This window comes from Lathyrus oleraceus, chromosome 6 (assembly GCF_024323335.1).
Source record: "Lathyrus oleraceus cultivar Zhongwan6 chromosome 6, CAAS_Psat_ZW6_1.0, whole genome shotgun sequence".
NCBI lineage: Eukaryota > Viridiplantae > Streptophyta > Magnoliopsida > Fabales > Fabaceae > Lathyrus > Lathyrus oleraceus.
The window spans coordinates 404,836,368-404,908,456 of record NC_066584.1 but is presented as its reverse complement, the minus strand read 5'-3'; the positions used below and the strand labels follow the sequence as shown (position 1 = coordinate 404,908,456).

The 72,089-nt window shown below is 36.6% G+C and overlaps 15 non-coding genes across 15 annotated transcripts; all 15 read left to right on the top strand.

Annotated features, from left to right (window-relative positions):
• Window positions 1–3,945: 3,945 nt before the first annotated feature.
• TRNAA-UGC (transfer RNA alanine (anticodon UGC)) lies at window positions 3,946–4,018 on the top strand. Its single transcript has one exon. It is a non-coding gene; the product is annotated as a tRNA-Ala (tRNA).
• Window positions 4,019–41,247: 37,229 nt separating this feature from the next.
• Window positions 41,248–41,320, top strand: TRNAA-CGC (transfer RNA alanine (anticodon CGC)). The gene has a single exon. It is a non-coding gene; the product is annotated as a tRNA-Ala (tRNA).
• Window positions 41,321–42,486: 1,166 nt separating this feature from the next.
• On the top strand, window positions 42,487–42,559 carry TRNAA-UGC (transfer RNA alanine (anticodon UGC)). The gene has a single exon. It is a non-coding gene; the product is annotated as a tRNA-Ala (tRNA).
• A 1,019-nt stretch (window positions 42,560–43,578) lies between these two features.
• Window positions 43,579–43,651, top strand: TRNAA-CGC (transfer RNA alanine (anticodon CGC)). Its single transcript has one exon. It is a non-coding gene; the product is annotated as a tRNA-Ala (tRNA).
• A 1,114-nt stretch (window positions 43,652–44,765) lies between these two features.
• Window positions 44,766–44,838, top strand: TRNAA-UGC (transfer RNA alanine (anticodon UGC)). The gene has a single exon. It is a non-coding gene; the product is annotated as a tRNA-Ala (tRNA).
• A 6,226-nt stretch (window positions 44,839–51,064) lies between these two features.
• TRNAA-CGC (transfer RNA alanine (anticodon CGC)) lies at window positions 51,065–51,137 on the top strand. Its single transcript has one exon. It is a non-coding gene; the product is annotated as a tRNA-Ala (tRNA).
• Window positions 51,138–53,348: 2,211 nt separating this feature from the next.
• Window positions 53,349–53,421, top strand: TRNAA-CGC (transfer RNA alanine (anticodon CGC)). Its single transcript has one exon. It is a non-coding gene; the product is annotated as a tRNA-Ala (tRNA).
• A 1,113-nt stretch (window positions 53,422–54,534) lies between these two features.
• TRNAA-UGC (transfer RNA alanine (anticodon UGC)) lies at window positions 54,535–54,607 on the top strand. The gene has a single exon. It is a non-coding gene; the product is annotated as a tRNA-Ala (tRNA).
• A 1,019-nt stretch (window positions 54,608–55,626) lies between these two features.
• Window positions 55,627–55,699, top strand: TRNAA-CGC (transfer RNA alanine (anticodon CGC)). Its single transcript has one exon. It is a non-coding gene; the product is annotated as a tRNA-Ala (tRNA).
• A 1,111-nt stretch (window positions 55,700–56,810) lies between these two features.
• Window positions 56,811–56,883, top strand: TRNAA-UGC (transfer RNA alanine (anticodon UGC)). The gene has a single exon. It is a non-coding gene; the product is annotated as a tRNA-Ala (tRNA).
• Window positions 56,884–57,903: 1,020 nt separating this feature from the next.
• Window positions 57,904–57,976, top strand: TRNAA-CGC (transfer RNA alanine (anticodon CGC)). The gene has a single exon. It is a non-coding gene; the product is annotated as a tRNA-Ala (tRNA).
• Window positions 57,977–59,089: 1,113 nt separating this feature from the next.
• Window positions 59,090–59,162, top strand: TRNAA-UGC (transfer RNA alanine (anticodon UGC)). Its single transcript has one exon. It is a non-coding gene; the product is annotated as a tRNA-Ala (tRNA).
• A 1,028-nt stretch (window positions 59,163–60,190) lies between these two features.
• TRNAA-CGC (transfer RNA alanine (anticodon CGC)) lies at window positions 60,191–60,263 on the top strand. The gene has a single exon. It is a non-coding gene; the product is annotated as a tRNA-Ala (tRNA).
• A 4,151-nt stretch (window positions 60,264–64,414) lies between these two features.
• TRNAA-CGC (transfer RNA alanine (anticodon CGC)) lies at window positions 64,415–64,487 on the top strand. Its single transcript has one exon. It is a non-coding gene; the product is annotated as a tRNA-Ala (tRNA).
• Window positions 64,488–66,655: 2,168 nt separating this feature from the next.
• TRNAA-CGC (transfer RNA alanine (anticodon CGC)) lies at window positions 66,656–66,728 on the top strand. The gene has a single exon. It is a non-coding gene; the product is annotated as a tRNA-Ala (tRNA).
• The last annotated feature ends 5,361 nt before the right edge of the window (window positions 66,729–72,089 follow it).

Genomic DNA, 72,089 nt, shown 5'->3' with positions numbered 1-72,089 from the left:
CAACCATAGTGATATTAACAATCATGAGAAAGTGATATTATCAAGTATTTATGCGAGAAGAGTTCTTGTGTCGCCGATACAAGTTGCAAATATTTTAGTACATATTATAAATTTTGTTGAGAAACAAAGAGAGGAACAACAAGATTATAAGTTTCCCAATACATGTATTATTGGTTTTTAGAATGATACAATAACAAAGAAAAATTATATTTAAGATCATCATATTGGAGTGATATAACATATTCAATTGTTACTGTTACTATTATTCATTAGTTAAATTTTTAATGTTGCTCACAACATGGATACTAAAGAGAAAGATAAAACAACTTCTATTAAGTATTTGAACAGTCATTCTACTACCGGTTAAAATATTTTATAGAGGTGATCTCCAATACAGAAGAAAGTTTAATTACTAAATATAAGATTAAGAGGTCCACAAATTTTTTAATGTAAAGAGACATTTTTTTTATTTATTTCACTTCATTTATGTCTCCCTAAATTTTGTTTTATTTATATACATTTTTTTATATAAAAGTTAAATTAAATAAAATCAAAAATTCAAAATCAAAGGGATGTAGCTCATATGGTAGAACGCTCGTTTCGCATGCGAGGAGCACGGGGTTTGATTCCCCGCACCTCCAATTAATATTCATTTAAGTTTTAATTATATTGAAATATATTTTAATACTTTAATTGTTATCTAGTTTGATTTTAACCTAAGTCTAATTTTAAATGTTTGGCTAACAAATGCCACCATGGCACTCTTTAAGGATTCTATATCAAGAAATTTCTTTTTTAAAAAGTCAAATAATTCAATTTGCAATGCATTTATTGTACAAACTTTTATAGAAACTTAGTTTTTAAGATTCTTAAAGAGTGCCCCAAAGATTCTTAAAATAGTCATTAGTGTAATTTTAATTAATAATAAAAATTATTTTTCAAATTTTTAAAATCTTTAATTTTTAATAAAATAAATATTATTTATTAAATTTAACAAATAACAAAATAGCTGTCATGAATATCTTATTTTTGTTTATATATAATATATTTTTTAATTTAAAATAAAAAATTTATCTGTTTATCGGTGTTTTTGGTAAACAATCACAAGTATGAAATTCAGTGAGAGTAACTCGGAAAATCTTCAAAGCTATTTGTGCAAACAACTTGCACAAGCACACATGCGTGTGAACTGAATGTAGTGTGACAAAAAGACTTTAAATGAAGTCAAGTTCTAATAAATGATAAGGTAGAAATGCAGAAAATAACGTTATATAAAGGAAAGTAAAGAGTACATGTTCTATTTAAGGAGACAAAAAATATTAAAAAAGGATGGATGCAGACGCATACATGTTTCTCGCTAAACTGTTTCGCTGTATGACTCGGGTAATATAGTTGTATGGAGAGTATGTATGAAATTTTGCGACCTTTGATTCGACGTATGAGTCTTCTATTTATTCTATTGACAAGATAATTGTCGACGGTGGTTATGACCACTAAGAGCTCGTTGCATTTTCTCCACGTTTAGTTCTTCAGGTTCCTACTAGTGCGCTTAAGTGTTTTTCAAGATGTTATCTTTTTATAACCCATGTTGAGTGGCAACTGCTTTTCCACTTCGTCACGCCCTCTCGACGATAAGTGCTCCAACGTGTTATCGACGTTGCATATCAAAGCTTCGAGACTTTTAAACTTACCAAGTCTTTTATACCATGTTGTTTGGTCACTTAATAACTTTAGCTAAAATCAAGGAGGTGTAGCTCATATGATAGATGGCTTGCTTTGCATGCGAGAAGCACGGGGTTTGATTCCCCGCACCTCCAATTAATATTCATTTAAGTTTTAATTATATTAAAATATATTTTAATACTTCTAATTGTTATCTAGTTTGATTTTAACCAAAGTCTAATTTTAAATATTTTTGCTAACAAATGCCACTAGGGCAGTCTTTAAGGATTCTATATTAAGAAATTACTTTTTTTAAAAGTCAAATAGTTCAATTTGCAATACATTTATTGTACAAACTTATATAAAAACTTAGTTTTTAAGAGTCTTAAAGAGTTCCCCAGAGATTCTTAAAATAGTCATTAGTGTAATTTCAATTAATAATAAAAATTATATTTAAAATTTTTAATATCTTTAATTTTTAATAAAATAAATATTATATATTAAATTTAACAAATGACCACAATAACTGTCATGAATATCTCATTTTTGTTTATATGCAATATATTTTTTAATTTAAAATAAAAGCTTTATCTATTTATCGGTATTTTTGGTAAACAGTCACAAGTATGAAATTCAGTGAGAGTAACTCAGAAATCTCCAAAGCTATTTGTGCAAACAACTTGCACAAACAGATATGCGTGTGAACTGAATGTAGTGTGACTAAAAGACTTTACATGAAGTCAAACTGTCATAAATGATAAGGTAAAAATGCAGTAAATAACGTTAAATAAAGCAAAGAAAAGAGTACATGTTCTATTTAAGAAGACAAAAAAGATTTTAAAAGGGTGGACGCAGAAGCATACATGTTTCTCGCTCAACTGTTTCTCTCTATGACTCAAGTACTATAGTTGTATGTAGAGTATGTATGAAATTTTACGACTTTTGATTCAAAGTATAAGTCTGCTATTTATTCTATTGACAAGATAACTGTCGACGGAGGTTATGACCACTAGCGGCTTATTGCATTTTCTCCATGTTCAGTTCTTCAGGTTCCTCCTAGTGCGGTTAAGTGTTATTCAAGATGTTATATTTTTGTAACCCATGTTGAGTGGTTACTAGTTTTCCACTCCTTCCACTTCATCACGCCCTCTCGACGATAACTGCTCCAACATGTTATCGACGATGCACATCAAAGCTTCGGGACTTATACAGTTACCAAGTCTTTTATACCATATTGTTTGGTCACCCAATCCCTTTGGTTAAAATCAAGGGGGTGTAGCTCATATGGTAGAGCGCTCGCTTCGCATGTGAGAGGCACGGGTTCGATTCCCCACACCTCCAATTAATATTCATTTAAGTTTTAATTATATCAAAATATATTTTAATACTTCTAATTGTTATCTAGTTTGATTTTAACCATTGTTCAATTTGCAATGCATTTATTGTACAAACTTTTATAAAAACGTAGTTTTTAAGATTCTTAAATAGTGCCCCAGAGAGTCTTAAAAGAGTCATTAGTGTAAATTCAATTAATAATAAAAGTTATTTTTAAAGTTTTTAAAATCTTTAATTTTTAATAAAATAAATATTATTTTTAAAGCTTTATCTGTATACCGGTGTTTTTGGTAAACAATCACAAATATGAAATTCAGTGAGAGTAACTCGGAAAATCTCCAATTATTTGTGTAATAAACTTGCACAAACACACATGCGTGTGAACTGAATGTAGTGTGACAAAAAGACTTTAAATGAAGTCAAGTTGTAATAAATGATAAGGTAGAAATGCACTAAATAACGTTAAACGAAGCAAAGAAAAGAGTACGCGTTATGTTTAAGGCGACAAAAAAGATTAAAAAAGGGTGGACACAAAAGCATACATGTTTCTCGCTCAACTATTTCGCTCTATGACTCAAGTACCATAGTTGTATGGAGAGTATGTATGAAATTTTATGACTTTTGATTCAATGTATAAGTCTGCTATTTATTCTATTGACAAGATAATTGTCGACGGAAGTTATGACCACTAGGGGCTCGTTGCATTTTCTCCACGTTCAGTTCTTCAGGTTCCTACTTGTGCGCTTAAGTGTTTTTCAAGTTGTTATCTTTTTGTAACCCACGTTGAGTGGTAAGTACTTTTCCACTTCTTCCACTTCGTCACGCCCTCTCGATGATAACTGCTCCAACGTGTTATCAACGATGGACATCAAAGCTTTGAGACTTATAAACTTACCAAGTCTTTTATACCATATTTTTTGGTCACCCAATCCCTTTGTATAAAATCAAGGGGGTGTAGCTCATTTGGTAGAGCGCTCGCTTTGCATGCGAGAGGCACGGGGTTCGATTCCCCACACCTCCAATTAATATTCATTTAAGTTTTAATTATATTAAAATATATGTTAATACTTCTAATTGTTATCTAGTTTGCTTTTAACCAAAGTCTAATTTTAAATGTTTTGTTAACAAATTCCACCAAGGCACTCTTTAAGGATTATATATTAAGAAATTACTTTTTTTAAAAGTCAAATAGTTCAATTTGCAATGCATTTATTGTACAAACTTTTATAAAAACTTAGTTTTTAATATTCTGAAAGCGTGCCACAAAGATTCTTAAAATAATCATTAGTGTAGTTTCAATTAATAATAAAAATTAATTTTAAATTTTTTAAAATATTTAATTTTTAATTAAAAAAATATTGTTTATTAAATTTAACAAATGACAATAATAACTGTCATGAATATCTTACTTTTGTCTATATACAATATATTTTTTTAACTTAAAATAAAAGCTTTATCTACTTACCGGAGTTTTTGGTAAACAATCACAAGTATAAAATTCAGTGAGAGTAACTCGGAAAATCTCCAAAGCTATTTCTGCAAACAACTTGCACAAAGACACATGCGTGTGAAGTGAATGTAGTGTGACAAAAAGACTTTAAATGAAGTCAAGTTGTAATAAATGATAAGGGAGAAATGTAGTAAATAACGTTAAATAAAGCAAAGAAAAGAGTACATGTTTTGTTTAAGGAGACAAAAAAGATTAAGAAAGGGTGGATGCAGAAGCATACATGTTTCTCGCTCAACTGTTTTTTCTCTATGACTCAAGTACTATAGTTGTATGGAGAGTATGTATAAAATTTTACGACTTTTGATTCAATGTATAACTCTGCTATTTATTCTATTGACAAGATAACTGTCGACGACGGTTATGACCACCAGGGGCTCGTTGCATTTTCTTCATGTTCAGTTCTTCAGGTTCTTCCTAGTGCGGTTAAGTGTTTCTCAAGATGTTATATTTTTGTAACCCACGTTGAGTGGTTACTAGTTTTCCACTCCTTCCACTTCGTCACGCCCTCTCGACAATAACTGCTCCAAAGTGTTATCGACGATGGACATCAAAGCTTTGAGACTTATAAACTTACCAAGTCTTTTAGACCATGTTGTTTGGTCACCCATTCCCTTTGGTTAAAATCAAGGGGATGTAACTCATATGATAGAGCGCTCCCTTCGCATGCGAGAGGCACGGGGTTCGATTCCACGCACCTCCAATTAATATTCATTTAAGTTTTAATTATATTAAAATATATTTGTGCAAACAACTTACACAAACACACATGTGTGTGGATTGAATGTAGTGTGACAAAAAGACTTTAAATGAAGTCAAGTTGTAATAAATGATAAGGTAGAAATGCAGTAAATAACGTTAAATAAAACAAGGAAAAGAGTACATGTTCTATTTAAGGAGACAAAAAAGATTTAAAAAGGGTGGATGTAGAGGCATACATGTTTCCCGCTCAACTATTTCCCTCTATGACTCAGGTACTATAGTTGTATGGAGAGTATGTATGAAATTTTGCGACCATTGATTCAACGTATGAGTCTGCTCTTTATTCTATTGAAAGATAATTGTCGACTGCGGTTATGGCCACTAGGGGCTCGTTGCATTTTCTCCATGTTCAGTTTTTCATGATCCTACTAGTGCGCTTAAGTTTTTTTCAAGATGTTATCTTTTTGTAACCCATGTTCAGTGGTAACTGCTTTTCCAATTCTTCCACTTAGTCACGTCCCCTCGACGATAACTGCTCGAACGTTTTATCGACGACGCACATCAAAGCTTCGAGACTTATAAACTTACCAAGTCATTTACACCATGTTGTTTGGTCACCCAATCCTTTTAGTTAAAATCAAGGGGGTGTAGCTCATATGTTAGAGTGCTCGGTTTGCATGCGAGAGGCACAGGGTTATATTAAAAGATATTTCAATACTTCTAATTGTTATCTAGTTCGATTTTAACCATAGTTCAATTTCCAAGGCATTTATGGTACAAACTTTTATAAAAACTTAGTTTTTAAGATTCTTAAGGAGTGCCCCAGAGTCATAAGTGTAATTTTAATTAATAATAAATATTATTTTTAAAATTTTAAAAATCTTTAATTTTTAATAAAGTAAATATTATTTATTAAATTTAACAAATGAAAACAATAATTGTCATGAATATCTTATTTTTGTTTATATACAATATATTTTTTTAATTTAAAATAAAAGCTTTATCGTTTTATCGGTTTTTTTTGGTAAACAATCGCAAGTATGAAATTCAGTGAGAGTAACTCGGAAAATCTCCAAAGCTATTTGTGCAAACAACTTGCACAAACACACATGCGTGTGAACTGAATGTAGTGTGACAAAAAGACTTTAAATGAAGTCAAGTTGTAATAAATGATAAGGTAGAAATGCAGTAAATAATGTTAAATAAAGCAAAGAAAAGAGAAAATGTTAGGTTTAAGGAGACAAAAAAGATTGAAAAAGGGTGGACGCAGACGCATACATGTTTCTCGCGCAACTGTTTCGCTCTATGACTCGGGTACTATAGTTGTATGGAGAATATGTATGAAATTTTACAACTTTGGATTCAATGTATAAGTCAGCCATTTATTCTATTGACAAAATAATTGTAGACGGCGGTTATGACCACTAGGGGCTCGTTGCATTTTCTCCATGTTCAGTTCTTCAGGTTCCTCCTAGTGCGCTTAAGTGTTTTTTCAAGATGTTATCATTTTGTAACCCACATTGAGTGGTAACTACTTTTCCACTTTGTCACGCCCTCTCGACGATAACTGCTCCAACGTGTTATGGACGATGGACATCCAAACTTTGAGACTTATAAACTTACCAAGTCTTTTATACCATGTTGTTTGGTCACCCAATCCCTTTGGTTAAAACCAAGGGTGTGTAGCTCATATGGTAGAGCGCTTGCTTTGCATGCGAGAGGCACGGGGTTTGATTCCGCGCACCTCCAATTAATATTCATTTAAGTTTTAATTATATTTTAATACTTCTAATTGTTATCTGGTTTGATTTTAACCAACATCTAATTTTAAATGTTTTGCTAACAAATTCCACCAGGGCACTCTTTAAGGATTATATATTAAGAAATTACTTTTATTTAAAAGTCAAATAGTTCAATTTGCAATGCATTTAGTGTACAAACTTTTATAAAAACTTAGTTTTTAAGATTCTTAAGGAGTGCCCCAGAGTCATTTGTGTAGTTTTAATTAATAATAAAAATTATGTTTAAAATTTTTAAAATCTTTAATTTTTAATAAAATAAATATTATTTATTAAATTTAACAAATGACAACAATAATTGTCATGAATGTCTTATTTTTGTTTATATACAATATATATTTTTAATTTAAAATAAAAGCTTTATCTGTTTATGGGTGGTTTTGGTAAACAATCATAAGTATGAAATTCAGTGATAGTATCTTTTAAAATCTCCAAAGCTATTTGTGCAAACAACTTGCACAAACACACATGCGTGTGAACTTAATGTAGTTTGACAAAAAGACTTTAAATGAATTGGAGTTGTAAAAAATGATAAGGTAGAACAACAATAAATAACATTAAATAAAGGAAAGAAAAGAGTACATGTTCTGTTTAAGGAGACAAAAAAGATTAAAAAATGGTGGACACCGACGAATACATGTTTCTCACTCAACTGTTTCGCTATATAACTCAGGTACTGTAGTTGTATAGAGAGTATGTATGAAATTTTACAACTTTTGATTGAATGTATAAGTCTGTTATTTATTCTATTGACAAGATAACTGTCGATTGCGGTTATGACCACTAGGGGCTCGTTGCATTTTCTCCACGTTCAGTTCTTCAGGTTCCTACTAGTGCGCTTAAGTGTTTTTCAAGATGTTATCTTTTTGTATCCTATGTTGAGTGGTAACGACTTTTCCACTTCGTCACGCCCTCTCGACGATAACTGCTCGAACGTGTTATCGACGATGCACATCAAAGCTTCGAGATTTATAAACATACCAAGTCTTTTACACCATGTTGTTTGGTCACCCAATCCCTTTACTTAAAATCAAGGGGGTGTAGCTCATATGGTAGAGTGCTCGCTTTGCATGCGAGAGGCACGGGGTTCGATTCCCCGCACCTCAAATTAAATTTAATAAATAATTTGTTTTATTAAAAGATATTTTGATACTTCTAATTGTTATCTAGTTTGATTTTAATCATAGTTCAATTTGTAAGGCATTTATGGTACAAACTTTTATAAAAACTTAGTTTTTAAGATTCTTAAAGAGTGCCTCAGAGATTCTTAAAATAGTCATTAGTGTAATTTCAATTAATAATAAAAATAATTTTCAAATTTTTTAACATCTTTAATTTTTAATAAAACAAATTATTTATTAAATTTAACAAATGAATACAATAATTGTCATGAATATCTTATTTTTGTTTATATACAATATATTTTTTCAATTTAAAATAAAAGCTTTATCTGTTTATCGGTTTGTTTTGGTAAACAATCACAAGTATGAAATTCAGTGAGAGTAACTCGGAAAATCTCCAAAGCTATTTGTGCAAACAACTTGCACAAACACACATGCGTGTGAACTGAATGTAGTGTGACAAAAAGACTTTAAATGAAATCAAGTAGTAATAAATGATAAGGTAGAAATGCATTAAATAACGTTAACTAAAGCAAAGAAAACAGTAAATGTTCTGTTTAAGGAGACAAAAAAGATTAAAAAAGGGTGGACGCAGACGCATACATGTCTCTCGCGCAACTGTTTCGCTCTATGACTCGGGTACTATAGTTGTAAGGAGAATATGTATTAAATTTTACGACTTTTGATTCAATGTGTCGCATCTGCGAAAAAACAACCGGCGAGACTCAAATAAAAACACACACACAGAGCCGCCACTGCACGTTATTTATCCCAAAATAGGGAAAGGAAACGCTCAGAGAAACCTGGAAAGAACATGGTCTCGCGACCAAAGAGACAGGGTAAGGGAGTCAGTTACGCAAGGGGAAGGTATTAGCACCCCTCACGTCCGTCGTACTCGACGGGATCCACGTTCTAAAATAAAGAATAGGTTGCTAAACATCACACACACACACAAGGGAACGCAGGTGGGGTTAGGAGAAGGGAGCTCGATAGGACATCGCATCCTATGCCTACATATCTCATCTGGACATGAGAATCAGAGCCACTGTAGTTCGGCTTACGCACGCCAAACAACACAAAACATACAAACAAGCAAGGGTGGCAAACATGGAGCCCGACAACCACTGGATGGAATTACGTCGGCATCCGAACCAAAACACACTCAAAAGGGCAAACGTGGAGCCCGACAGCCAATCATTGGACTTACGTCGGCATCCGAGCCAAAACACAATCAGACAACAAGTAAACACACGCAAAAAAGAAAAAGGTTGCCCGGAGTGGTCTCGCACGACCACCTGCCTACATACCTCGTCTGGAACGAGGATCAGCGCGATGTAGTTCCCCTGAAAGGGACTGCATTACTAGCCAGAAACCAGGGAGACACAACACTAGGGAGACTACGACTCGAGCCTAGATGTTGTCATGCACAGTCATCCCTAAGTTCAGTTTTCTATCCTACTTGCATAAGCAAACTACTCCTATCCAGGAAAGAAGCAAGCACACAAGCATACAGAATATAAGCATACATCAAATGAGAACAAGCATCTCAAACAAGCATGTCAATCAGATATCCACATAGCACGCACTATAGCCAAACAAGGGGGTTCAATCAATAGGTTTGACTGCCGAAGCGAGTCGTCTGTACGGGCTGGGTTTGCTCTTAACCTTGCCATTACGAGGCTAAGGTGAAGCAGATGAAAGGATGAAGTGAGGATGAGACCTCACAGCTCTTATCCCTAACCAGGGAGAGCTTCTGACAAATGAGCATGGGTCCAGAATGGGGGAACCCTTCTATACTCAGAGACTCTGACACAATGTGCACTGCACGGATCTTGGGCTTGTAATCTCAATGCTACAACCATGTAATGGAAGCAAGGAGAAGACTCACAGAATAGCGGGGGACAGATTGCATATCCCTACCTTCCACCAATTGCCTTGATTAAGGACTTTACCTGCTTAGGCACAAAATTAAACAATCACAATCATCGCCTCTTAAGGAGGACTTCAGACATTTATTTGCCCGGTCAAATAACAGACCGGGTCTCCAGACTACATGAAGTTAGGAAGTTATACCTCAATGCAAGTTGCTTAAGCAAAGCAAAGCAAAAGTTCACAAGGAACTGAGCAACTAAAAGTACCTGGAAACAGTCAAACACAGTTAGTACTCAGACATACCAAAATAAACAGCAAGTATTAATCAGTCAGACTATACAAACTAATGCACAACAAAGGCAAGCTATGAGCTCAAGCCCAAACTTCACAACCTACAAAACAAAGTTGTGTTAGTGTACAAACATCAAACAACATCAATTAAATTGACTTGGATCATTCTCCATATACATTGCACCTTTTTATCCTGAAAAATCAATCAAATGTTAGCAACTAGACCACTAGGCCAAGCCTAGGGTCCAAAGGTGACAAAAATTCCTAAACAGCAAGGTATCTCTAACCAAACTCAAATTAATGTCAAACAAAAGCCAACACAATTAATCCCATGTCCATATCATTCATTATATTCATTCCATGCACAAAACAATCCAAACTAGCTCAAATGGAACACCAAACATCCAAACAGAACTATTGCATTCAATTCCATATCAAAACAATTCTCAAAAATTCTCAAATAATTTACACCTAAATAGGGTCTATTCAAGGTATGGCACACCAAATTTTAGCTCAATTGGACCAAGGGAACTATGTCAATGAAAATCAACAAAAACAGACACAATTACATGCTCCAAATCACAACATCAACACATGCTTCCACTTCAAAAATTCACAACTCAATGAAAACAATAAAGAAATGGATGGGACCAAAACAGGGATGTTCTATCATGTGTCTACAACATTCATACCAAATTTCATGGCCATTCAATACCATATGAGCATTTCACATTAAATCTTCCAACATATGTCACATGAACTTGCAAATTCAACTACCAGAAATGAAAAATAGCAATCAATTCGAAAATGCCACATAAAATTCCACAAAAATTCACATAGCATCTTAACATGTTAATCAAACATCATGCAAAATTTCATGTCATTCCAACAAGTATAGGTCACTCAAAAAAAATCCAGAAAGTTGACATAATGAGGTGTGACACACATTGTCACACCTAAGTTCAAAAATTCACATCTCAATGGCCAGGTATCAAAAATTCATGAAATTTACATGTAAATAAACATTGATTAGTCCACAATCATCACAAAAATTTTCAAGAATTTATTTCACACTATGAGCATTTCACATTGGATTTGGTAGAATGTATCAAAAATGAGTACATGTGAAACAAGCCTAGGTCAAACAAAATTCCTACCATGCACAACCTTCAAAAATGAGTCAAATAAATCCTACAGTCAACAACAAAGTCAACACAAAAATTTCCATATTTTTCTGATTTTTTCTGATTTTTTATGAATTTTTTAGAATTTTTATGAATTAATTGAAATTTAGTAATGGCAGACTTGTAATTATGTGAGGCGGGAGCGGGAAACGCCTGATTCAAATTTTCAAACGGATTTGAAGATCTAACACACTAATCTTCATCGTTTTGCCCAGGAAAATTCCAGAAATCCTATGAACACATGATCCATGAATCCTAACCAAAATGAACAAATGGATAGCCGTTGGACTCGTCTAAGCACGAGGATCTCGAATATCAACTTAATTTCATCTAAAAGTTCCTAAATCTTGCAAATCGATGAAATTAGGGTTTCACATCGCATTTTAAATCCAGATTTCCTGAGCTATAGTCATCTATTTCATAAACTAAACACATCACTGAACTCCACATGAGATGAACTTTAAAACGCATATAACCATCAAGCATTTTATGAAATTCGAAATTCACTCACCTGGAAATTGCAGCGCTGGAATTGGATGGATTCGTGTGTTTTGGCTTCAAATAGATGTAGCATAATCCTCAGGAAGGTGAATGATGCGTTCAGATTTGCTTGATTCCACTCCTAGTGCTCATAATCACGATTTGCCATTGATGATGAATCCTTGTACAGTCACGATTCCACACTCCTTGCCTTCCAATCTTCACAAACAGTTGGAGATGATGATGAGAGGAGTTCAAATCAAAAAGAAACTCGAAGATTGATCAACAATTGATGAAGTTTGATGAAGTTGAAGGTTTTGTGTTCTTGAGGAAATTGAGAGAATTGGAGAGTTTTCAGATCTGGTTTTTGGTGAAATGATTTTCTGTTAGGATTATTGTGTGATTAGAAATATATATGTGTGCTTAAACCATGATTAACCATGCTAATTAACCAAATTGCATTTGTTAGTGAAAATGGTTAATTTCAAGTAAGGGCAAAATTGGAATTTCACATGCCAGCTCATTGCCACCTCTTTGACAGCTCACACAACTTTCAAATGCCATGTGTGAGCTGTTGCCACTTGTTTCACCTTCATTGGATATGCCATTCTCATTTTCACTATGTAATTGCACTTTGTCCAATTTTTGCACTTTCATTCTACAAGTCAAATTCCAAACCACAAGCCTTAGCCATGAAATGATGATTCCAACAGGTTTCAAATGCCATTTATGAGGTGTAGCAAAAATCCCCACTCAAAAATTCCAATTATTTCACAAGTTGGACAATTTTGCCCTTGGTCCATTTTAACTGTCCAGTTGAAATTTGACTTTTTGCACTGGCCACTTTTGAGAAAATCCAATTATGCACCATGAAAGTACATGTCAAATGGAGTTTGTGCATATAAAGAACTTGCAATTTGGACAAACCATGTGGAAATTATGGCCTCCTGATTATGGGTCATTTTTGAATTTCACTGAGCCCCAATTTTCCAACCATACATGGGATTTTCAAGTTCTTGGACTTTTTGGAAAGGTGATAACAAGATCTACAACTTTCATGTTGAACAAATTTTCATTTGAAGCTTCCTTGGACACGTGGCTTTGAGGTCAAAAACTTTCCATTTTTGGAAACTTCAATTACAGGTCACTTTCTATTTTTTGCAGTTTTTGTCCTGACTTGATTTTCTTCATTCTTAAGCCTTGAGATATCAAATAACACTTGTTCCAACATGAATGAAGTGTATCCAACTCATTTCCACCTCCAAATCCATCAGATCATGTACAGTTGACCACAGTTGACTTTTCATCTGATAGATGAATCTGGCAATGCATAGATCAATCTGAGCTCCAATCTTCAACTGAAATGGCTCAAGAGTGAAACCCTAGCCTCAATAAGCACAAAATAATCACATAATGAACCCCATATCCATCATAAACCTCATCTCCTGATTATGCCCTGATTGGCCCAATACAACTGATTAGGGTTGACTAGTGGTCAAAACCCTAATCTCAAGGAATCTGCTTCAACACTTGATTCTTCTGATGATAACCAACCATGATGATGATGATGTATCATTGCAATCAAGATGAAGACCAACATCCATTGAGAATCATGAAACCCTAATTTACAGTCCAATCCTCAGATGGCCCATGATCAGTCAATAAACCCTAGGCTGCACTTTGACTTCCTCATCCTCTGACCAAGACTTGGGAAGATAGCTTGCACAATGTAACCACATGATATGCAATGCCTAATGACCTAAAATGATATGTACAATGTTAATGCTAGTCCCAAGAGAGGAGGGCAAATTTTGAGGTGTTACAGCTGCCCCTATTCAATCCACTGTGAACCTGTCGATACGAAATAGCCTCGGCTTTCGGATGATCAGGATGAAGAGTGATTGAATACCAAGAACAGACGAATAGTTTGCACTCTGATGGGATATAATTAACAGCGCCTGTCAGCATCGGCGAAGAAACAAACTCGAAAAACGTCGACCTGGATACCAAAATAAATGGTAACGCAGGGATAACCATGGTCTGAACACCACACATCCACGCGGGATTATCACTCTCTCCTTTTTAAGCTTTTCTTGAACCCCGAAATTTTCTCTATTTTTCATTTTCTTGAACCCCGAAAATTTTCTCTGCGCAAACGATCCTCAGATCTCTGCATTTGAACCCCAGAAAATGCCTCAGCACTCCTTTTTGCCAAAATAATGAACCCCAATCTCCAGTTTGAACCCCAGTCGCCTGACGATAACTCGCGATCGCCAATATGAACCCCGTTCTCCAGAAAATGCCGCAACATCTCCCTTTCTCCGTTTGAACCCCAGAAAATACCTCAGTATTTCCTTTTCTCCATTTGAACCCTAGAAAATGCCTCAACATTTCCTTTTCTCCAATCTCTCGTGATAATTCCGCTGGCAACGTCGGAAATAACACCAAACCACTCTGAGGGCGACATGTCAGAGGGTAAACCTTCTCAAAAGGAAGGTAGCATGTGTAACTCTTCCTCAGAAGACACCTATAACGACCTCCATTGGCCTCAGCCAGAGCCTAAGGTGACACATGAACAGAAGATAATCCTGAGGACCTCATCCCGGATAAAATCTTCAACTCCATCTCCATTTGAACCCCAGAAAATACCTCAGCATTTCCCTTTTCTCCATTTGAACCCCGGAATCGCGCTGATCGCGTAACGTCCTTCTGACTTTATTTCCATCTCCGTCCGATGAAAACATTTCCTCCAGTATCGCACTACCGGGGAACACTGCTGATTTGACGTCATGATGCTAAACTCCTCAGAGTAACATCTTCACCATCTGTCTCGCACGACAGAAACCTATTCCAGTATCGCACTACTGGGGAAATACCTTTGATCAAATCATGAGGCTAAACTCCTCGGAGTAACACCTCGCTCAGCAGACAAAAACCACTTCTCAAACGGTAACCACGGCTTGAGACTAGCTTATGCTTGCAATGATGCATGATTGATTTTTCCTGCGCAATGCTCCATAATTATGGAAATGCTACGCGATTATTTACTTTTCTATGCAATATGCCATGTTATTTTTTCATGATGAATGCATAAAAAATGTCCCCCTCAAGGGACTCTCCTGGGAATACGAGACACTCTGCTGAGGAACTCGTCACCGCTCCGATTTCCACCATGCTGGGGAATCACTGTTGCTGGGGACAAGGCAACCCTTGCTGGGGAAGAACCTCCTTTACACCCAATCCGCTCAAGAAACTGCCGGGGATAAGCACCACCAACACTCTGTGGGGATACTCCAATCTTGACCTGCTAGGGATATCAATCCTGACTCCGCTTCGGGAAAACCCTCACAGATATCTGCTGACTTCACTGGGGAAATGCTCACAGATACTCCGCTGGGGAAATAGCAATCTCCAGACTCATCTGGGGATGCATCACTCTATCACCTGCTGGGCAACCATCCTGACCCTACTAGGGAAACGAACACTACTCCGCTGGGGACAACCCGCGCAACCCATAGGTAGAATCAACTCAGCTGGTGATGCAAAAATCCGTCCGCTACGGGACTTTGTTCAATCCACTGGTAGGATGAACACTGCTGGAGATATATTTCATTGAAAACCCGCTCTACTCGGGGAACAGCAACCTTCAGACCTGGCTGCTGAGGAAACATCGTTTACCTGCCGGGGATAACCTTCCTGACTCGGCTGGAGAAGTTCACAGACCTTGGATCTGCTGGGGAGCTAGTCCTATGATTCTGCTTGGGGACTTAGCTGGGAAATGAGAATAATTGGCACAGAACACCCGTCGACTCATCGAACCACGGTATCTACCTCCAATACTCGTATCATCTTTCCACTTTTGAGAATTCCCCGACTCGTCTGGACCTTTTCTGCTCCATCATCTTGTATTCCAAGTCGCCCCGCGCTCGACGAGAAACGTACTCCGTTCTTTATTTCATGCACTCATCCCTGATTGGACTCTGCGGGGAATTACATACTTTCAAACCTTCCGATTTTGAAGAGTCTTCTTGATTACCATCAAGGATCGTCGTACGTCGCAACGTCTTCGTCGTTCTTTCATATATTCGTTCCTGAGCAAACTCTCTGGGGATTTGTTTTTCAAAACTTCCACATCACCACCTGCAAGTGAGTGGAAATATCTAACGGTTCCTGCAAAACAGATCGTTAGATAAAACCGTGCCCCAGGCGTGTCAAGATTTCAACACTTGGGTCACCCAACCTTCCAAATAAGATTTCAAGTTTCAATCTTATAAACATGCATTGGAAGGAACCTGTATGTATTAAAATGCAAAATTCTTTTATCAAAATAATCAGATGTTTTTGCAATCAAAGCGGTAATGAAAAACAAAAACAAAATTATTTGACTGAATGTGCATTTTATTGATTAAAAGGTGTGTGGCTCAAATGAGCAATACAAAGGAAGCAATTCCTGAAAAGAGGTAATTGCACAAAAGGAAAAATCTATCCTAATGGCAATGTGAAACCCGTAATCTCATCGAGTTCCAACTCGGTTACACCCCATATGTCCTCAGACTCTCCGTGCTTTCTGCCTTCTGAACAAGACGATTCCGAGTGATCCCTACTAGGTATTATCCATGATGCCTTAACCAAAGTGCAAACGATCATGCTAGACGCAGTTGTTCGTTTCAATCCCTCTTTTGCCTGGACCGCCCTTTCGGGTTTTCAGTCCACCGGGATACCCTTTTTTGCCCAAGTCGCCTTTTCGGGTTTTCGACTTGCCGGGTGTACAATCTTTCATTTTATCCCTAATTTTTGCCCGAACCTTTTCTTTCTGTTTTTGGTTCGCCGGGATGCCCATTTTTGCCTGGACTATTTTATTCTTTTCGTCCAGCGGGTCAATTATACGAAGTATTTTTTAACTGCGTCCGCATTCACAGGGGATGGAAAATCCTCGCCATCCATGGTCGTTAACAACAAGGCTCCACCAGAGAAAACCTTCTTGACCACGAATGGACCTTCATAATTCGGCGTCCATTTGCCCCTACGATCGTTTTGAGGAGGAAGGATCCTTTTCAGCACCATATCACCCACGTGATATACCCGAGGTCGCACCTTCTTGTCAAAAGCACGCTTCATCCTTTGCTGATATAACTGCCCATGACAGATGGCGGCTAGCCTCTTTTCCTCTATCAGGCTCAATTCTTCATACCGGGTCCTTACCCATTCAGCCTCTTGCAATTTCACGTCCATCAGGACTCTCAAAGAGGGAATCTGAACCTCAACAGGTAGTACTGCCTCCATCCCATATACCAATGAGAAAGGAGTTGCCCCAGTAGATGTGCGTACCGACGTTCGATACCCATGCAATGCAAATGGCAACATCTCATGCCAGTCTTTGTAGGTCACCACCATTTTCTGTACAATCTTCTTTATATTCTTATTGGTTGCCTCAACCGCCCCATTCATCTTCGGACGATAGGGAGAAGAATTGTGATGCTCAATCTTGAATTCCCGGCAAAGTTCTGCCATCATCTTATTATTCAAATTAGAACCATTATCAGTAATGATTCTCTCGGGAACCCCATATCGGCAAATGATGTCTCTCTTGAGAAACCGGGCCACAACCTGCTTTGTCACATTCGTATAAGAGGCTGCTTCTACCCACTTGGTGAAGTAATCAATAGCCACTAATATGAATCTGTGCCCATTCGAAGCTGTAGGCTCAATCTTTCCAATCATATCAATGCCCCACATAGCAAACGGCCATGGAGACGACATTAAGCTCAACGGATTTGGAGGCACGTGCACCTTATCAGCATAAATCTGGCATTTATGACACTTCCGCACGAAATTGAAACATTGGGCCTCCATTGTCATCCAATAATAACCTGCTCTCAGCGGCTTCTTTACCATTGCATTCCCACTGGCATGGGTACCGAACGAGCCTTCGTGAACCTCTTTCATCAATTGGCTTGCTTCTGCATCATCAACACATCGGAGCAAGACCCAATCAAAATTCCTCTTATACAAAACCCCATCCTTATTCAGGTAAAACACCATGGCTAACCTCCTCAGAGTCTTTCTATCTTTCTTAGATGCTCCCTCAGGATACTCTTGAGTCTCAAGATAGCGTTTGATATCATAATACCACGGCTTCTCATCATCAGGCGCTGTCTCAACAGCAAACACATAAGCCGGCCTATCCAGACGTCCCACTTCAACACTGGGGAACTGATTCCACCTCTGCACCTTAATCAAGGCAGCCAGAGTAGCCAAAGCATCCGCCAAAGGATTCTCCTCTCTGGGCACATGATGCATCTTCACCTTGGTGAAAAACGTCAACAACCTCCTCGTATAATCTCGATACGGAACCAAATGAGATTGATGCGTATACCATTTCCCGTTAACCTGATTTATCACCAGAGCTGAATCTCCATATATGGCAAGGTTCTTGATTCTCAAATCAATCGCCTCTTCAATCCCTAATATGCAAGCTTCATATCCAGCTACGTTGTTGGTGCACTCAAATGTTAGCCGGGAAGCAAAAGGAATGTGGGATCCTTTCGGCGTAACCAAAACAGCACCAACACCGCTTCCATTCACGTTAACGGCCCCATCAAACATCAGAATCCATTCGGATTCAGGGTCAGGCCCCTCCTCCGGGATCGGTTCCTCGCGATCTTTCGATTTGAGAAACATGATGTCCTCATCAGGGAATTCAAACTTCATCGGTTGATAATCATCAATAGGTTGCTGGGCGAGGTAATCAGACAATACACTCCCCTTGATCGCTTTCTGAGAAGTATATTGTATATCATATTCAGTCAAAATCATTTGCCACCTCGCAACCCGTCCGGTCAATGCTGGCTTCTCGAAAATGTACTTGATCGGATCCATCTTGGAAATCAACAAAATGGTATGAACCAACATGTACTGCCTTAGTCGGCGAGCAGCCCAGACCAAAGCACAGCAAGTTTTCTCGAGCAGTGAATATCTGGTTTCACAGTCGGTAAACTTTTTGCTAAGGTAGTATATGGCATGCTCTTTTCGACCAGACTCGTCATGCTGCCCCAATACACACCCCATAGACCCCTCGAGGACTGTCAGGTACAGAATTAACGGTCTTCCCTCCACAGGAGGCATCAGAATCGGAGGCTCCTGCAAATATTCTTTTATTTTTTCAAATGCCGCTTGGCAATCATCATTCCACCTGATCGTTTGATCTTTTCTCAACAATTTGAATATCGGTTCGCACGTGGCTGTTAGATGAGATATGAACCGTGAAATGTAGTTCAATCTACCTAAGAAACCACGAACCTCCTTCTCTGTTCTCGGTTCAGGCATCTCTTTTATCGCTTTTACTTTTGCAGGATCCACCTCGATTCCTTTCTCACTCACAATAAACCCCAGCAATTTACCGGACCGCACTCCGAACGTGCACTTATTCGGATTCAACCTCAGTCTAAATTGTCTCAGCCGGTCAAACAACTTGGCCAAATCTATCAAATGCCCCTCTTTTGTCTGGGACTTTGCTATCATGTCATCAACATAGCATTCAATTTCATGATGAATCATATCATGAAACAAAGTCACCATGGCCCTCTGATAAGTAGCACCGGCGTTCTTGAGACCGAATGGCATCACCTTATAACAAAAGGTACCCCACGGTGTAATGAACGTTGTTTTCTCCATATCATCTGGCGACATTTTGATTTGATTATAGCCAGAAAAGCCATCCATGAAGGAAAACACCGAGAATTGAGCTGTATTATCTACCAACACATCAATGTGAGGTAGTGGAAAATCATCCTTCGGACTAGCTCTATTCAGATCTCGGTAGTCCACACACATTCTCACTTTCCCATCTTTCTTCGGGACTGGCACGATGTTCGCAACCCATGGCGGATAATTAGTGACAGCAAGGAAACCAGCATCCCACTGCTTCTGCACTTCTTCTTTAATCTTCATTGCCATGTCAGGTCGAGTTCTGCGCAATTTCTGCTTCACTGGAGGACAATCCGCTCTCAACGGTAGCTTGTGCACAACAATATTGGTATCCAACCCTGGCATATCTTGATAAGACCAGGCAAAGATATCGACATACTCTTTCAACAACACTACCAATCTGCTCTTGACACCTTCCTCCAAAGCAGCCCCGATTTTCACTTCTTTCTTGACCTCGTCGGTACCCAGATTCACCACCTCAATCTGTTCCTCATGCGGCTGAATCACCTTCTCCTCTTGTTTTAACAACCTGGCTAATTCCCCTGGCAGTTCACAATCTTCTTCGTCTTCTTCTTCAGCAAGATAGATTGGATTGTCGGAGTCATACAAGGGTGTAACAGGATTGTTATCAATGAGATCCGGAGAGAAATCGCATCTGCATGAATGTTGATTCATGCATTGCTTTAGAACCGGTGTGAGAAAATTGAAAAAGAAAAAATGAAAACATTGCCATTTTTATTTGTTTTTATTTTAAACTGCAAAAATAAATGAAAAACAGGGAACACCGCTTTTAATTGAAAAACATCCTTTTATTAACGATGCAAAAATCTTGCAAATTTAAACATGAGGTGGCCCTTACAATGGACCATTACGTGTCGGGCAACACGTATGGCTTTCATGCATATAAAATGAAAACAAGAAAAATATTACTCTTCAAGGAGAGTGACCCGGATGATCTCTTCGGCCTTCCAGTTATGGATTTCCATCCCTGGTGTGCACGGCTTTATCCATTGGTCAATGTCACAGTCACTATCAGTATCTTCACCCATCATACAGATGTGATCCGGATCCAGCATTCCGGCGCTTGTGAAGGTTACCGACGTACGACGTCCTCTTCCTCGCTCTGAGCCTCGGCCAGGCTGATACCCAACTCCGAACCTGTCCTTCTTCTCAGGGACCTGCATCATTTTGTCCCAACCAGGAGCTTCTCCGCTTTTAACCACCTCAGCAGCCTGTTTGTAGGAAGCGATGGATGGTTTCTCTTCTTCTTGCTTCGCGAACATAGCATTCTCCACCTTAACGGTTTCGAAAGCCTGGCTAGGCGTCTCCCAGATTTCACCATCCATCTCCACGTATTTGAACGAAGACAGGTGGCTGACAAAAATGTCCTCCTCTCCGCAGACGGTAACGACTTGGCCCTCCCAGATATACTTTAACTTCTGGTGCAAAGTCGATGTGACTGCTCCAGCAGCGTGGATCCATGGGCGACCCAACAAGCAATTGTAAGCTGGTTGGATGTGTAACACCCTTCTAAATACCCCAAATTATTATAATTAAAATAACAATATATTCATCAGAGTAATTATGCCCCGAAGGGTGTCACACAATCATTTCACAAAAATCATTAAAATATCCTGTCATGCTCATTTATTTAATCAAAATAAGGTTCTTTGCATAATTCGCAGCGGAATCAATTCAACATCAATGTAAAACATGTACACAATACATGTCAATCATTCAACAACAGAAATCAAATTAATTAAAACATCCCCTCCCGATGTTACATCTATCAGAGCATGACCCATAAGAAACTACTCTAGACTCCAAGCATTAGCTTCTACTCAACTCATTTCTCGTTACCTGAAAAATAGGCGTAAGGGTGAGTTCCTCAATCAATATAATAAGCATTATAGAACAATATGTAATGCCAAGTAATTAACACATTAATTCACCCTAATCAGACTACGCATTCAGCGACAGCAATATCCATTCAAGCATCCAGCATCATATTTAACGGTAACATCTCAATCACATTCAACATTAACAAAATAACACACAACACACATATAATACTGGAATACATCCATTCATATTATATGCCATACATTCATTATGCAATGAGACGCTATGCATGCGGTACCGACTATGTTGTGAACATATAGTTCAACCTCACCCGTCCAAATCCAGGCACGGCTACCAAGCTCACTAGTCCCACTCATTTGAGACATAGTGACTCACTCACTAATTCCTCACCATGGGAATTAGCTACCACCCCAAATGGGCCATGAAATGCACGCTAACCACCTAGCATGCAAACATCAACAACAACAATCAAATGATATACTCACTAATTCCTCACCATGGGAATTAGCTACCACCCCAAATGGGCCACAACATGCATGCTAATCACCTAGCAATGCAACATCAACAACAATCAAGAATAGACACATGCTCACACTCTAAGCCATAATACAGTCTATTCACAAACGTATACATTCACATCATCATGTATACCATCACACATTATCAACATAACTAATCACAAAAGCACATCATATCATGCCACCTAATCAACCACAGTATTAGCCCGCTCTACTAATACCTATACCACTCAAAACAACGGGAAATGATCCCTACAACATTATATCTCAGCTAAGTACGTCACTCAGCCTAAACAACCAAAAACTGCACAACAACAGTTCAGGAAAATCCCAACTCTGCCCATACGCGTACTGTCCATGCCATACGCGTATTGCCCAAACCTGGCCAACTCCATACGCGTAATGCCTACTCTCTTACGCGTATTGCGCATTTCCTCGCCCAACTCATACGCGTACCACCTACCCCATACGCGTACGCTACACGTAACAACTTCCCATTACGCGTACCAACAGAGACCAATTCACGTTCAAAATGCCATCTTTTCCACTCATACGCGTAAGGCTTCCCCCCATACGCGTACCGACACCTCATACGCGTATTGCCTAGTGCCATACGCGTATGACCAGAGACCAGAGCTCTCAGATCTGCAATGGCTTTCTCTGCTACGAGACCTATCCAATTCAACCTTCTACAGTCCAGATTTCACACACAATTCATTCATATCATCTAACACGAATCATACACTTTCGATTTCACAAATTTCTAACCTTTCTACCTCTAATTCCTACGAATTTCGTCAATTATATTCCAAATTTTCGTTCATCTCAACAGTTCACAAATTCAACATATATCATCCAATCAGAGGTAAAACAATGGTCTATTACTACCCAGTACATATCATCCCATAATACCCGTTAATCGATGATAAACCCCCCTTACCTGAGTTAATCCGGCAACCTCTGAGCTCCAAGCTTCTCCTTCCTTCAACCTTCGTTCTCTGGTTCTCTTTTTGCCCTTTCTGCCTCTTTTCCCTTTTCACGTGAAAACCTTTTTCCAAAAAATTGGGACTTTTTATTATTCCAACTTATATACTCCAATAATATTATTCCACTAAATAATTATCCCAATAATTATTATTCCAAAATAATAATAATAATTCAAATATTCTAATTAAATTAATAAACATATTATTAATTTAATTTAAATAAATACATATTATTATCGGGGTGTTACAACTCTCCCCCACTAAAAGAGTTTTCGTCCTCGAAAACATACCTCAAGCGAACAACTCCGGATAAGACTCCTTCATCTGACTCTCAAGTTCCCAAGTCACATTGCCACCTGCTGGTCCTCCCCAAGCTACCTTCACTAAGGCAATCTCTTTACCCCGCAACTGCTTCCACTCTCGATCCTCAATCCTCATAGGTGATGTTTCAACAGTCAGGTTATCTCTCACCTGTACATCATCTACTTGGACAACATGCGACGGATCATGAACGTATCTCCTCAACTGAGACACATGAAAAACATCATGCAAATTCGCAAGCGACGGTGGTAAGGCGATACGATAGGCTACCTCTCCTATCCTCTCCAAAATCTGATAGGGACCAATAAATCGAGGTGTCAACTTCTTCGACTTCAAAGCTCGACCAACACCAGTTATCGGAGTAACACGAAGAAACACATGATCTCCCTCTTGGAACTCAAGTGACTTCCTCCTCTTATCATGATAACTCTTCTGACGACTCTGAGCAATTCTCATCTTCTCCTGAATCATCTTAATCTTTTCTGTAGTCTGTTGAACAATCTCCGGTCCAACCACAGCACTCTCACCGGACTCATACCAACATAAAGGCGTCCGACATCTCCTACCATACAAAGCTTCAAACGGTGCCATACCGATGCTCGAATGAAAACTATTGTTGTAGGTAAACTCAATCAAAGGCAAATAACAATCCCAAGCACCTCCTTTTTCCAAAACACAAGCTCTCAAAAGATCCTCCAGTGACTGAATCGTCCTCTCAGTCTGACCATCAGTCTGCGGATGATATGCAGAACTCAATCTCAGCTTAGTTCCCAAAGCCCTCTGCAAACCTTCCCAGAACTTCGATGTAAATCTAGGATCTCTGTCCGAAACAATACTCGACGGAATACCATGCAAACTTACAATCTTCTCAATATACAACTCGGCTAATCTCTCTAACGGATAATCCATTCTAATCGGAATGAAATGAGCCGACTTCGTCAATCTATCAACAATCACCCAAATAGCCTCAAAATTCTTACTTGTCCTCGGCAAACCAGAAACAAAATCCATACTGATACTATCCCACTTCCACTCTGGAATAGCCAACGGTTGCATTAGCCCAGACGGCTTCTGATGCTCAATCTTTGACTTCTGACAAGTCAAACAGGAATAAACAAAACTCGCAATTTCTTTCTTCATTCCCGGCCACCAAAACAACTTTTTCAAATCATGATACATTTTCGTAGCTCCAGGATGAATACTCAAGCCACTACGATGTCCTTCTTCAAGAATACTCTTCTTAAGCTCGGCAACATCCGGAATACACACCCGGTCACCAAATCTCAAAACACCATTCTCATCAACTCGGAATTCACCACCCTGACCTGAGTTCACCAAAGTCAACTTATCAACCAAAAGCATATCAGATTTCTGACCTTCTCTGATCTCATCCAGAATACCACTTGTTAATCTCAACATTCCCAGTTTAACACTATTGTGAGTACTCTCACACACCAAACTCAAGTCTCTAAACTGTTCAATTAAATCCAATTCCTTAACCATCAACATAGACATATGCAATGATTTCCGACTCAATGCATCAGCTACTACATTTGCTTTACCCGGATGGTAATGCAAACCAAAGTCATAATCCTTCAAAAATTCTAACCATCTTCTCTGTCTCATATTCAGCTCTTTCTGATCAAACAAATACTTTAAACTCTTATGGCCACTGAAAACTTCAAATCTCGACCCATACAAATAATGCCTCCACAACTTCAGAACAAATACCACAGCTGCCAACTCTAAATCGTGTGTCGGATAGTTCCTCTCATGAACCCTTAGCTGTCTCGAAGCATAAGCTATAACCTGCTTATTCTGCATCAACACACCACCTAAACCCAACAATGAAGCATCACAATAAACCTTAAATAGTTCCGACGAACTCGGTAATATCAGAATAGGAGCAGTAGTTAACCTTCTCTTTAACTCTTGGAAACCTTCTTCACATTTTGAATCCCAAACAAACGCTTGCCCCTTTCTAGTCAACATTGTCAACGGTAACGCCAACTTAGAGAATCCCTCAATAAATTTCCTATAGTAACCTGCAAGTCCAAGGAAACTTCGAATCTCAGCAACAGACTTCGGAGCTTCCCACTTAGATACCGCTTCTATCTTAGAAGGATCAACAGCAACACCACCTCTTGAAATCACATGACCAAGAAAACTAACCTCTTCTAACCAAAATTCACACTTTGACAGTTTAGCAAATAACTTCTTTTCTCTTAGAACTCCTAAAACCACTCTCAAATGCTCAGCATGCTCTTCTTCAGATTTCGAATACACCAAAATATCGTCAATAAACACCACAACAAACTGGTCTAGATACGGATGGAAAATCCTATTCATATACTCCATAAACACTCCAGGTGCATTAGTCACACCAAAAGGCATCACGGAATACTCATAATGTCCATACCTTGTTCTGAAAGCAGTCTTCTGAATATCCTCAGTTTTCACACGTATCTGATGATATCCAGATCTCAAATCTATTTTGCTGAACACACTAGCACCAACCAATTGATCCATTAAATCATCAATCCTCGGTAAAGGATACCGATTCTTGATCGTCACTTTATTCAGTTGCCTGTAGTCCACACACAACCTCATAGTACCTTCTTTCTTCTTAACCAACAACACTGGTGCACCCCACGGTGACACACTCGGACGAATGAATTTCTTATCCAACAAATCTTCCAACTGACTCTTCAATTCAGCTAGTTCAACAGCAGACATACGATATGGAGCCATCGATATCGGTCTAGTACCAGGTACCAAATCAATCGAGAACTCAACTTCACGCTCTGGCGGCAATTCGTTCACTTCTTCCGGAAACACATCAGGAAAATCACACACCACAGCTAGATCGCCAATCACCAGTTTATCTTTAGCCTCCAAAGTCGCTAACAGCATAAACAACTCTGCCCCATCTGCCACTGCCTCATTCACCTGCCTTGCTGATAGAAACAAACTCTTTCCTTCCTCAATCTCAGGGAATATCACTGTCTTATCAAAACAGTTGATAGAAACTCGGTTAAACACCAACCAGTTCATACCCAGAATAACATCAACCTGTACTAGTGGAAGACACACAAGGTCTATCCCAAAGTCTCTACCGAAAATACTCAAGGGACAACTTAGACAAACTGAAGTAGTAGTTACTGAACCCTTCGCAGGAGTATCAATCACCATACTTCCAAACATCTCAGATATTTCTAACTTAAGCTTCACAGCACAATCCAAAGATATAAAAGAATGAGTCGCACCTGTGTCAATAATAGCTACAAGAGGAAAGCCATTAATATAACACGTACCTCGGATCAAACGATCATCTGCAGAAGTCTCAGAACCTGATAAAGCAAAAACCTTGCCTCCTGACTGATTCTCTTTCTTCGGCTTAGGACACTGTGGACTGATATGACCCAACTCTCCACAGTTGAAACAAGTCACAGTCTTCAACCGGCAATCTGCAGCTAAATGACCACCTTTTCCACATTTGAAACACTTCTTCTCATTACTGGTACACTCATGGATACGATGTCCAGCCTGACCACCTCTGTAACACTTAACAGGAGCACTAGAATCTCCCCCACTAGTCCTCTTCGTCCCACTCTGCCTCTGAAAACCTTTGCCAGCTGCATACGGTTTTCCACGATCCATCTGATTCTTGCCTCTCCTATCAACTCTCTGCTGATAGCTTTCAGCTCTGGCCTTGGAATCCTGTTCAAAAATCCTGCAACAGTCAACCAAATCAGAAAACACTCTAATCCTCTGATATCCAATCGCCTGCTTGATCTCGGGACGCAACCCGTTCTCAAACTTCACACACTTGGAAAATTCCCCAGCAGCCTCAGCATAGGGAGTATAATACTTAGACAACTCTGTGAACTTAGCAGCATACTCCGTAACAGACCGGTTACCCTGCTTCAATTCCAAGAACTCTATCTCTTTCTTTCCTCTGACATCTTCGGGAAAATACTTCCTCAGAAATCTCTCTCTGAATACAGCCCAAGTAATCTCAGCATCTCCAGCAGCTTCCAACTCAGTGCGGGTAGCAACCCACCAATCATCAGCTTCTTCTGACAGCATATGTGTACCGAACCTGACCTTCTGGTTATCAGCACACTCAGTTACTCTGAAGATCCTCTCTATCTCCTTCAACCACTTCTGAGCACCATCTGGATCGTATGCTCCTTTGAACATTGGAGGATTGTTCTTCTGGAACTCACTCAACTGACGAGCAGCTCCCATTCCCACAACATTTGGATTCCCTCCAAGTACTCCAGCTAGCATACCCAGAGCCTCAGCAATCGCAGCATCATCTCTACCTCTTCCAGCCATCTCTATTCTGAAAACCCAACAAGCTAAAACAATAAGTACCGATAGGGTTACACAACACCTATCCCGTACAGGGGAAACAGAATAACTACGACTCGACACGACCGACTATGCTCTGATACCACTAATGTAACACCCTTCTAAATACCCCAAATTATTATAATTAAAATAACAATATATTCATCAGAGTAATTATGCCCCGAAGGGTGTCACACAATCATTTCACAAAAATCATTAAAATATCCTGTCATGCTCATTTATTTAATCAAAATAAGGTTCTTTGCATAATTCGCAGCGGAATCAATTCAACATCAATGTAAAACATGTACACAATACATGTCAATCATTCAACAACAGAAATCAAATTAATTAAAACATCCCCTCCCGATGTTACATCTATCAGAGCATGACCCATAAGAAACTACTCTAGACTCCAAGCATTAGCTTCTACTCAACTCATTTCTCGTTACCTGAAAAATAGGCGTAAGGGTGAGTTCCTCAATCAATATAATAAGCATTATAGAACAATATGTAATGCCAAGTAATTAACACATTAATTCACCCTAATCAGACTACGCATTCAGCGACAGCAATATCCATTCAAGCATCCAGCATCATATTTAACGGTAACATCTCAATCACATTCAACATTAACAAAATAACACACAACACACATATAATACTGGAATACATCCATTCATATTATATGCCATACATTCATTATGCAATGAGACGCTATGCATGCGGTACCGACTATGTTGTGAACATATAGTTCAACCTCACCGTCCAAATCCAGGCACGGCTACCAAGCTCACTAGTCCCACTCATTTGAGACATAGTGACTCACTCACTAATTCCTCACCATGGGAATTAGCTACCACCCCAAATGGGCCATGAAATGCACGCTAACCACCTAGCATGCAAACATCAACAACAACAATCAAATGATATACTCACTAATTCCTCACCATGGGAATTAGCTACCACCCCAAATGGGCCACAACATGCATGCTAATCACCTAGCAATGCAACATCAACAACAATCAAGAATAGACACATGCTCACACTCTAAGCCATAATACAGTCTATTCACAAACGTATACATTCACATCATCATGTATACCATCACACATTATCAACATAACTAATCACAAAAGCACATCATATCATGCCACCTAATCAACCACAGTATTAGCCCGCTCTACTAATACCTATACCACTCAAAACAACGGGAAATGATCCCTACAACATTATATCTCAGCTAAGTACGTCACTCAGCCTAAACAACCAAAAACTGCACAACAACAGTTCAGGAAAATCCCAACTCTGCCCATACGCGTACTGTCCATGCCATACGCGTATTGCCCAAACCTGGCCAACTCCATACGCGTAATGCCTACTCTCTTACGCGTATTGCGCATTTCCTCGCCCAACTCATACGCGTACCACCTACCCCATACGCGTACGCTACACGTAACAACTTCCCATTACGCGTACCAACAGAGACCAATTCACGTTCAAAATGCCATCTTTTCCACTCATACGCGTAAGGCTTCCCCCCATACGCGTACCGACACCTCATACGCGTATTGCCTAGTGCCATACGCGTATGACCAGAGACCAGAGCTCTCAGATCTGCAATGGCTTTCTCTGCTACGAGACCTATCCAATTCAACCTTCTACAGTCCAGATTTCACACACAATTCATTCATATCATCTAACACGAATCATACACTTTCGATTTCACAAATTTCTAACCTTTCTACCTCTAATTCCTACGAATTTCGTCAATTATATTCCAAATTTTCGTTCATCTCAACAGTTCACAAATTCAACATATATCATCCAATCAGAGGTAAAACAATGGTCTATTACTACCCAGTACATATCATCCCATAATACCCGTTAATCGATGATAAACCCCCCTTACCTGAGTTAATCCGGCAACCTCTGAGCTCCAAGCTTCTCCTTCCTTCAACCTTCGTTCTCTGGTTCTCTTTTTGCCCTTTCTGCCTCTTTTCCCTTTTCACGTGAAAACCTTTTTCCAAAAAATTGGGACTTTTTATTATTCCAACTTATATACTCCAATAATATTATTCCACTAAATAATTATCCCAATAATTATTATTCCAAAATAATAATAATAATTCAAATATTCTAATTAAATTAATAAACATATTATTAATTTAATTTAAATAAATACATATTATTATCGGGGTGTTACAGGATGTCCATGACATAGAACGTGGACTTAAACACCTCAGGGCCAATCTTTACCGGCAGTTCCACCTCTCCAAATACAGCCCTTTTTGACCCATCAAATGCCCGCACAATCAGATCAGTCGGGGTCAAAATCAGCCCGTCACAGTTCAGTTTAGCCAAGGCCTTCTTTGGCAACACATTCAAGGAGGAGCCGGTATCAACCAGCACATGCGAAAGCACGGCTCCCTTGCATTCCATTGCTATGTGTAGCGCCCGATTATGGTTCCTTCCGTCCACTGTCAGGTCCATATCCGTAAAGCCTAACCCATGGCTAGCATGCACATTGGATACGACCGTCTCCAGCTGATTGATGGTGATCTCCTGAGGAACATACGCCTTCTTCAAAATTTTCAATAAGGCCTCCCTATGCCCCTCTGAGCTCAGCAATAATGAAAGAATTGAGATCTTGGACGGAGTTTGCTGCAAGTGATCAACCAGTTTATACTCCGACTTTTTGATTATTCTGAGGAATTCTTCAGCTTCATCATCAAATTTATTTTCCGACCCCGCAGGCGCCGGTGTCATCACAGGAGTAGCTCCATTCTCAACCACAGCCTTCCCTTTTGCCCTGGCTAAAGCCTCGGCCTTTTCTTTTTTATCTTTTTCTTCCTCCCCTCTTCTCAATGCATCAGGAGCAAACAGCCTACCGCTGCGAGTGAAACCGCTGGGACCGGCATTATCCACCTTTAGCACGGTGGTTTCACTTGCAGATTGCTCTTCCCACTTCTCCCCATTATAGTACACCTCCCCACCATAATGCCACGGCACGACATCATCCTTGTCATAGGGAATCGGCCCAGGTACCATGATGGTAACTGGAGCCTCCTCCACAAGGTTAGACAAATCCACCGGGTCGTAATAAATGGTTATGGTGGAGACCTCTTCCTTCGCTTCCTTGTCAGCCCTCTCAACCAAGATAACCCCTTCGTCCATCAGCCCTTGGACACACTTCCGCAGAAGCTCACAACCATTCACAGAAGTAGTGCACTCAGCACACTCGTAGCCGCAGCCCGGATAAACCCCATTCTTTAACAACTGCCTCTTGACCTCAGTCAGAGGCGTCCTCAGCTGATCAACATCAGACAACCCAACTCTATTCTCCTCGGAGATTGCATTCACCCCCCTCTGACCATGCGCAGGCATGGGATTCGCATTGACATTGGGAGATGGAGCAAAATTGATTGCCTTTGAATCCACTAAATCTTGAACTGTGTGCTTAAAAGCTTTACAGTTCTCAATATTATGCCCAGGCGCACCTGAGTGGAATTCACACTTCGCGTTCTCGTCATAGCTGGCTGGCCTTTGATCAGGTCTCAAAGGTGCCAGAGTTCTGGTTTGCACTAGGCCCAAATCCTGCAGCTTCTTGAACAAGAAAGCATAGGTCACCGGAGGCCTATCAAATTGTCTGTCCTGTGCTCTGCCCCGAACTTGATAACCAGCCCTTTGCTGTCTCTGCTGAAAGGGTTGTTGTCTCTGTTGCTGTTGCTGCTGTTGTTGCGGTGCGGATTGCGGCTCAGCAGGGATTGTTACCGCAGTAGTGTGCTGAAAGTAACGGTCCCTACTGGGTCCACGCTGCGTATACACGGTGCTGGTATCGCCCTCTTTTTTCCTCTGACCCCCATTGTTACCAAACGGTTTCTTTGAACCGGAAGAAGACGCAGAAGCGGTACCCTGGATCTTACCCAGCTTTAACCAACTTTCAATTCTTTCTCCTGCCACCACAATGTCAGAGAAATTGGTGACAGGGCAACCCACCATTCTTTCTGCAAACGGCCCCTGCAGGGTCCCCATGAACAAGTCAGACATCTCACGATCCACAAGCGGAGGTTGCACCCTTGCAGCCAGTTCTCTCCACCGCTGAGCATACTCCTTGAATCCCTCATTATGCTTCTGAGACATACCCTGCAGCTGGGTACGGCTCGGAGCCATGTCAGCGTTGAACTGGTACTGCTTAAAGAACGCGTCACCCAGATCCTGCCAACTCTTTATATCAGAAGATTTCAGCTTAGTGTACCATTCCAAGGAGCCTCCGGACAGGCTGTCCTGGAAGAAGTACATCCACAACTTCTGATCTGCCGTGTACGCAGAGATCTTGCGGACAAAAGCTTGTAAGTGCGTCTCTGGGCAAGAACTCCCGTTATATTTGTCAAAACTGGGCGCCTTGAACTTCTGTGGGATCACAATCCCATCTACCAGCCCCATATTCGACATGTTCACCACCCCAGGAGTGGCATAGCTCTCGAGCACCTTAATCTTCTCAGCCAGCAGCTGAATTTCCTTGTTCTGAGGTGGAGCATTATACGGCACAAACGGTTCGTTCTGCATCGAGAACTGGTCAGCCTCCCTGTCCTCCTCCTGATCTTCATCGAACCCATAGAACGGAGGCACAAAATTGTCCTTCTGATTCTGACCCGGTTGGCCACCAGCACCACCAAGACCGCCAGTATTGTTCACGAGACCCACAGTCGTCCTCTTTCCGCCGTCTCGAGACCCTTGCCCCTGGTTGGAGACTCCATCCAGGTTAACCCCACTGTTTGCTGCAGAAGCCCGCTCGAGCTTTTCAACCTTGTCTGCCAGAGCCTTCTGACCAACTGCAAAGCCTTGCATTATGTTGATCAACTCATTCATTTTATCTTTTAGCTCAAGCATATCTGCACTGGGAAGCTCCATGAGTCTGGGTGTATTCCTTCTGGTATAATATCTGTGAGGGCGTGTTGAGTGCAAAGGGATGACTCTACGAGCGCGAGCAATGATTCCTGTAGCAAACAAGCACGTTAGTAACAGTTACCTGCAAAATAAAACACAAGTTATTATGATCAATGCATGAATGCAGTGTCTATCCATATGAAGGACACTTTGTCTCTCGATCTTGGCATCATTGAGACAGATAATAATCCGGCATCAATATTCTGATATTCAGCATCTGATTTTATCGTGCAGATCGGAGATATGTGATTCAGCATGATACCCCCAACCATGTGTGTGCTTGTGCGAGTGCATACAGTAAAGCAAATAAAGCTTGAAAACCAATCACTGAATGAAAAATCACCATAACATAACCAAATAGGGCACAATCAGTGCCATAGTCATACATCAAGTCAAATAAAGTCAAATACAATCCTCCAGAATAGGAAAGAAATACAAGCAAGTGAATTCCGTCAACAAGCCTGACGGTAATCCAAAACACAAATGAAAGATCTAGCTCGATGAGGGTCCCACAGATGGCCCTATCTCATCTTCCATCCTCACGAACTCTGCGGCGAACCTGAGCTCGGTGTTCTCCTGCTGCAGTCTCCCCACTTCTTTCTGATGAATCTTCATCTGCCTGAAGTAGTGGTCTCTTTCAGCCATGTAATGATCCCTCTCAGCGGTGATCCTCAGATTCTCTGACTCTTTGACCTTCAGCTTTGTCTCCCACTCAGCAATGAGACCCTTGACTCTGTCGTCCCTCTGATCCTTCACCAAGATTTGCCTTCTCTTCTCATCTTCAATCACCTTTGATGCTCTGAACAGCTTATCCTTAGTGATGTCATGCTCCCTGTTGGATGACGCCAAGGCTTGGCTTATCTTCCCATAATAGGCAGTATCCATCTCAAAGCGCTTGGCCTCCAAGGCATGTCGCTTGTCTTGATCTTCCATCTTCACTTTGATCTCTTGATTAGCTGCCTGAAACCGAGCAACACTTCTCTCCAATTCAGCTTTCTCGGCAAGTAACTGATCTCTGGCTCTCTTCATCTCAAGGAATTCCTCCATGCTGACAGAAGCACTTGGACCCTCAATCATGGGACACACAGGATCACCTCCAGGAAATGGTAGAAATGTAGCCTCAATCCTCTTCCGCAACCAATCCTCGAACAAAGGAAAATACCGACTGTTGACTTTGCCAAATGGAACCTTACCCTTCCTCTGAATGTCTCGCCACTCATCCAATACCTGCCTCAGCTTGGTATGATTACCATCAATCGGGAAATAGAAGGACTCCTGAATCTCTCGTCCGAGAGGAGAACCCTCTACAGCAAACCCCATCTGTCTCCTGAGAAGCGTTGGGTTGTAATTAATGCAACCCTGAACTCCCACCAAAGGCACATTAGGTAAACTCCCGCAACTGCATATAAAATCTCTTCCAGCCAAACCATTATGAGTCCAAGCAATATCATCAGCCCGCAAACCCATCAACCTGAAGGACCACTTGACACTGGGATCAATCTGAACAAAGGCACCTCGAGAAGGCAAATACCCCATAAACCATTTGAAAAGCAACTGAGAACAGCATCTGATCAAACCACCACGCCTCTTCTCATTCCTATTATGCACCGAGTAGTAAACATCTCCGACCAGAGTAGGAATAGGGTTTCTCTGCATGAACAATTTGATAGCATTATGGTCCACAAAATTCTTCTGATTAGGAAACAGAACAATCCCATAAATGCTCACAGCAATCAATGCACACACCGTCTTCCAGTTACCCAAAGCAGCATGTTCCTTGGCATTAGCTTCCAAGAAACTCAAATGAAATCCCGGTAACTTCCCCTTTTCCTTCAAACCCTCCTTGACCATTTCCGGACTCAAATAAAGAGCACGTGAAATTCCAAGGACATCTGGCTCTGATCTAGTGACGTGGAAAGGAATCTGATCACGGATCTGAATACCCAGGATGCTAACATAATCCTCCATCAGAGGTCCCAACAGATAGTCTGGAAATACAAAGCACCTCAACCCCGGGTCATAGAACTGGAGAAGAGTATGAACGGCACTCCTATCACTGTCAGTGAGTCTGAAAACCATCTTCAGGATACTACCGTATGCCTCTCTGAACATCCCCACATGGTCGGGAGTAATCAATGCTATCATCTCCTTAAGCACACCAATATCTGGATCGAAGAAACTATATGCAATGTTGTCTTTCAGGCCGGTCCTCATATCTGAGCAGGAAGTCTCTCAACCAGGATATCAATCAAAAATGTCCCTGCATATGGATAAACATGTGTTAGATGCAATTAATGCAAAATGTAATGATGCTGATGAATGAATGCAATGCGTTGCCATCCTCCAAGCCATCTGATCATCTGCACTGAATCTGGTCTCTGAACTGATCACAACCATCTGAGGAGTGTACAATCACAAATCTGACCCACGGGTTCCGAAATAAACGGAAGAAAGATACATCATCATCATCATCATCAATCTCTGAGTAGACATTCGCGACCATCTGAATCGGCCCGGGGAATCCTGAAATAAACGGATCCCCACTGATAAATATCTCGGCCCGGGGAATCCTGAAATAAACGGATCCCCACTGATAAATCACGGACAGCACTCCGGCGTCTCTGAAATAAACGGCCATAAATCCAACTTATAAATAAGACCCACGGAACAAAAAGTCACCATCTGAGTCACCATCTGAACATGCATCTGAAAGAATCTCCCTCCCCTCACAGGTAAATTCTAAACAGGTCATCCTAAGGCGGACAATAGTCTCGACAATCGGGCAGAGATACTCAATGGGTTTGCCCTTTCGGGTGTGCCATTGCAGCTCTCCTGAGATCGTCTAAGCCAAAGATCCGGGAAATGATCGGTCACCAGAGTCAACAGCTCAGATGAAGTAACTAAGCCAAAGTGGATACTCCACAGAGGAAAGCACTATCAAATGAACCTCGTCCGGCTTGTGGTACATCACGCCGCCAGGCACATGTTAACCTAACACGAAAGAGGCGACATGAGACCACACTAGTCCTAGGTGTATACTCGGGCCTGGGTTTTAGCCCCACTCAGAACACCCACCCCAAACAGAGGAACCACCTGCACAGAGGACGGCAACAACATGATAGTATGATGCATGCAGACATTAATGCAAATATATACACAGTGGTTAGCATAATAAATGCAATAAATAACACACAATAAGCAAACCAAACTAATCCTAAAACGCTAGGAAAGACTCGCTTAGGGACGATGGACCAGCATAGGTCTACATCGGTTGTCCCCAGCAGAGTCGCCTGCTGTCGCATCTGCGAAAAAACAACCGGCGAGACTCAAATAAAAACACACACACAGAGCCGCCACTGCACGTTATTTATCCCAAAATAGGGAAAGGAAACGCTCAGAGAAACCTGGAAAGAACATGGTCTCGCGACCAAAGAGACAGGGTAAGGGAGTCAGTTACGCAAGGGGAAGGTATTAGCACCCCTCACGTCCGTCGTACTCGACGGGATCCACGTTCTAAAATAAAGAATAGGTTGCTAAACATCACACACACACACAAGGGAACGCAGGTGGGGTTAGGAGAAGGGAGCTCGATAGGACATCGCATCCTATGCCTACATATCTCATCTGGACATGAGAATCAGAGCCACTGTAGTTCGGCTTACGCACGCCAAACAACACAAAACATACAAACAAGCAAGGGTGGCAAACATGGAGCCCGACAACCACTGGATGGAATTACGTCGGCATCCGAACCAAAACACACTCAAAAGGGCAAACGTGGAGCCCGACAGCCAATCATTGGACTTACGTCGGCATCCGAGCCAAAACACAATCAGATAACAAGTAAACACACGCAAAAAAGAAAAAGGTTGCCCGGAGTGGTCTCGCACGACCACCTGCCTACATACCTCGTCTGGAACGAGGATCAGGGCGATGTAGTTCCCCTGAAAGGGACTGCATTACTAGCCAGAAACCAGGGAGACACAACACTAGGGAGACTACGACTCGAGCCTAGATGTTGTCATGCACAGTCATCCCTAAGTTCAGTTTGCTATCCTACTTGCATAAGCAAACTACTCCTATCCAGGAAAGAAGCAAGCACACAAGCATACAGAATATAAGCATACATCAAATGAGAACAAGCATCTCAAACAAGCATGTCAATCAGATATCCACATAGCACGCACTATAGCCAAACAAGGGGGTTCAATCAATAGGTTTGACTGCCGAAGCGAGTCGTCTGTACGGGCTGGGTTTGCTCTTAACCTTGCCATTACGAGGCTAAGGTGAAGCAGATGAAAGGATGAAGTGAGGATGAGACCTCACAGCTCTTATCCCTAACCAGGGAGAGCTTCTGACAAATGAGCATGGGTCCAGAATGGGGGAACCCTTCTATACTCAGAGACTCTGACACAATGTGCACTGCACGGATCTTGGGCTTGTAATCTCAATGCTACAACCATGTAATGGGAGCAAGGAGAAGACTCACAGAATAGCGGGGGACAGATTGCATATCCCTACCTTCCACCAATTGCCTTGATTAAGGACTTTACCTGCTTAGGCACAAAATTAAACAATCACAATCATCGCCTCTTAAGGAGGACTTCAGACATTTATTTGCCCGGTCAAATAACAGACCGGGTCTCCAGACTACATGAAGTTAGGAAGTTATACCTCAATGCAAGTTGCTTAAGCAAAGCAAAGCAAAAGTTCACAAGGAACTGAGCAACTAAAAGTACCTGGAAACAGTCAAACACAGTTAGTACTCAGACATACCAAAATAAACAGCAAGTATTAATCAGTCAGACTATACAAACTAATGCACAACAAAGGCAAGCTATGAGCTCAAGCCCAAACTTCACAACCTACAAAACAAAGTTGTGTTAGTGTACAAACATCAAACAACATCAATTAAATTGACTTGGATCATTCTCCATATACATTGCACCTTTTTATCCTGAAAAATCAATCAAATGTTAGCAACTAGACCACTAGGCCAAGCCTAGGGTCCAAAGGTGACAAAAATTCCTAAACAACAAGGTATCTCTAACCAAACTCAAATTAATGTCAAACAAAAGCCAACACAATTAATCCCATGTCCATATCATTCATTATATTCATTCCATGCACAAAACAATCCAAACTAGCTCAAATGGAACACCAAACATCCAAACAGAACTATTGCATTCAATTCCATATCAAAACAATTCTCAAAAATTCTCAAATAATTTACACCTAAACAGGGTCTATTCAAGGTATGGCACACCAAATTTTAGCTCAATTGGACCAAGGGAACTATGTCAATGAAAATCAACAAAAACAGACACAATTACATGCTCCAAATCACAACATCAACACATGCTTCCACTTCAAAAATTCACAACTCAATGAAAACAATAAAGAAATGGATGGGACCAAAACAGGGATGTTCTATCATGTGTCTACAACATTCATACCAAATTTCATGGCCATTCAATACCATATGAGCATTTCACATTAAATCTTCCAACATATGTCACATGAACTTGCAAATTCAACTACCAGAAATGAAAAATAGCAATCAATTCGAAAATGCCACATAAAATTCCACAAAAATTCACATAGCATCTTAACATGTTAATCAAACATCATGCAAAATTTCATGTCATTCCAACAAGTATAGGTCACTCAAAAAAAATCCAGAAAGTTGACATAATGAGGTGTGACACACATTGTCACACCTAAGTTCAAAAATTCACATCTCAATGGCCAGGTATCAAAAATTCATGAAATTTACATGTAAATAAACATTGATCAGTCCACAATCATCACAAAAATTTTCAAGAATTTATTTCACACTATGAGCATTTCACATTGGATTTGGTAGAATGTATCAAAAATGAGTACATGTGAAACAAGCCTAGGTCAAACAAAATTCCTACCATGCACAACCTTCAAAAATGAGTCAAATAAATCCTACAGTCAACAACAAAGTCAACACAAAAATTTCCACATTTTTCTGATTTTTTATGATTTTTTATGAATTTTTTAAAGTCTTTATGAATTTTTTAGAATTTTTATGAATTAATTGAAATTTAGTAATGGCAGACTTGTAATTATGTGAGGCGGGAGCGGGAAACGCCTGATTCAAATTTTCAAACGGATTTGAAGATCTAACACACTAATCTTCATCGTTTTGCCCAGGAAAATTCCAGAAATCCTATGAACACATGATCCATGAATCCTAACCAAAATGAACAAATGGATAGCCGTTGGACTCGTCTAAGCACGAGGATCTCGAATATCAACTTAATTTCATCTAAAAGTTCCTAAATCTTGCAAATCGATGAAATTAGGGTTTCACATCGCATCTTTAAATCCAGATTTCCTGAGCTATAGTCATCTATTTCATAAACTAAACACATCACTGAACTCCACATGAGATGAACTTTAAAACGCATATAACCATCAAGCATTTTATGAAATTCGAAATTCACTCACCTGGAAATTGCAGCGCTGGAATTGGATGGATTCGTGTGTTTTGGCTTCAAACAGATGTAGCATAATCCTCAGGAAGGTGAATGATGCGTTCAGATTTGCTTGATTCCACTCCTAGTGCTCATAATCACGATTTGCCATTGATGATGAATCCTTGTACAGTCACGATTCCACACTCCTTGCCTTCCAATCTTCACAAACAGTTGGAGATGATGATGAGAGGAGTTCAAATCAAAAAGAAACTCGAAGATTGATCAACAATTGATGAAGTTTGATGAAGTTGAAGGTTTTGTGTTCTTGAGGAAATTGAGAGAATTGGAGAGTTTTCAGATCTGGTTTTTGGTGAAATGATTTTCTGTTAGGATTATTGTGTGATTAGAAATATATATGTGTGCTTAAACCATGATTAACCATGCTAATTAACCAAATTGCATTTGTTAGTGAAAATGGTTAATTTCAAGTAAGGGCAAAATTGGAATTTCACATGCCAGCTCATTGCCACCTCTTTGACAGCTCACACAACTTTCAAATGCCATGTGTGAGCTGTTGCCACTTGTTTCACCTTCATTGGATATGCCATTCTCATTTTCACTATGTAATTGCACTTTGTCCAATTTTTGCACTTTCATTCTACAAGTCAAATTCCAAACCACAAGCCTTAGCCATGAAATGATGATTCCAACAGGTTTCAAATGCCATTTATGAGGTGTAGCAAAAATCCCCACTCAAAATTCCAATTATTTCACAAGTTGGACAATTTTGCCCTTGGTCCATTTTAACTGTCCAGTTGAAATTTGACTTTTTGCACTGGCCACTTTTGAGAAAATCCAATTATGCACCATGAAAGTACATGTCAAATGGAGTTTGTGCATATAAAGAACTTGCAATTTGGACAAACCATGTGGAAATTATGGCCTCCTGATTATGGGTCATTTTTGAATTTCACTGAGCCCCAATTTTCCAACCATACATGGGATTTTCAAGTTCTTGGACTTTTTGGAAAGGTGATAACAAGATCTACAACTTTCATGTTGAACAAATTTTCATTTGAAGCTTCCTTGGACACGTGGCTTTGAGGTCAAAAACTTTCCATTTTTGGAAACTTCAATTACAGGTCACTTTCTATTTTTTGCAGTTTTTGTCCTGACTTGATTTTCTTCATTCTTAAGCCTTGAGATGTCAAATAACACTTGTTCCAACATGAATGAAGTGTATCCAACTCATTTCCACCTCCAAATCCATCAGATCATGTACAGTTGACCACAGTTGACTTTTCATCTGATAGATGAATCTGGCAATGCATAGATCAATCTGAGCTCCAATCTTCAACTGAAATGGCTCAAGAGTGAAACCCTAGCCTCAATAAGCACAAAATAATCACATAATGAACCCCATATCCATCATAAACCTCATCTCCTGATTATGCCCTGATTGGCCCAATACAACTGATTAGGGTTGACCAGTGGTCAAAACCCTAATCTCAAGGAATCTGCTTCAACACTTGATTCTTTTGATGATAACCAACCATGATGATGATGATGTATCATTGCAATCAAGATGAAGACCAACATCCATTGAGAATCATGAAACCTTAATTTACAGTCCAATCCTCAGATGGCCCATGATCAGTCAATAAACCCTAGGCTGCACTTTGACTTCCTCATCCTCTGACCAAGACTTGGGAAGATAGCTTGCACAATGTAACCACATGATATGCAATGCCTAATGACCTAAAATGATATGTACAATGTTAATGCTAGTCCCAAGAGAGGAGGGCAAATTTTGAGGTGTTACACAATGTATAAGTGTGCTATTTATTCTATTGACAAGATAACTGTCGATGACGGTTATGACCACTAGGGGCTCGTTGCATTTTCTCCACGTTCAGCTCTTCAGGTTCATACTAGTGCGCGTAAGTGTTTTTCAAGATGTTATTATTTTGTAACCCACATTGAGTGGTAACTATTTTTCCACTTCTTCCACTTCGTCACGCCCTCACGACGATAATTTCTCCAACGTGTTATCGACGATGGACATCAAAGCTTTGAGACTTTTAAACTTACCAAGTCTTTTATACTATGTTGTTTGGTCACCCAATCCCTTTGGTTAAAATCAAGGGGGTGTAGCTCATATGGTAGAGCGCTCGCTTCGCATGCGAGAGGCACGGGGTTCGATTCCCCGCACTTCCAATTAATATTCATTTAAGTTTTAATTGTATTAAAATATATTTTAATACTTCTAATTATTATCTAGTTTGATTTTAACCAACGTCTAATTTTAAATGTTTTGCTAACAAATACCACCCGGGCACTCTTTAAGGATTATATATTAAGAAATTACTTTTTTTAAATGTTAAATAGTTCAATTTTCAATGAATTTATTGTTTAAACTTTTATAAAAACTTAGTTTTTAAGATTCTTAAAGAATGCCCCTGAGATTCTTAAAATAGTCAATAATGTAGTTTTAATTAACAATAAAATTTATTTTTAAAATTTTTAAAATCTTTAATTTTTAATAAAATACATATTATTTATTAAATTTAACAGATGACGACGATAACTGTGATGAATATCTTATTTTTGTTTATATACAAGATATTTTTTAATTTAAAATAAAAGCTTTATATGTTTATCGGTGTTTTTGGTAAACAATCACAAGTATGAAATTCAGTGAGAGTAACTTGGAAACTCTCTAAAGCTATTTGTGCAAACAACTTGCACAAACACACATGCGTGTGAACTGAATGTAGTGTGACAAAAAGACTTTGAATGAAGTCAAGTTGTAATAAATGATAAGGTAAAAATGCAATAAATAACGTTAAATAAAGCAAAGAAAAGAGTACATGTTCTATTCAAGGAGACAAAAAAGATTTAAAAAAGGTGGACGTAGAAGCATACATGTTTCTCGCTCAATTGTTTCACTTTATGACTCAAGTACTATAGTTGTATGGAGAATATGTATGAAATTTTATGACTTTTGATTCAATGTATGAGTCTGCTCTTTATTCTATTGAAAAGATAACTGTCGACGGCGGTTTTGACCACTAGGGGCTCGTTGCATTTTCTCCACGTTCAGTTCTTCAGGATCCTACTAGTGCGCTTAAGTTTTTTTCAAGATGTTATCTCTTTGTAACCCATGTTGAGTGGTAACTGCTTTTCCAATTCTTCCACTTCGTCACGCCCTCTCGACGATAACTGCTCGAACGTGTTATCGACGATAACTGCTCGAACGTGTTATCGACGATAACTGCTCGAACGTGTTATCGACGATGCACATCAAAGCTTCGAGATTTATAAACATACCAAGTCTTTTACACCATGTTGTTTGGTCACCCAATCCCTTTACTTAAAATCAAGGGGGTGTAGCTCATATGGTAGAGCGCTCGCTTTGCATGCGAGAGGCACGGGGTTCGATTCCCCGCACCTCCAATTATAATATTCAGTTAAGTTTTAAGTATATTAAAAGATATTTTGATACTTCTAATTGTTATCTAGTTTGATTTTAATCATAGTTCAATTTGCAAGGCATTTATGGTACAAACTTTTATAAAAACTTAGTTTTTAAGATTCTTAAAGAGTGCCTCAGAGATTCTTAAAATAGTCATTAGTGTAATTTCAATTAATAATAAAAATAATTTTCAAATTTTTTAACATCTTTAATTTTTAATAAAACAAATATTATTTATTAAATTTAACAAATGAATACAATAATTGTCATGAATATCTTATATTTGTTTATATACAATATATTTTTTCAATTTAAAATAAAAGCTTTATCTGTTTATCGGTTTGTTTTGGTAAACAATCACAAGTATGAAATTCAGTGAGAGTAACTCGGAAAATCTCCAAAGCTATTTGTGCAAACAACTTGCACAAACACACATGCGTGTGAACTGAATGTAGTGTGACAAAAAGACTTTAAATGAAATCAAGTAGTAATAAATGATAAGGTAGAAATGCATTAAATAACGTTAACTAAAGCAAAGAAAACAGTAAATGTTCTGTTTAAGGAGACAAAAAAGATTAAAAAAGGGTGGACGCAGACGCATACATGTCTCTCGCGCAACTGTTTCGCTCTATGACTCGGGTACTATAGTTGTAAGGAGAATATGTATGAAATTTTACGACTTTTGATTCAATGTATAAGTGTGCTATTTATTCTATTGACAAGATAACTGTCGATGACGGTTATGACCACTAGGGGCTCGTTGCATTTTCTCCATGTTCAGCTCTTCAGGTTCATACTAGTGCGCTTAAGTGTTTTTCAAGATGTTATCATTTTGTAACCCACATTGAGTGGTAACTATTTTTCCACTTCGTCACGCCCTCACGACGATAATTTCTCCAACGTGTTATCGACGATGGACATCAAAGCTTTGAGACTTTTAAACTTACCAAGTCTTTTATACTATGTTGTTTGGTCACCCAATCCCTTTGGTTAAAATCAAGGGGGTGTAGCTCATATGGTAGAGCGCTCGCTTCGCATGCAAGAGGCACGGGGTTCGATTCCCCGCACTTCCAATTAATATTCATTTAAGTTTTAATTATATTAAAATATATTTTAATACTTCTAATTATTATCTAGTTTGATTTTAACCAACGTCTAATTTTAAATGTTTTGCTAACAAATACCACCCGGGCACTCTTTAAGGATTATATATTAAGAAATTACTTTTTTTAAATGTTAAATAGTTCAATTTTCAATGAATTTATTGTTTAAACTTTTATAAAAACTTAGTTTTTAAGATTCTTAAAGAATGCCCCTGAGATTCTTAAAATAGTCAATAATGTAGTTTTAATTAACAATAAAATTTATTTTTAAAATTTTTAAAATCTTTAATTTTTAATAAAATACATATTATTTATTAAATTTAACAGATGACGACGATAACTGTGATGAATATCTTATTTTTGTTTATATACAAGATATTTTTTAATTTAAAATAAAAGCTTTATATGTTTATCGGTGTTTTTGGTAAACAATCACAAGTATGAAATTCAGTGAGAGTAACTTGGAAACTCTCTAAAGCTATTTGTGCAAACAACTTGCACAAACACACATGCGTGTGAACTGAATGTAGTGTGACAAAAAGACTTTGAATGAAGTCAAGTTGTAATAAATGATAAGGTAAAAATGCAATAAATAACGTTAAATAAAGCAAAGAAAAGAGTACATGTTCTATTCAAGGAGACAAAAAAGATTTAAAAAAGGTGGACGTAGAAGCATACATGTTTCTCGCTCAATTGTTTCGCTTTATGACTCAAGTACTATAGTTGTATGGAGAATATGTATGAAATTTTATGACTTTTGATTCAATGTATGAGTCTGCTCTTTATTCTATTGAAAAGATAACTGTCGACGGCGGTTTTGACCACTAGGGGCTCGTTGCATTTTCTCCACGTTCAGTTCTTCAGGATCCTACTAGTGCGCTTAAGTTTTTTTCAAGATGTTATCTCTTTGTAACCCATGTTGAGTGGTAACTGCTTTTCCAATTCTTCCACTTCGTCACGCCCTCTCGACGATAACTGCTCGAACGTGTTATCGATGATGCACATCAAAGCTTCGAGATTTATAAACATACCAAGTCTTTTACACCATGTTGTTTGGTCACCCAATCCCTTTACTTAAAATCAAGGGGGTGTAGCTCATATGGTAGAGCGCTCGCTTTGCATGCGAGAGGCACGGGGTTCGATTCCTCGCACCTCCAATTATGATATTCAGTTAAGTTTTAAGTATATTAAAAGATATTTTGATACTTCTAATTGTTATCTAGTTTGATTTTAATCATAGTTCAATTTGCAAGGCATTTATGGTACAAACTTTTATAAAAACTTAGTTTTTAAGATTCTTAAAGAGTGCCTCAGAGATTCTTAAAATAGTCATTAGTGTAATTTCAATTAATAATAAAAATAATTTTCAAATTTTTTAACATCTTTAATTTTTAATAAAACAAATATTATTTATTAAATTTAACAAATGAATACAATAATTGTCATGAATATCTTATTTTTGTTTATATACAATATATTTTTTTAATTTAAAATAAAAGCTTTATCTGTTTATCGGTTTGTTTTGGTAAACAATCACAAGTATGAAATTCAGTGAGAGTAACTCGGAAAATCTCCAAAGCTATTTGTGCAAACAACTTGCACAAACACACATGCGTGTGAACTGAATGTAGTGTGACAAAAAGACTTTAAATGAAGTCAAGTAGTAATAAATGATAAGGTAGAAATGCAGTAAATAACATTAACTAAAGCAAAGAAAACAGTAAATGTTCTGTTTAAGGAGACAAGAAAGATTAAAAAAGGGTGGACGCAGACGCATACATGTTTCTCGCGCAACTGTTTCGCTCTATGACTCAGGTACTATAGTTGTATGGAGAATATGTATGAAATTTTACGACTTTTGATTCAATGTATAAGTGTGCTATTTATTCTATTGACAAGATAACTGTCGACGACGGTTATGACCACTAGGGGCTCGTTGCATTTTCTCCATGTTCAGCTCTTCAGGTTCATACTAGTGCGCTTAAGTGTTTTTCAAGATGTTATCATTTTGTAACCCACATTGAGTGGTAACTATTTTTCCACTTCTTCCACTTCGTCACGCCCTCACGACGATAATTTCTCCAACGTGTTATCGACGATGGACATCAAAGCTTTGAGACTTTTAAACTTACCACACTACGCCAAAAACTTGAATAGACAGCGCCCCTTAGAGGGCGCTTTATTACAAAAGCGCACTCTAAAGTGAAGAGAAAAAATAAGGAGCATACTACTAGAATAGACAGCGCACTTTAGAGGGCGCTTTTGTAACAAAGCGCACTCTAAAGTGAAGCGAAAAAATAATGAGGAAATGGAGGGACACCAATAGAGGACGCTTTATTGAAAGCGCCCTCTAAGGGTAACCTTAGAGGGCGCTTCTAAAAAAGCGCTCTCTATGTCCATGTACATTTCCAGTTTATAAGGCGCTTTTGGAAAGCCTTAGAGAGCGCTTTTAGAAGCGCCCTCTTAGGCCCCCTTTAGAGGGCGCTTTTGTAACAAAGCGCCCTCTAAAGTGAAGCCAAAAAAAAATGGAGGGACAACAATAGAGGGCGCTTTTGTGAAAGCGCCCTCTAAGGTTACCCTTAGAGGGCGCTTTTGAAAAAGCGCTCTCTAAGTCCATGTACATTTCCAGTTTAGAAGGCGCTTTTGGAAAGCCTTAGAGAGCGCTTTCAGAAGCGCCCTCTTAGGCCCCCTTTAGAGGGCGCTTTTTTTAAAAAAGCGCCCTCTAAGGTCCCCTTTAGTAAACATTAAAATTATAACATATACTGCATGTCTCTTTATTTTCCCTCTCTATAAGTTATTTCGTTTACGTAACTGGGTTTTTTCTCAACTGCGATTACTCTCTACTGCGATTACTCTCGTCCTCCGTTCGTTCTCCCTCCCTCACCGTCATCGTCGCCGTTCGTTCTCCCTCCCTCACCGTTCACGTTCACTGCGTTATCCTCTTCCACCGTCACTGTTCACTTTCTTCTCCATCGTTACCGTCACCTTTAAGGTATTTCTTTTCTCCATCGTTACCGTTCACTTTCTTCATGTGTTTGATTAGGGCATTTTCTAAACTTAGTTTTTCATTTTGTGCATTATGTTGATTAATGTTGTTTAGGGCAGACTGGGTTTTTTATTTCTGATTGAAAACTGATATATTTGAAGTGTGTTTGAGCTTGTGCTTGGAAGTTTGATGATTATGGATGCAAGTTTGTTCATGTTCCAAACACCATAAGTTTGCATTGGTCTTTTGCATGCAGTAGGTGTGTGTGAGTTTGTATTCAATAATGATAAAAAAAAAGAGTTTAGATTGTTGTAACATGAGAGAAATGGAAGGTATATGAATGTGTTCACGTATTGAATCATTGTCTTACTTGGGTCTTATTGAATCATTTCTATATTACAGATAAAATGGCTAACCAAGACGATACCCATGCCGCGAATGAATCACGTAATAATGTTGAAAAAGAAATCAAACGAGGATTGACTGTTATGAAGTCAATCATTCGTGCAAGAGACAAGGGTGTAAAATTTGAAGTACATTGGAGTGCTGAAGACCAACTAATTGAGCCTAACGGTTCAATGTTGGCAAGTTACATTGGTTTCCTTGTTCGCCAACATATTCCGATTACATGTGATAATTGGAGAAGTCCGGACTTGAATGTTGGCAAGGAAAAAATATGGTCGGAGATACAGGTACTTACCATATATTGTTATATGTTTTTTTTGTTGACTATTTGTTAACCATATATTGTTATAATATTACTTTATAATAACACACTCCATTTGTATGTTTTTTAGAGATCCTTTCACATCGATGAAAGCCGGCAAAAATATTGTATTCAATTGGCCGGAAAAAGACTCCGAGGATTTCGATCCTTTTTGTGCAACAAATTTCTCAAGGATGAGGAAGGAAAATTTGTTGAAGGAGAACGGCCAATGAAGTATGCCGAGATTATTTCAGCCGATGAATGGGATAACTTTGTCGCCAAACGAAGAAACGAAAAATTCCATGTAATGTCTATTAATTATGGTATTATACAATTGTTAAGTTACTTGGTTCTAATATGCCTTAAACTTTTTTATCCAGGAAGTAAGCGACAAAAATAGGAAAAGGGCATCAAAACCCGCGTATCCGTACAAAAAAGGGCGTACGGGTTATGCACGGTTACAACAAAGAATTGTGAGTATATTCAAATGCTATGAGCTTATACATTGTCACAATATGTTATAATTGATGATCTTATAATCTAATTCAATGTGTAGCTAGCCGAGGAGAAAAGTGACGCAACATCTCTTCCGGAGCACGTATTATGGAAGGCTGCTCGGGTTGGGAAGGATGGGGCTGTCGTTGAAGCGGTCCAAAATGTTTATGACGAATGTGTAAGTATATGTAACATTATTTCTTTAATTATATCGAAAATTTTGTTAGACATATAATTCATTTTTAATCTCCTCTAATAATATTTCAGGAGACTTTATCCCAAACCGTACCTTCAACCGAGGTCCAGGATTGCAGGAGCGTACTTAGTCGAGTACTAAATGTTCCTGAGTATTCCGGTCGTGTGAGGGGTAAGGGTTTTGGTGTGACTCCGTCGTCATTTTATAAAAAAACAAAACAAAAAATCCTACCAACAAAGAGGTGATGGAGACCTTGGCGGAGTTAAGGGCACAAGTACTCCAACTGCAAAACGAGAATGCAAGGTATAGAGAGGAAAGGTGCGCTTCTGAGGCAAAAGATACTAGTGACCGAGCTAGTATCAATCATCAACCGAAATTTCCCGAGGTAATTATATATGTTATTATGAAATTAAAATAGCACTTTTTTACTTGACACATATACAAGTTAACAATAACATTTATTATTGGTTTAGGGCATTTCACCTTGTCAGCTGTATCTATCGTCACCAACTTATCGCATGGTTGGCAAGGGAAAAGTGCACAATACTTCAGGTGAATTACTTCACCATAATCCCCTCCCGGTGGGATTTATGAAAGTTTCGGTTGACCTCGTATTAGATACGGACGCCCGTCTACCATTACCTGACGTTGTTTCAGAGACAACGTTGATGCGAGATGCAGTCGGATCCTTTGTTGGTTGGCCGTCAGATCTAATTTTCCCTGATGCCGAGGTATATATGTTCTAAATGATTATGAATATTTAGTATTCACATTTCAATTCAGCTACAATTATGATATTTAATCAATTATATGGTAATGTTAGACTCCTACAAGACTCACACATAAAGTTGGTAAAGGGATTTCAAGACGCATCGAGTCGGTTGCATCTCAAAAAGAGGTACAAATATATATACCCATTGAATTATATACGCAACGATTCTGTTGCATCACAAAAAGTCATGATTTATTTTATATGAATTTTTAGGTTCCCGGTCGAGAGTTGAAAAGCGCTGCTAAGGATATTCCAACGACGTCCGGGACAAAATCTCAAATTATGATGCGTCTTGAGAAAATGGTGGAGGAGTCCGATATTATGCATGGGGCCATTCGTACTATAGATTTTGATGAAGGTGTTTTCGGAGCTGCTCATTTCGAAATAATTGGAAAGGAGGACTTCCAACAACTTTTTGAACACACCGAATTGGGCATCGCTGTCATTCATACATACATATGGTACTCCGATCAATCTATAATTTACTTAGTTGAACAATTTATTTACACATTTCAATGAGTAGTCTAATGTTTATTATGTTTCTATTTAAGGTATATGTATGTAACATTGATGCGGGGAACTGAATTGTGTAACCGTTTCAATTTTATTGCTGCTTCCCGTATCAATGCAACGTTAATAACGAATAATCCAACATCCGTAAAGAATGATCTAGTCGATAGATTCATGGCGGCCGGCGATAATACTACACCCAGTTTGTATTTTTTACCGTTTAATTCTGGCAACGGGTTAGATTTTCTTTCTAATAATTTCATTCTAATTTATGTATATCTTTTACGTAGAAAATTTTCAATTATCTAAATTTTTGTTTTATTTTACAGTGGTCACTAGGTGTTGGTTGCTATGGATCTTTCGAGACTAATAGTGTATTATCTCGATTCTTTATCGGGTGATTGGAGTAAATATCCGAATATGAAGAAGACGGTTGACGCGTAAGTGAAATTCCCCTAAATATTCGTGTGTATTTGTATATTTAATTATGTATGTCAGATTGATCTCAAGATACGTTTTTATTTTGTTAGGGCAATAATAAAATTTAGATTGAAAAAGAAATACCGCAATAGGAAGGACATTACCTGGATCAGAGTTCAGGTATATATTAAGTATCTTATTTTTGCTTATAATAGTGTTTGTTTTTTTGCTTATAATAGTGTTTGTAAGAAATTAACTATATATATATTGTTTGTTTTTCTGTGTAGTGTCCTCAGCAAAATAATTCGGTCGATTGCGGATTTTTTGTAATGAGATTTATGAGAGACATCATTGCGTTGAATCGTATAGACATCCCAAAAATGGTATGGAATAATAACTTAGGGTTTATTTTAATATTATCGGATATTTCATCTAATTTGTTACTAAATCATGAATATGTTTTATTCTCTTAATTGTAGTACTTTGAGGAATACAAAACTTACTCAAGAGCAAATTTGGATGAAATCAAGGATGAATTGTGTCAATTCATTGTTGATCAAAGAATCATATAGCTAGGTTGTATATTGTTGTACATATATGTATGGAATGTTGTTGTTGTATGCTGTTGTTGTATATATGTTGTATATTGTTGTTGTAATTTTACTAAATCATGAATATGTTGTTGTATATTGTTGATCAAAGAATCATATATTAATGTTGTATATATGGAGGATTAATGTTGTATATAAATGGATTCATGTTGTATATATCAATGGATTAATGGTGTATAACATTGGATTAAAGGATGAAATCAATATGAATTTTACACTTTTGCAGCATGCGAACAGGTTACCAATTAAATATCCACTGTTTTTCAAACAATTTTTTTTAAAATAACTAACACTTTAGAGGGCGCTTTGTCCAGAAAGCGCCCTCTAAACACTTTACATTGACAACTTTAGAGGGCGCTTTTTCCTGAAAGCGCCCTCTAAACACTTTACATTGTCAACTTTAGAGGGCGCTTTTTCCTGAAAGCGCCCTCTAAACACTTTACATTGACAACTTTAGAGGGCGCTTTTTCCTGAAAGCGCCCTCTAAACACTTTACATTGACAACTTTAGAGGGCGCTTTCTCCAGGAAAACAAAGCGCTGTCTTTACCTATGCCAGCGCCAGATTAGAGGGCGCTTAAAAGCGCTGTTATAGGCCAAAATAAGCGCCCTCTATTCCCTTATTTGGCGTAGTGCCAAGTCTTTTATACTATGTTGTTTGGTCACCCAATCCTTTTGGTTAAAATCAAGGGGGTGTAGCTCATATGGTAGAGCGCTCGCTTCGCATGCGAGAGGCACGGGGTTCGATTCCCCGCACTTCCAATTAATATTCAATTAAGTTTTAATTATATTAAAATATATTTTAATACTTCTAATTATTATCTAGTTTGATTTTAACCAACGTCTAATTTTAAATGTTTTGCTAACAAATACCACCGGGGCACTCTTTAAGGATTATATATTAAGAAATTACTTTTTTTAAATGTTAAATAGTTCAATTTTCAATGAATTTATTGTTTAAACTTTTCTAAAAACTTAGTTTTTAAGATTCTTAAAGAATGCCCCTGAGATTCTTAAAATAGTCAATAATGTAGTTTTAATTAACAATAAAATTTATTTTTAAAATTTTTAAAATCTTTAATTTTTAATAAAATACATTATTTATTAAATTTAACAGATGACGACGATAACTGTGATGAATATCTTATTTTTGTTTATATACAAGATATTTTTTAATTTAAAATAAAAGCTTTATATGTTTATCGGTGTTTTTGGTAAACAATCACAAGTATGAAATTCAGTGAGAGTAACTTGGAAACTCTCTAAAGCTATTTGTGCATACAACTTGCACAAACACACATGTGTGTGAATTGAATGTAGTGTGACAAAAAGACTTTGAATGAAGTCAAGTTGTAATAAATGATAAGGTAAAAATGCAATAAATAACGTTAAATAAAGCAAAGAAAAGAGTACATGTTCTATTCAAGGAGACAAAAAAGATTTAAAAAAGGTGGACGTAGAAGCATACATGTTTCTCGCTCAATTGTTTCGCTTTATGACTCAAGTACTATAGTTGTATGGAGAATATGTATGAAATTTTATGACTTTTGATTCAATGTATGAGTCTGCTCTTTATTCTATTGACAAGATAACTGTCGACGACGGTTTTGACCACTAGGGGATCGTTGCATTTTCGCCACGTTCAGTTCTTCAGGATCCTACTAGTGCGCTTAAGTTTTTTTCAAGATGTTATCTCTTTGTAACGCATGTTGAGTGGTAACTGCTTTTCCAATTCTTCCACTTCGTCACGCCCCCTCGACGATAACTGCTCGAACGTGTTATCGACGATGCACATCAAAGCTTCGAGATTTATAAACATACCAAGTCTTTTACACCATGTTGTTTGGTCACCCAATCCCTTTACTTAAAATCAAGGGGGTGTAGCTCATATGGTAGAGCGCTCGCTTTGCATGCGAGAGGCACAGGGTTCGATTCCCCGCAGCTCCAATTATAATATTCAGTTAAGTTTTAAGTATATTAAAAGATATTTTGATACTTTTAATTGTTATCTAGTTTGATTTTAATCATAGTTCAATTTGCAAGGCATTTATGGTACAAACTTTTATAAAAACTTAGTTTTTAAGATTCTTAAAGAGTGCCTCAGAGATTCTTAAAATAGTCATTAGTGTAATTTCAATTAATAATAAAAATAATTTTCAAATTTTTTAACATCTTTAATTTTTAATAAAACAAATATTATTTATTAAATTTAACAAATGAATACAATAATTGTCATGAATATCTTATTTTTGTTTATATACATATATTTTTTTAATTTAAAATAAAAGCTTTATCTGTTTATCGGTTTGTTTTGGTAAACAATCACAAGTATGAAATTCAGTGAGAGTAACTCGGAAAATCTCCAAAGCTATTTGTGCAAACAACTTGCACAAACACACATGCGTGTGAACTGAATGTAGTGTGACAAAAAGACTTTAAATGAAGTCAAGTAGTAATAAATGATAAGGTAGAAATGCAGTAAATAACATTAACTAAAGCAAAGAAAACAGTAAATGTTCTGTTTAAGGAGACAAGAAAGATTAAAAAAGGGTGGACGGAGACGCATACATGTTTCTCGCGCAACTGTTTCGCTCTATGACTCAGGTACTATAGTTGTATGGAGAATATGTATGAAATTTTATGACTTTTGATTCAATGTATAAGTGTGCTATTTATTCTATTGACAAGATAACTGTCGACGACGGTTATGACCACTAGGGGCTCGTTGCATTTTCTCCACGTTCAGCTCTTCAGGTTCATACTAGTGCGCGTAAGTGTTTTTCAAGATGTTATTATTTTGTAACCCACATTGAGTGGTAACTATTTTTCCACTTCTTCCACTTCGTCACGCCCTCACGACGATAATTTCTCCAACGTGTTATCGACGATGGACATCAAAGCTTTGAGACTTTTAAACTTACCAAGTCTTTTATACTATGTTGTTTGGTCACCCAATCCCTTTGGTTAAAATCAGGGGGTGTAGCTCATATGGTAGAGCGCTCGCTTCGCATGCGAGAGGCACGGGGTTCGATTCCCCGCACTTCCAATTAATATTCATTTAAGTTTTAATTGTATTAAAATATATTTTAATACTTCTAATTATTATCTAGTTTGATTTTAACCAACGTCTAATTTTAAATGTTTTGCTAACAAATACCACCCGGGCACTCTTTAAGGATTATATATTAAGAAATTACTTTTTTTAAATGTTAAATAGTTCAATTTTCAATGAATTTATTGTTTAAACTTTTATAAAAACTTAGTTTTTAAGATTCTTAAAGAATGCCCCTGAGATTCTTAAAATAGTCAATAATGTAGTTTTAATTAACAATAAAATTTATTTTTAAAATTTTTAAAATCTTTAATTTTAATAAAATACATATTATTTATTAAATTTAACAGATGACGACGATAACTGTGATGAATATCTTATTTTTGTTTATATACAAGATATTTTTTAATTTAAAATAAAAGCTTTATATGTTTATCGGTGTTTTTGGTAAACAATCACAAGTATGAAATTCAGTGAGAGTAACTTGGAAACTCTCTAAAGCTATTTGTGCAAACAACTTGCACAAACACACATGCGTGTGAACTGAATGTAGTGTGACAAAAAGACTTTGAATGAAGTCAAGTTGTAATAAATGATAAGGTAAAAATGCAATAAATAACGTTAAATAAAGCAAAGAAAAGAGTACATGTTCTATTCAAGGAGACAAAAAAGATTTAAAAAAGGTGGACGTAGAAGCATACATGTTTCTCGCTCAATTGTTTCGCTCTATGACTCAAGTACTATAGTTGTATGGAGAATATGTATGAAATTTTATGACTTTTGATTCAATGTATGAGTCTGCTCTTTATTCTATTGACAAGATAACTGTCGACGGCGGTTTTGACCACTAGGGGCTCGTTGCATTTTCTCCACGTTCAGTTCTTCAGGATCCTACTAGTGCGCTTAAGTTTTTTTCAAGATGTTATCTCTTTGTAACCCATGTTGAGTGGTAACTGCTTTTCCAATTCTTCCACTTCGTCACGCCCTCTCGACGATAACTGCTCGAACGTGTTATCGACGATGCACATCAAAGCTTCGAGATTTATAAACATACCAAGTCTTTTACACCATGTTGTTTGGTCACCCAATCCCTTTACTTAAAATCAAGGGGGTGTAGCTCATATGGTAGAGCGCTCGCTTTGCATGCGAGAGGCACGGGGTTCGATTCCCCGCAGCTCCAATTATAATATTCAGTTAAGTTTTAAGTATATAAAAGATATTTTGATACTTCTAATTGTTATCTAGTTTGATTTTAATCATAGTTCAATTTGCAAGGCATTTATGGTACAAACTTTTATAAAAACTTAGTTTTTAAGATTCTTAAAGAGTGCCTCAGAGATTCTTAAAATAGTCATTAGTGTAATTTCAATTAATAATAAAAATAATTTTCAAATTTTTTAACATCTTTAATTTTTAATAAAACAAATATTATTTATTAAATTTAACAAATGAATACAATAATTGTCATGAATATCTTATTTTTGTTTATATACAATATATTTTTTTAATTTAAAATAAAAGCTTTATCTGTTTGTTTTGGTAAACAATCACAAGTATGAAATTCAGTGAGAGTAACTCGGAAAATCTCCAAAGCTATTTGTGCAAACAACTTGCACAAACACACATGCGTGTGAACTGAATGTAGTGTGACAAAAAGACTTTAAATGAAGTCAAGTAGTAATAAATGATAAGGTAGAAATGCAGTAAATAACATTAACTAAAGCAAAGAAAACAGTAAATGTTCTGTTTAAGGAGACAAGAAAGATTAAAAAAGGGTGGACGGAGACGCATACATGTTTCTCGCGCAACTGTTTCGCTCTATGACTCAGGTACTATAGTTGTATGGAGAATATGTATGAAATTTTACGACTTTTGATTCAATGTATAAGTGTGCTATTTATTCTATTGACAAGATAACTGTCGACGACGGTTATGACCACTAGGGGCTCGTTGCATTTTCTCCACGTTCAGCTCTTCAGGTTCATACTAGTGCGCGTAAGTGTTTTTCAAGATGTTATTATTTTGTAACCCACATTGAGTGGTAACTATTTTTCCACTTCTTCCACTTCGTCACGCCCTCACGACGATAATTTCTCCAACGTGTTATCGACGATGGACATCAAAGCTTTGAGACTTTTAAACTTACCAAGTCTTTTATACTATGTTGTTTGGTCACCCAATCCCTTTGGTTAAAATCAAGGGGGTGTAGCTCATATGGTAGAGCGCTCGCTTCGCATGCGAGAGGCACGGGGTTCGATTCCCCGCACTTCCAATTAATATTCATTTAAGTTTTAATTGTATTAAAATATATTTTAATACTTCTAATTATTATCTAGTTTGATTTTAACCAACGTCTAATTTTAAATGTTTTGCTAACAAATACCACCCGGGCACTCTTTAAGGATTATATATTAAGAAATTACTTTTTTTAAATGTTAAATAGTTCAATTTTCAATGAATTTATTGTTTAAACTTTTATAAAAACTTAGTTTTTAAGATTCTTAAAGAATGCCCCTGAGATTCTTAAAATAGTCAATAATGTAGTTTTAATTAACAATAAAATTTATTTTAAAATTTTTAAAATCTTTAATTTTAATAAAATACATATTATTTATTAAATTTAACAGATGACGACGATAACTGTGATGAATATCTTATTTTGTTTATATACAAGATATTTTTTAATTTAAAATAAAAGCTTTATATGTTTATCGGTGTTTTTGGTAAACAATCACAAGTATGAAATTCAGTGAGAGTAACTTGGAAACTCTCTAAAGCTATTTGTGCAAACAACTTGCACAAACACACATGCGTGTGAACTGAATGTAGTGTGACAAAAAGACTTTGAATGAAGTCAAGTTGTAATAAATGATAAGGTAAAAATGCAATAAATAACGTTAAATAAAGCAAAGAAAAGAGTACATGTTCTATTCAAGGAGACAAAAAAGATTTAAAAAAGGTGGACGTAGAAGCATACATGTTTCTCGCTCAATTGTTTCGCTCTATGACTCAAGTACTATAGTTGTATGGAGAATATGTATGAAATTTTATGACTTTTGATTCAATGTATGAGTCTGCTCTTTATTCTATTGACAAGATAACTGTCGACGGCGGTTTTGACCACTAGGGGCTCGTTGCATTTTCTCCACGTTCAGTTCTTCAGGATCCTACTAGTGCGCTTAAGTTTTTTTCAAGATGTTATCTCTTTGTAACCCATGTTGAGTGGTAACTGCTTTTCCAATTCTTCCACTTCGTCACGCCCTCTCGACGATAACTGCTCGAACGTGTTATCGACGATGCACATCAAAGCTTCGAGATTTATAAACATACCAAGTCTTTTACACCATGTTGTTTGGTCACCCAATCCCTTTACTTAAAATCAAGGGGGTGTAGCTCATATGGTAGAGCGCTCGCTTTGCATGCGAGAGGCACGGGGTTCGATTCCCCGCAGCTCCAATTATAATATTCAGTTAAGTTTTAAGTATATTAAAAGATATTTTGATACTTCTAATTGTTATCTAGTTTGATTTTAATCATAGTTCAATTTGCAAGGCATTTATGGTACAAACTTTTATAAAAACTTAGTTTTTAAGATTCTTAAAGAGTGCCTCAGAGATTCTTAAAATAGTCATTAGTGTAATTTCAATTAATAATAAAAATAATTTTCAAATTTTTTAACATCTTTAATTTTTAATAAAACAAATATTATTTATTAAATTTAACAAATGAATACAATAATTGTCATGAATATCTTATTTTTGTTTATATACAATATATTTTTTTAATTTAAAATAAAAGCTTTATCTGTTTGTTTTGGTAAACAATCACAAGTATGAAATTCAGTGAGAGTAACTCGGAAAATCTCCAAAGCTATTTGTGCAAACAACTTGCACAAACACACATGCGTGTGAACTGAATGTAGTGTGACAAAAAGACTTTAAATGAAGTCAGGTAGTAATAAATGATAAGGTAGAAATGTAGTAAATAACATTAACTAAAGCAAAGAAAACAGTAAATGTTCTGTTTAAGGAGACAAGAAAGATTAAAAAAGGGTGGACGGAGACGCATACATGTTTCTCGCGCAACTGTTTCGCTCTATGACTCAGGTACTATAGTTGTATGGAGAATATGTATGAAATTTTACGACTTTTGATTCAATGTATAAGTGTGCTATTTATTCTATTGACAAGATAACTGTCGACGACGGTTATGACCACTAGGGGCTCGTTGCATTTTCTCCACGTTCAGCTCTTCAGGTTCATACTAGTGCGCGTAAGTGTTTTTCAAGATGTTATTATTTTGTAACCCACATTGAGTGGTAACTATTTTTCCACTTCTTCCACTTCGTCACGCCCTCACGACGATAATTTCTCCAACGTGTTATCGACGATGGACATCAAAGCTTTGAGACTTTTAAACTTACCAAGTCTTTTATACTATAATGTTTGGTCACCCAATCCCTTTGGTTAAAATCAAGGGGGTGTAGCTCATATGGTAGAGCGCTCGCTTCGCATGCGAGAGGCACGGGGTTCGATTCCCCGCACTTCCAATTAATATTCATTTAAGTTTTAATTGTATTAAAATATATTTCAATACTTCTAATTATTATCTAGTTTGATTTTAACCAACGTCTAATTTTAAATGTTTTGCTAACAAATACCACCCGGGCACTCTTTAAGGATTATATATTAAGAAATTACTTTTTTTAAATGTTAAATAGTTCAATTTTCAATGAATTTATTGTTTAAACTTTTATAAAAACTTAGTTTTTAAGATTCTTAAAGAATGCCCCTGAGATTCTTAAAATAGTCAATAATGTAGTTTTAATTAACAATAAAATTTATTTTTAAAATTTTTAAAATCTTTAATTTTTAATAAAATACATATTATTTATTAAATTTAACAGATGACGACGATAACTGTGATGAATATCTTATTTTTGTTTATATACAAGATATTTTTAATTTAAAATAAAAGCTTTATATGTTTATCGGTGTTTTTGGTAAACAATCACAAGTATGAAATTCAGTGAGAGTAACTTGGAAACTCTCTAAAGCTATTTGTGCAAACAACTTGCACAAACACACATGCGTGTGAACTGAATGTAGTGTGACAAAAAGACTTTGAATGAAGTCAACTTGTAATAAATGATAAGGTAAAAATGCAATAAATAACGTTAAATAAAGCAAAGAAAAGAGTACATGTTCTATTCAAGGAGACAAAAAAGATTTAAAAAAGGTGGAAGTAGAAGCATACATGTTTCTCGCTCAATTGTTTCGCTCTATGACTCAAGTACTATAGTTGTATGGAGAATATGTATGAAATTTTATGACTTTTGATTCAATGTATGAGTCTGCTCTTTATTCTATTGACAAGATAACTGTCGACGGCGGTTTTGACCACTAGGGGCTCGTTGCATTTTCTCCACGTTCAGTTCTTCAGGATCCTACTAGTGCGCTTAAGTTTTTTTCAAGATGTTATCTCTTTGTAACCCATGTTGAGTGGTAACTGCTTTTCCAATTCTTCCACTTCGTCACGCCCTCTCGACGATAACTGCTCGAACGTGTTATCGACGATGCACATCAAAGCTTCGAGATTTATAAACATACCAAGTCTTTTACACCATGTTGTTTGGTCACCCAATCCCTTTACTTAAAATCAAGGGGGTGTAGCTCATATGGTAGAGCGCTCGCTTTGCATGCGAGAGGCACGGGGTTCGATTCCCCGCACCTCCAATTATAATATTCAGTTAAGTTTTAAGTATATTAAAAGATATTTCGATACTTCTGATTATTATCTAGTTTGATTTTAATCATAGTTCAATTTGCAAGGCATTTATGGTACAAACTTTTATAAAAACTTAGTTGTTAAGATTCTTAAAGAGTGCCTCAGAGATTCTTAAAATAGTCATTAGTGTAATTTCAATTAATAATAAAAATAATTTTCAAATTTTTTAACATCTTTAATTTTTAATAAAACAAATATTATTTATTAAATTTAACAAATGAATACAATAATTGTCATGAATATCTTATTTTTGTTTATATACAATATATTTTTTTAATTTAAAATAAAAGCTTTATCTGTTTATCGGTTTGTTTTGGTAAACAATCACAAGTATGAAATTCAGTGAGAGTAACTCGGAAAATCTCCAAAGCTATTTGTGAAAACAACTTGCACAAACACACATGCGTGTGAACTGAATGTAGTGTGACAAAAAGACTTTAAATGAAGTCAAGTAGTAATAAATGATAAGGTAGAAATGCAGTAAATAACATTAACTAAAGCAAAGAAAACAGTAAATGTTCTGTTTAAGGAGACAAAAAAGATTAAAAAAGGGTGGACGCAGACGCATACATGTTTCTCGCGCAACTGTTTCGCTCTATGACTCAGGTACTATAGATGTATGGAGAATATGTATGAAATTTTACGACTTTTGATTCAATGTATAAGTGTGCTATTTATTCTATTGACAAGATAACTGTCGACGACGGTTATGACCACTAGGGGCTCGTTGCAATTTCTCCACGTTTAGCTCTTCAGGTTCATACTAGTGCGCTTAAGTGTTTTTCAAGATGTTATCATTTTGTAACCCACATTGAGTGGTAACTACTTTTCCACTTCTTCCACTTCGTCACGCCCTCACGACGATAATTTCTCCAACGTGTTATCGACGATGGACATCAAAGCTTTGAGACTTTTAAACTTACCAAGTCTTTTATACTATGTTGTTTGGTCACCCAATCCCTTTGGTTAAAATCAAGGGGGTGTAGCTCATATGGTAGAGCGCTCGCTTCGCATGCGAGAGGCACGGGGTTTGATTCCCCGCACTTCCAATTAATATTCATTTAAGTTTTAATTATATTAAAATATATTTTAATACTTCTAATTATTATCTAGTTTGATTTTAACCAACGTCTAATTTTAAATGTTTCGCTAACAAATACCACCCGGGCACTCTTTAAGGATTATATATTAAGAAATTACTTTTTTTAAATGTCAAATAGTTCAATTCTCAATGAATTTATTGTTTAAACTTTTATAAAAACTTAGTTTTTAAGATTCTTAAAGAGTGCCCCAGAGATTCTTAAAATAGTCATAAATGTAGTTTTAATTAATAATAAAATTTATTTTTAAATTTTTTAAAATCTTTAATTTTTAATAAAATACATATTATTTATTAAATTTAACAGATGACAACAATAACTGTCATGAATATCTTATTTTTGTTTATATACAAGATATTTTTTAGTTTAAAATAAAAGCTTTATATGTTTATCGGTGTTTTTGGTAAACAATCACAAGTATGAAATTCAGTGAGAGTAACTTGGAAAATCTCTAAAGCTATTTGTGCAAACAACTTGCACAAACACACATGCGTGTGAACTGAATGTAGTGTGACAAAAAGACTTTGAATGAAGTCAAGTTGTAATAAATGATATGGTAAAAATGCAATAAATAACGTTAAATAAAGCAAAGAATAAAGTACATGTTCTATTCAAGAAGACAAAAAAGATTTAAAAAAGGTGGACGTAGAAGCATACATGTTTCTCGCTCAATTGTCTATGACTCAAGTACTATAGTTGTATGGAGAATATGTATGAAATTTTATGAATTTTGATTCAATGTATGAGTCTGCTCTTTATTCTATTGACAAGCTAACTGTCGACGACGGTTTTGACCACTAGGGGCTCGTTGCATTTTCTCCACGTTCAGTTCTTCAGGATCCTACTAGTGCGCTTAAGTTTTTTTCAAGATGTTATCTTTTTGTAACCAATGTTGAGTGGTAACTGCTTTTCCAATTCTTCCACTTCGTCACGCCCTCTCGACGATAACTGCTCGAACGTGTTATCGACGATGCACATCAAAGCTTCGAGACTTATAAACTTACCAAGTCTTTTATACTATGTTGTTCGGTCACCCAAACCCTTTGGTTTAAATCAAGGGTGTGTAGATCATATGGTAGAGCGCTCGCTTTGCATGCGAGAGGCACGGGGTTCGATTCCCTGCACCTCCAATTATAATATTTCAGTTAAGTTTTATGTATATTAAAAGATATTTTGATACTTCTAATTGTTATCTAGTTTGATTTTAACCATAGTTCAATTTGCAATGCATTTATGGTACAAACTTTTATAAAAACTTAATTTTTAAGATTCTTAAAGAGTGCCGCAAAGATTCTTAAAATAGTCATTAGTGTAATTTCAATTAATAATAAAAATAATTTTCAAATTTTTTAACATCTTTAATTTTTAATAAAACAATCATTATTTATTAAATTTAACAAATGAATACAATAATTGTCATGAATATCTTATTTTTGTTTATATACAATATATTTTTTTAATTTAAAATAAAAGCTTTATCTCTTTATCGGTTTGTTTTGGTAAACAATCACAAGTATGAAATTCAATGAGAGTAACTCGGAAAATCTCCAAAGCTATTTGTGCAAACAACTTGCACAAACACACACGCGTGTGAACTGAATGTAGTGTGACAAAAAGACTTTAAATGAAGTCAAGTAGTAATAAATGATAAGATAGAAATGTAGTAAATAACGTTAAATAAAGCAATGAAAAGAGAAAATGTTATGTTTAAGGAGACAAAAAAGATTTAAAAAGGGTGGACGCAGACGCATACATGTTTCTCGCGCAACTGTTTCGCTCTATGACTCGGGTACTATAGTTGTATGGAGAATATGTATGAAATTTTACGACTTTTGATTCAATGTATAAGTGTGCTATTTATTCTATTGACAAGATAACTGTCGACGACGGTTATGACCACTAGGGGCTCGTTGCATTTTCTCCACGTTCAGTTCTTCAGGTTCATACCTGTGCGCTTAAGTGTTTTTCAAGATGTTATCATTTTGTAACCCACATTGAGTGGTAACTACTTTTCCACTTCGTCAAGCCCTCCCGATGATAACTGCTCCAATGTGTTATAGACGATGGACGTCGAAGCTTTGAGACTATTAAACCTACCAAGTCTTTTATACCATGTTGTTTGGTCACCCAATCCCTTTGGTTAAAATCAAGGGTTTGTAGCTCATATGGTAGAGCACTTGCTTCGCATGCGAGAGGCACGAGGTTCGATTCGCCGCACTTCCAATTAATATTCATTTAAGTTTCAATTATATTAAAATATATTTTAATACTTCTAAGTATTATCTAGTTTGATTTTAACCAACGTCTAATTTTAAATGTTTTGCTAACAAATACCACCCGGGCACTCTTTAAGGATTATATATTAAGAAATTACTTTTTTTAAATGTCAAATAGTTCAATTTGCAATGAATTTATTGTATAAACGTTTATGAAAACTTAGTTTTTAAGATTCTTAAAGAGTGCCCCAGAGATTCTTAAAATAGTCAATAATGTAGTTTTAATTAATAATAAAATTTATTTTTAAAATTTTTAAAATCTTTAATATTTAATAAAATACATATTATTTATTCAATTTAACAGATGACAACAATAATTGTGATGAATATCTTATTTTTGTTTATATACAAGATATTTTTTAATTTAAAATAAAAGCTTTATATGTTTATCGATGTTTTTGGTAAACAATCACAAGTATGAAATTCAGTGAGAGTAACTTGGAAAATCTCTAAAGCTATTTGTGCAAACAACTTGCACAAACACACATGCGTGTGTACTGAATGTAGTGTGACAAAAAGACTTTGAATGAAGACTAGTCGTAATAAATGATAGGGTAAAAATGCAATAAATAACGTTAAATAAAGCAAAGAAAAGAGTACATGTTCTATTCAAGGAGACAAAAAAGATTTAAAAAAGGTGGACGTAGAAGCATACATGTTTCTCGCTCAATTGTTTCGCTCTATGACTCCAGTACTATAGTTGTATGGAGAATATGTATGAAGTTTTATGACTTTTGATTCAATGTATGAGTCTGCTCTTTATTCTATTGACAAGATAATTGTCAACGGCGGTTTTGACCACTAGGGGCTCGTTGCATTTTCTCCACGTTCAGTTCTTCAGGATCCTACTAGTGCGCTTAAGTTTTTTTCAAGATGTTATCTTTTTGTAACCCATGTTGAGTGGTAACTGCTTTTCCGATTTGTCACGCCCTCTCGTCGATAATTGCTCCAACGTGTTATCGACGATGGACATCAAAGCTTTAAAATTTATAAACTTGCCAAGTCTTTTATACCATGTTGTTTGGTAACCCAATCCCTTTGGTTAAAATCAAATGGGTGTAGTTCATATGGTAGAGCGCTCGCTCATGAATATCTTATTTTTGTTTTTATACAATATATTTTTTTAATTTAAAATAAAAGCTTTATCTATTCATCGGTGTTTTTGGTAAACAATCACAAGTATGAAATTTAGTGAGAGTAACTCGAAAAATCTCCAAAACTATTTGTGGAAACAACTTGCACAAACACACATGCATGTGAATTTAGTGTAGTGTGATAAAAAGACATTAAATGAAGTCAAGTTGTAATAAATGATAAGGTAGAAATGCAGTAAATAATGTTAAATAAATCAAAGAAAAGAGTACATGTTCTATTTAAGGAGACAAAAAAGATTTAAAAAGGGTGGACGCAGACACATATAGTTTCTCGCTCACCTGTTTCGTTCTATGACTCGGGTACTATAGTTGTATGGAGAGTATGTATGAAATTTTGCAACCTTTGATTTAATGTATGAGTCTGCTATTTATTCTATTGACAAGATAATTGTCGACTGCAGTTATGACCACTAGGGGCTCGTTGCATTTTCTCCAAGTTGAGTTCCTCAGGTTCTTACTAGTGCGCTTAAGTGTTTTTCAAGATGTTATCTTTTTGTAACCCATGGTGAGTGGTAACTGCTTTTCCACTTCTTCCACTTCGTCAAGCCCTCTCGACGATAACTGCTCCAACGTGTTATCGACGATGCATATCAAAGCTTCGAGACTTATAAACTTACTAAGTCTTTTATTCCATGTTGTTTGGTCAACCAATCCTTTTGGTTAAAATCAAGGGGGTGTAGCTCATATGGTAGAGCGCTCGCTTCGCATGCGAGAGGCACGGGGTTCGATTCCCCGCACCTCCAATTAATATTCATTTAAGTTTTAATTATATTACAATATATTTTAATACTTCTAATTGTTATCTAGTTTGATTTTAATTTGCAATGCATTTATTGTACAAACTTTTATAAAAACATAGTTTTTAAGATTCTTAAAGAATGCCCAAGAGATTCTTAAAATAATCATTAGTGTAATTTCAATTAATAATAAAAATTATTTTTAATATTTTTAAAATCTTTAATTTTTAATAAAATAATTTTTATTTATTAAATTTAACAAATGACAACAATAACTGTCATGAATATCTTATTTTTGTTTATATACAATATATTTTTTAATTTAAAGTAAAAGCTTTATCTGTTTATTGGTATTTTTGTTAAACAATCACAAGTATGAAATTCATTGAGAGTATCTTTGAAAATCTCCAAAGCTATTTGTGCAAACAACTTGCCCAAACACACATGCGTGCGAACTTAATGTAGTGTGACAAAAAGACTTTAAATGAATTCAAGTTGTAATAAATGATAAGGTAGAACTACAGTAAATAACGTTAAATAAAGCAAAGAAAAGAGTACATCTTGCTATTTAAGGAGACAAAAAAGATTAAAAAATGGTGGACGCAGACGCATACATGTTTCTCACTCAACTGTTTCGCTCTATAAATCGGGTATTATAGTTGTATGGAGAGTATGTATGAATTTTTAAAACTTTTAATTCAATGTATAAGTCTGCTACTTATTCTATTGACGAGATAACTGTCGATGACGGTTATGACCACTAGGGGCTCGTTGCATTTTCTCCATGTTCAGTTCTTCAGGTTCCTACTAGTGCGCTTAAGTGTTTTTCAAGATGTTATCTTTTTGTATCCCATGTTGAGTGGTAACCACTTTTCCACTTCGTCACGCCCTCTCGACGATAACTGCTCCAACGTGTTATCGATGATGAACATCAAAGTTTTGAGACTTATAAACTTACCAAGTCTTTTATACGATGTTGTTTGGTCACCCAATCCCTTTGGTTAAAATCTAGGGGGTGTAGCTCATATAGTAGAGCGCTCGCTTCGCATGCGAGAGGCACGGGGTTTGATTCCCTGCACCTCCAATTAATATTCATTTAAGTTTTAATTATATTAAAATATATTTTAATACTTATAATTGTTATCTAGTTTGATTTTAACCAACGTCTAATTTTAAATGTTTTGCTAACAAATTCCACCAGGGCATTCTTTAAGGATTATATATTAAGAAATTACTTTTTCTAAAAGTCAAATAGTTCAATTTGCAATGCGTTTATTGTACAAACTTTTATAAAAACTTAGTTTTTAAGATTCCGAAAGAGTGCCCAAGATATTCTTAAAATAGTCATTAGTGTAGTTTTAATTAATAATAAAAATTATTTTAAATTTTTTAAAATCTTTAATTTTTAATCAAATAAATATTATTTATTAAATTAAACAAATGACAACAATACCTGTCATGAATATCACATTTTTGTTTATATATAATATATATTTTTTAATTTAAAATAAAAGCTTTATCTGTTTATCGGAGTTTTTTGTAAACAATTAAAAGTATGAAATTCAGTGAGAGTAACTTGTAAAATCTCCAAAGCTATTTGTGCAAACAACTTGCACAAACACACATGCGTGTGAACTGAATGTAGTGTGACAAAAAGAATTTAAATGAAGTCAAGTTGTAATAAATGATAAGGTAGGAATGTAGTAAATAACGTTAAATAAAGCAAAGAAAAGAGTACATGTTCTATTTAAGGAGACAAAAAAGATTAAAAAAGGGTTGACGCAGACACATACATGTTTCTCGCTCAACTATTTCTCTCTATAACTCGGGTACTATAGTTGTATGGAGAGAATGTATGAAATTTTGAGACCTTTGATTCAATGTATGAGTCTGCTATTTATTCTATTGACAAGATAACTGTCGACGACGGTTATGACCATGTTCAGTTCTTCAGGTTTCTACTAGTGCGCTTAAGTATTTTTCAAGATGTTATTTTTTTATAACCAACGTTGAGTGGTAACTGTTTTTCCACTTTTTCCACTTTGTCACGCCCTCTCGACGATAACTGCTCTAACGTGTTATCGACGATGGACATCAAAGCTTTGAGACTTTTAAACTTACCAAGTCTTTCATATCATGTTGTTTGGTCACCCAATTCCTTTGGTTAAAATCTAGGGGGTGTAGCTCATATAGTAGAGCGCTCGTTTCGCATGCGAGAGGCACGGGGTTCGATTCCCCGCACCTCCAATTAATGTTCATTTAAGTTTTAATTATATTAAAATATATTTTAATACTTCTAATTGTTATCTAGTTTGATTTTAATCAAAGTCTAATTTTAAATGTTTTGATAACAAATGCCACCAGATCACTCTTTAAGGATTCTATATTAAGAAATTACTCTTTTTAAAAGTCAAATGGTTCAATTTACAATGCATTTATGTCCAAACTTTTATAAAAACTTAGTTTTTAAGATTCCTAAAGAGTGCCCAAGAGATTCATGAAATAGTCATTAGTGTAATTTTAATTAATAATAATAAAAAATTAAAATCTTTCATTTTTAATAAAATTAATATTATTTATTAAATTTAATAAATGGCAACAATAACTGTCATGAATATCTTATTTTTTTATATATAATATATATTTTAAATTTAAAATAAAAGCTTTATCTGTTTATCGGTGCTTTTGTTAAACAATCATGAGTATGAAATTCAGTGAGAGTAACTCGGAAAATCTCCAAAGTTATTTGTGCAAAGAATTTGCGCAAACACACATGCATGTGAACTGAATGTAGTGTGATAAAAAGACTTTAAATGAAGTCAAGTTGTAATAAATGATAAGGTAGAAATGCACTAAATAACGTTAAATAAAGCAAAGAAAAGAGTACATGTTTTGTTTAAGGAGACAAAAAAGATTTAAAAAGGGTGGACGCAAACGCATACATGTTTCTCGCTCTATGAATCGGGTATTATAGTGGTATGGAGAGTACGTATGAAATTTGGCGACCTTTGATTCAATATATGAGTCTTCTATTTATTCTATTGACAAGATACCTGTCGACGGCGGTTATGACCACTAGGGGCTCGTTGCATTTTCTCCACGTTCAGTTCTTTAGGTTCCTACTAGTGCACTTAAGTGTTTTTCAAGATGCTATCTTTTTGTAACCCACGTTGAGTGGTAACTTCTTTTCCACTTCTTCCACTTCGTCACCCCCTCTCGATGATAACTGCTCCAACGTGTTATCGACGATGCACATCAAAGCTTCGAGACTTATAAACTTACCAAGTCTTTTATACTATGTTGTTTGGTCACTCAATCCTTTTGGTGGAATGAGGGCTCATATCGACTGTCCCTCTCGAGATTCATGACATGTTTCCTAACACTGGATCTTGGGGATTTCTCCATGAGAGTCCTCCAAACCATGTCTAGCTGTATCGATGACTTTGGTCGACCCTTCATAATTGGTCTGTCGACCACCTGCCATTAATGCTTCCTTAAATAAAACTTCATTAATCTTCTCATATCTTTAGGGAGAAAATCCAAGTGTAATAGATGCCCCCCCCCCCCCAAATGTCATTGTCGACCTACATCTAAATGAAGAAAAAGTGGCATTGTTTGTAACTACTTTATCACGGTTCACATTTTGCGCCACGTCACATCATGCTCGTTGTCAGTAATTATGACTAACTTTCTATCAATGTACATGTAAGTGTTGTGCATGCAGGATCACTTTAATTACTTCCTATTTCATAGGAATATTCAGTGAAACGACACTGCTCCAATTTCCATTTTTCTTTCGCCATGGATTTTTATGAAACTTATCGAATCAAATTCCATGTGGTCGATTCTTCTCACACAAAATTGAACTGTTTCTGCATCTGCTATTTTGACATGTTTTTTTAAAATTCTTTCCATATTTTCGTTTCTATAGCTTAATACAAACCCTATCCATTCCTCTTTCTCACGTTCTTGCTTAACGAAAAGAGAAAAATCATATTCTTCATTGGCTCTCCCCTTACAACGCCATGAAGGATTTGCAACTGAGATTGAGCTTCCTATTATTCCGGATGACCATGTGTTAAAGCGGTAAAGCAACACAAAAAGAAAGTATTTTGATTTTTATCGTCTCCACAGGGATTGGTGCAACATCAACATCGTTCAACGATCTCTACAATTTTAAGCTTGGGTTTGTAAGATTTGAATTTAAAGTTAAGTTATGTAAAATGGATGAATAAATAAATAAAGCTTCAGAGAGATATGAGAGCTTTATAGGATTGAATTTCATCCATCGATCGAACATGTAATTTACCAACCAGTTATGTAGAATCTAAACACTTATCAGTATCATCATGTATCACTCACAACAGGGTTCATGTCTAAACTTTCGTTGGGAGTTCAACTGTATTGTCTAATTGATGATCTCTCAGTCTATCAAACAATACAGAGCATTAAGATTTGATACTCACGCGAATGTTAAATCTAAATCTATGTCTAGAGTTTAACGTCTAACATATGATTATCCTAGGTCAAGATTCGAAGAGTATTTCTCAATAGCAGTTCAAATCGACATGTAAATAGTGAAACAAAGATAACACCGGTATATATTCATAAATATATCGTACATAACACCATGATTACTAAAAATACATACTTTAATAGTAAACTTACATACAATCCCAACAAGAAAAGGATTTAAGAAAAGAATGAAGATGAAAAAACATTCACCACGATTTTCCAACGATAAAGGTAAATCCACCTCCGGATCTTCAAGAAGCACCCTCACTTGTTGTTTTCTAAGTATTTATCTCTCCTAACTAAACATGGTGGCTTAAAAATGTAATAAAATTCAGAGCCCCTATAAAAATTAACATGTGATTCAATATATACAAGTCAAAATTTTCCTCTCTCGCCCAACGAATATCACTTTATTGCCCATCTATCACTCAGAAATGCATCAAACCGCCTTTGGAAAATATCTACATTTTCCCGGTGACCAAGGTCTTGCCCGACGGACTCAAGTTCTCCAAACCTCACATGGACACCATGACGTAGTTATGCCTCAGCCCAAAGTCTGGAAGGCCTCACTTTTGGTTTACCAGAGCTCGTTGGGCGAGCTCGCTTCTTTCTAGCTATTGCTCGCCCGACGAGCATGCTTTATTTTCAACAAATTTGCTTTGCTCCTAACTTCTTGGTTTTGTGCCTTTATTATTTTGTTTCCTGCACACTTAGCATACACATCAAGGATACCAAAGCCAAATTCAAAATATATAACATTCTATAAAAAAATCAGAAAAATTAATTATTGAAATCACAAATTATAGTTGAAAAATACCAAGTTTTAATGTACAAATATAGTCCAAATTTGCACTTATCAAACTCTCCCTAACTTAAAACTTTGTTTGTACTTAAACAATGGTCATTCAAACCTAAATAAACAAGAGCAACTACTAAGAAATCATTATCAACAAGTTTTTAGAAACAAAAACAAATGTATGGTTCAAATTGCAAAAGTCCAAGCAAAGTAATGCTTACCACTATACTACAATGACACCATGATCATGAAACAAATTCTAAGCACAAAACACATGTCAAAATTCTAATATAACACAATTTCAAAAATTAATCACACCTAGCACACAACTTCATCGATGGATGAAAAATAAACATGAGGGACTTGACTCGCACCCAATAATCTTACTAACATATAGATCTAATTATGCATTTATCCAAAAAATTCATATTGAAAGCATAAAACACAAATGACAAGGACTTCAAGGGTTGTAATGTGGCTTGGGTAACAAATAAAGGTCATTTCTTAAGGTAATTGAAATAAAAATATTTCCTAAAAAAATGAGAGTGTTCACTTCTCAAATTCTCAAGCATTCACAACCTCATTCACCTTTTTCTCATTGCATAACTGTTACTCCTTTTCACACAACTTATTAGCACAAAATTTAATTTTCTTTTTCAAGGATTTTTCTTTTTCTTTTCTTTCTTTTTCTGAATTTTTATTTTTCTTTCTCAACCTCTTAGAAATCAACCTTTTATCTCCCCAACTTGAATACAACCAATCATTGTAATGTGAATACTCTCAAACTTTCTAAGGCACGGGTAAAAATTCCAACCACAAGTTATGGTTGACAGATCAAGTGTTTCAAGAAACAAATTCATAATCTATACAAAAATCAATAATGAACTACCCTTTGCATGCAAAGAAAAATTTCCACTGGTCAAAATTGATATAAATTCGAACATTAAGACTCAAATGTGTTAACAAATTCTCACTCACTCACAAGGTAGGTTACTTTTGGTCAAGTGGTCGTGCTCAAAATCGAACAAAATTATTTGATCATTTTCATGCTTTTATACAATTCAACACAAATGAAAGATTAAATATAATAAAACCGAGTTAAAACAAGGATTCTGTGTATCCGATGCATATAGTAAACAATGATAGTTTCCTCACCTTTGCTTATGATCTAAAGTGATTCAAAGATGAACATGTATTGCAAAGTAATGAATGACATGCTATTTGTACAAATTATAAGTTTCATATTCATTTTATGTTATAGAAAGCATTAAACATGTACATCTGACAATGTACCTTCCCTTCAAACTATTATCATTACTAGAACATTTCCATGTTGATACAATCAAACTTGAAACAATCACTCCGTATTTATTCAATCTAATCAAAGATAAGCTTCTTGGACAAACACAAAATAATTTTCTAAAAAATTTTAAACTAAACAAGTATGTATACAATATAGACAAATATAACAAAACTTAATAATATAGAAAAATGTATAAAGCTCAAAAATATAGAAAAAGGTAAAAATAAAAAATATAGACAAATGTACAAAGCTTTAAAAGATAGAAACTATTGTTATACTTTTAACTCAAAACCAATCCCCAACAACGACACCATTTTGTTGAAGCGGCAAAGCAACAAGCAGAAGTAAGTATTTGATTTTTATCGTCTCCATAATGATTAATGCAACATCAACACCGTTCAACGGTCTCTACAATTTTAAGCGTGGGTTTGTAATATTTGACTTTAAAGTTAAGCTATGTAAAACAAATGAATAAATAAATAAAGCTTCAGAGAGATATAAGAGCTTTACATGATTGAATTTTATCCACCGGTCGAACATGTAATTTACCAACTAGTTATGCATAATCTAAATAATTATCAATATCATCACATATCGCTCACAACATGGTTCATGTCTAAACTTCCGTCTAAAGTTCAACCATATTGTCTAGGCGACGATCTCTCATCCTATTAAACAATACAAAGCTTTAAGATTTGATACTCACGCGAATGTTAAATCTAAGTCTATGTCTAGAGTTTAGCGTCTAACAGATAATTATCCTAGATTGAGATTCGTAAAGTATTTCTCAATAACAATTCAAATCGATATGTAAATAGTGAAACACAGATAACACCGGTATAGATCGTAAATAGATCGTAAATAACGCCATGATTACTAAAAATACATACTTTAACAGTAAAATTATATACAATCCTAACAAGAAAGGGATTTAATAAAATAATGAAAATGAACAAACATCCACTATGATTTCCAACCGATAGAGGCAAATCCA